General features: G+C 43.5%; 1 long non-coding RNA gene across 4 annotated transcripts; it reads left to right on the forward strand.

Annotated features, from left to right (window-relative positions):
* The first annotated feature begins 31,712 nt into the window (after nucleotides 1–31,712).
* LOC147138021 (uncharacterized) lies at nucleotides 31,713–60,539 on the forward strand. Of its 4 annotated transcripts, XR_015089130.1 has the most exons (5): nucleotides 31,713–32,287; nucleotides 38,617–38,745; nucleotides 38,856–38,963; nucleotides 40,686–40,859; nucleotides 41,329–41,681. It is a non-coding gene; the product is annotated as an uncharacterized LOC147138021 (long non-coding RNA). The 4 variants fall into 4 exon arrangements; XR_015089128.1 differs by lacking the exons at nucleotides 31,713–32,287; nucleotides 41,329–41,681 and adding an exon at nucleotides 60,401–60,539 and having other exon boundaries at nucleotides 37,594–38,745; XR_015089129.1 differs by lacking the exons at nucleotides 31,713–32,287; nucleotides 41,329–41,681 and adding an exon at nucleotides 41,691–44,009 and having other exon boundaries at nucleotides 37,594–38,745.
* The last annotated feature ends 409 nt before the right edge of the window (nucleotides 60,540–60,948 follow it).

The raw sequence follows: 60,948 nt of genomic DNA on the forward strand, positions 1-60,948 counted from the left end.
TTCGTACTAGATGTAATAACAAAATCGTTAAGTGAAGACACGGAAAGACAAAACAGGCTGGGACAGACACAAAAACAAAAAACAGTTAGTGTACACACAGCGCTGCAAGATTGTGGAAGACAGGAGACAGTACAAATGCAGACAGAGGCTCAAGCTAATCGTACTGCCATACTAGAGCTCACTGCACAAGTGTCATCACTGATTAAGAGTTTAGAAAAAGTCCTCCAGCCTGTAGTAAACACGGCAGCAGCAACCACACGTACCCCTCATCCACGCTCAAACCAACCAGCCAAGCCAGAAGTAAAAGGAAAATGTCAGCAATATATTTCCCAAGAAAATGAAAGCTGCACACACTGTTTCCGTTGTGGGAAAGAGGGGCACAGAGCAATTGGCTGCTTGAAGAAGAACAATCCACCGGGAAACTGGACGAGGTCACTGGAGAGGGACTACCAGTGACCAGACCAAATGTTGAGTCCCCCATCACAGAAACATCACAGCACAGAGAGAAAACTCCATCCTCTGTCAAACCCCTTAAACAGAACAATGTCTCAAAAAGAAAGCGTGTCGCACAGCTTATTGGTGGCAGGTGCATGATAACTTGTCAGTTAAATGGAAAAAAATTGCAGATGTTGTTGGATAGTGGGGCACAGGTTACTATAGTTGGAAAATCTTGGGTCCAAAAAGTCTTGCCAAATGTAACCATCCAACCACTTGAAAGCCTCCTGCCAGACCACCCACTGAAAGTTACTGCCGCCAACGGGACAGACGTACCATTTGAAGGGTGGATAGAGGTTCTTCTTGAGATTGTCAGCGACAAACACGGGTCAGTCTCTCTCTATGTTCCCATATTAGTGAGTCAAGAAACCCTGAGCAGCCCACTATTAGGCTTCAATGTTATCCAAGAGATTATTTTGGGGAACCGTGACCAAACCGATGACATCAGCTTGATCGACTTGCTGTCAGAAGCTTTAAAAATTCAAAAGAGCAATGCAGAAAATCTTGTTTCTGTCGTCCACACTATGTCACCCCAGGAAGAATCAGAAGGTTCACTTGTGAAAGTTGGAAAAAAGGGACTCATTGTCCACAGCGGGCAAATCTTTGACATCAAATGTCGCCTTAGAGCTTTTCCTGCTGGTGGGGCAATGTTGTTTGAGCCAGATGTTGAGTGCAATTTACCAGACGGATTAGAGTTGTTTCCTGCTCTTGTTGATATGCCGGCTGGTGCCTCTAAAGTCGTAAGAATCCCAATACAAAATTCAACCAAGTATGACATTTTCTTACCGCCAAAGATTGTCTTGGGAACCATTGAAGAAATTGCAGAGAGCAAACCAGTAAAGATTCTCCCAGTTCCGCATAAAACCACAGATCCACACAACAATCGTTTCCTGTGTTCCGCCATTGCTTGCTCAACTGGCAGCCAAAACACTGAAAGAAAGGAAAATCAAGACACTGCCAGGTCACAATCAAAATGGCATCCAAATGTCAACCTAGACAATCTGTCTGAGCAGAACCAGGAAGTTGTACGGCAGATGCTCTATGAGGAATCAGATGTGTTTGCACGTGAGGAAGGAGATATTGGATGCATTCCTGGGTTACAATTAAAAATCCACACCACAGATACTGTTCCTGTCCAGAGCAACTACAACTCCATTCCACGACCTTTATTTAAAGGGGTAAAGGAGTATAAGCATATTAGCAAGTCAGAGTCGCCCTATTCTTCGCCAGTCGTGTGTGTGCGCAAGAAAGACAACCGCCTGCGCCTGTGTGTCGACTTCCGAAAGCTGAACCGCAAGACCATCCCTGATCGCCATCCGCTGCCACGGATTCAGGATCTGCTGGACAGTTTAGCAGGCAACTCATGGTTCTCCATCTTGGACCAAGGGAATGCATACCATCAAGGTTTTGTCAGCGAGGAATCAAGACACCTAACAGCTTTTAGCACACCCTGGGGCCTTTATGAATGGGTTAGAATCCCTTTTGGTCTAACAAATGCACCCGCTGCATTCCAGAGGTGCATGGAAGGAGTGTTAGAGGGCATCCGAGATGAATGTTGTGTACCATATTTGGATGATCCATCCATCCATCCATTATCTATACTGCTTATCCTCACAAGGGTCGCGGGGCGTGCTGGAGCCTATCCCAGCTGTCTTTGGGCAGTAGGCGGGGGACACCCTGAATTGGTTGCCAGCCAATCGCAGGGCACAGAAAGACAAACATCCACACTCACAATCACACCTAGGGGCAATTTAGAGAGTCCAATCAACTTACCATGCATGTTTTTGGAATGTGGGAGGAAACCGGAGTGCCCGGAGAAAACCCACGCAGGCACGGGGAGAACATGCAAACTCCACACAGGGAGGCCGGGGCCGGGATCGAACCCACGACCTCTGAACTGTGAGGCGGGCGTGCTGACCAGTCGACCACCGTGCCGCCTATTTGGATGATGTTCTTTGTTATTCTAAAACCTTTGCAGAACATGTAGACCATCTCAGACAAGTGTTGTGCCAGATGCGACAACATGGCATTAAGCTTCGCCCAGCCAAATGCGAGCTCTTCAAGAGACAAATCAGGTACCTTGGACGAATGGTGTCTGGAGAAGGCATTCAGATTGATCCAGAGGATTTGGAGGCAGTAATAGCTCTGAAAGAAAAGAAACCCCGCACCGTCGGAGAGGTCAGAACATTGCTTGGATTTTTGAGCTATTACCGGTCCTTTATCCAAGATTTCTCGCGACTTGCGAGGCCACTGTTCCAGCTGCTCCAGACCCAGACTGAGACGAGTAACACTACAAAGCCGGAGTTAAGTAAAGGAAAAGGTCAAGCAGTAAAAGGAGACAAAGGACAGCTTCTCTCTCTCGCACACCCATTACTTGGACTGTTGAGCATCAAGATGTGGTATCCAGATTTGTGAGCATACTGACGAACCCACCTATCCTTGCCTACCCAAGTTTTGATCATCCCTTCGTCTTACACACAGATGCGTCTAATGAAGGCCTTGGAGCTGTATTATACCAACGGCAAGAAAACAAATTGCGTGTGATTGGGTATGGGTCCAAAACCCTGACACCCGCTGAAAAGAACTACCATCTACATTCTGGTAAATTGGAGTTCCTCGCACTCAAATGGGCCATCTGCGACAAGTTCCGTGATTATCTGTATTATGCACCAACCTTCACCGTTTATTCAGATAACAACCCTCTAACCTATGTCTTAAGTTCTGCAAAGTTAAATGCTACAGGTCAGAGATGGGTTGGAGAGTTAGCAGACTTTCATTTTGATATTAAATACAGGCCTGGGAAGCGAAATGCTGATGCAGATATGTTGTCTAGGTACCCAGTAAACCTCCACATGGACGAGCACACAGAGTCAGTTTCACCAGACTCACCAGAAAAACAATGATGTCCCCTCCGTTGCTTTGTTACAACTTACCTATGGAGATGGAAGTGTTGAGCCGATCGACAGCTCTTCAAGCATCACTTCAACAAGCATAAAAGATGCGCAACAAAAAGATGCAGCTATCAAAGAAGTGATCTCTTTTAAACTGAGAGGATGGATTCCAACTGAAAGAGAGAAAAAGACAATGTGTAAACAGACGAGAAGACTGCTCTACGAGTGGAACAAGTAAGAAGTGGGAAATGGTTTACTGTACTGAAAAACAACTCAAAACAAACAACTGGTCCTCCCTTCACAGCTCAAACCAGTAGTGTTGAAAGGTTTACATGATGATATGGGTCATATTGGTTCTGAAAAGGTGTTTCACCTTGCCCGAGAACGGTTCTTCTGGCCGTACATGCAACAAGAGATTGAGGACTATGTTACCAAGAAATGTCCTTGTATCAAGCAAAAGCATCCCAATGTCACTCAAGGAGCTCCAATGGGTTCCATCACAGTGCACCCTTTGAGTTGGTGTCTATTGACTTTTTGCACCTAGAGCCGAGCAAAGGAGGGTACGAATACATCCTTGTCATTGTCGATCATTTCACGCGCTTTGCACAGGCATACCCTACGAGAAATAAAGCAGGAAAAACGGCAGCTGAAAAGATATTTCAGGACTTCATTCCTCGTTTTGGATATCCAGAGAAATTGCATCATGACCAAGGACGCGAGTTTGAGAACAGCTTGTTCCAAAGATTACAACAACTTTCAGGTATTTCTCACTCACGTACGACTCCATACCATCCACAGGGCAATCCAGTTGAGAAGCTGAATCGTACTCTTCTCCAAATGCTTCGCACCTTACAAGAAGAAAAGAAAAGCGAATGGAAGGATCATCTGCCTCAGATCGTGCACGCATACAACTGCACGAGGCACGAAGCTACAGGATTTTCACCATTTTTCCTCTTGTATGGCAGGGCTCCAAAGTTACCAATCGACTTACTGTTGAGCACTGGGAAGGAGAATGAAATACACAACCATCAAACTTTTGCTGAAAAGTGGGCAGACAGGATGCGACTTGCTTACCAAATAGCTTCGGACAATAGCCAGAAGTCTTCAGCAAAAGGAAAAAAACAGTATGACCGTCACATCAGAGGTGTCGCTCTTCAGCCTGGGGACCGGGTCCTGGTGAAAAACCTCTCACAGAGAGGAGGACTGGGAAAGTTACGCGCCTACTGGGAGAAAGTAGTACATCGCATTGTGGAGAGGTTAGGAGATGGGCCAGTCTATAAACTACAGCCTGAAAAAGGTAGCAAGGTAATGTGTACTTCATAGAAATCTTCTGCTGCCAGTAAATGACCTACCTCTCGAGGAAGAGCTTCCAATTGAAACAGAGACAAGGCAGAACAGACAGAGACAACCTGAAAAAGCCACCGATTGGACTCTGATGGATAGCTCTGAGGAGGAAGAAGAGCCCACTTACCGCCATGACCTTCGGAGCAGAATACCATGGTACAAACTTGTTAACCATCAACCACAACCACAACAAAATCTACAGCAACAAGATACTGAAGTACAACAACAGAACCCTCAGAATTAGTCAATTCTGCGTGCAACAGCCAGAGAGTTCCATCCCCCTGACAGGCAGGAAACTATGAAACAGAGTGATGTTGATTTGGCAGACAATCCTACAGAAGAAGAGCCTGATCAAATGGATGAAATCGATGGTGTAAGGAGGTCACAGCGAAGAGGGAGACCAACAACAAGACTCACATACAACTCTCTGGGTCAACCATCATACTGCCATTGGAGTGCTGAGGTGAATCCACTCTTGAACAGCCACCCACTTACAGCACCTGAAAACTTCCTACCATGCCCCTATTCCATTCCTTTCCAACCATCTTATCCCAACTGATTCACATGCGTACACTAAGTAGTCCACTAAAAAGTAGACAATGTCAGGAGACATTCTTTTAAGTGGGGGAGAGTGTAGAGAGTTGAAATCAGATGTTTAAAAAACAGAGACCCCTACAATTTATTTTGTTATTTGTATTTATTTTCCCTAGTTTAGATTCTATAGTTTCTCACTCATTTCTAGGTAGCTAATCCACAGCCATCCACCAGGAGGTGCAGCGGCACTAGTGGCATAGAGTAGCGGTTGAGCACAGAGGAATAATAAATGTTCCTTCTGCGATGACAACAGCAGCTCAACGTGTGTCTCTCCTATTCTTGCCACAGGTTAGTAAATACACTAAAAAGTCATAGAAATCAGTCTTCAACAGTGTTAAAACGTTAGTATTGAGCACTTTACGGTTGTACGAGTGGTGATAAAGATCGTTTTAGGCGTAAGTGTGTAAATGTGAGCATAAGATGATGCTAACCATTGAGTCACTTAATTGCTAATGCATGCACACCTTGTAAGTTGGATCGACTTTGGATGGAATGTTTAACGTGTTATGATGACTTTCGTGTGGTAGTTATCGCGGGTCCTGAAATAGGTGGCCAAAACATGACTAACTAAACTTAAATTACATTAACAGGCTAACCACTAGAGGGTGCTATGGCAGCATAAGACAACAAGAAAGAACCTGGCCTTTTTAACAATATGTATATATATATATATATATATATATATATATATATACATATATATATATTAGGTTGGTCCGTCCAGAGGGGTAAATTTTCAGCTCCAACCCCTTGAATTTGTTGGAATAGTGTTTAAAAAAAAAAACATCTGGTAAAATTTTGACTAGAGTTCCCAATTTTCCCAATTTCGACTAGATTTACCCCTGCCTCAACAATCTTGAAGTTTAGCCTCATCTTGTCTTATGGCTGCTAATAGTATAACGGTGCTTAAATTTAAAATGCTTCTTGTTGCCTGTACCCCACTGTTTGCACAGTTGGAATTTCCAAGCCAAGCTTGTCATTGTGTTTCCAATGTTATAAACCGAATTAATAGATATAGGTTTTGTTTGATATTGTAACAAACCACCGCTGGGCTTGAATAAACGTACACGCCGGGGAATTAGTATCCTGCCACCACCTTTCACCGGTCAGGTCCGGAGTCAGAGACTGCACCACCAAGCCGCCAAGTAGGGAATAGATGTACACTTTTCCCACAAAATCACACAAAGACAATGCACGCAACGGGAAACGAATAAATAAAAGTATCGCCCAGGGTCAAGGCTGAGGACGCTGGTCCGGCTCGGCTCGATGACACGAGTCCTCGGGGGAAACGCCGGGCCAGCGCTGAAATCACAGAGCGGCTGCCGACTTAACAGGCGCTTGTAAAATTGGTCCGGGGTGTCACTTCACAGCAGTCAGGCAGGCAGTCTGTGGCAAGCGGGTCTGTCAGCCGGCACTCCTAACTACCCCACCCTAACTATCGCTCGCCCGCTGCGTGGGCCCCTAACGCTTTAACCACTGGACCTACAATGCCCCATCGGCTACAAACGGCACCCACCCCACACTGTGAGTTCACGGCCGTCGTCGGGTTCACCAGAGCTGCCACGCTGCGAGCACGACTGTCGTCGTGTGGACCTGGCTCTGCACGCTCGCCGCTCCGCTGTTGTCTGTAAGACTCCCCAGGCTCACTCCTCAATCTTCTGCCCCACTCTTATAAGCTACCACCCCAATCACCTGCAGCTGCGAGCGCTCACACCCGGACACAGGTGTAGCTCGTTCCACTCATTTACTGCCGTCTCCATGTCAATCACCCCCCCCCCAAAGTACACTACCCCCCCCGACGGAGAAGACTCGCCCTCGAGAAACTCAATCCATCACATAGTCCCGAGTCCACCCGGGTGGCCGTCGACGGCGTACTGGCCGTGAACCAGAGGACGTCTTGGCCACTTCCCCTCCTGGCCGGCGACCCGACCGCAACCCCTCCCGGCTCGGGGCAGCAGCCTGCACGGGGTTGGCCGCATCCACCACCATCCCTTCAGTCGAAGAAGTTGCACCCTCTTGCCTGGGTGTAGGCAGCTGTTCGCCCTGATTCGGAACAGCAGCCAGAGGGGATTGGAGCGGTGAGCTCCCACTAGTGGAGTCCTCCATTCTCCGCTCACCAGGCTGCGCTGCTCTTGCCACGGTTGACCGGCGACGGATGACCCCATCTCGCTCCTCTCCACTTCCACTGGCAATCCAGTCTTCGACGCCTCCGCCACTCCATGATGTCCCCCCCCAGCCTGGACCTCAAGGCTGACGATGTTGACCCACTACTCTCTCCTTCCACTGAGGGAACCGGTACATGTCGACGATGGACACAGGATGATTCTCAGGAAATCTCCGGCAGGCCTTGCAGGATCATGGCACAGTTCCTCTCCGGAGCTGCTACTTCCTCCAAAACAGAACATAGGTAGGTTTGAATCGGTTAAAATGCACTACAAGTTCAGGCCCTCCCTTAGCCAGCCTAATGCGATACAACACATGCGTGACTCTTTCCAAGACCCAATAAGGGCCCCTGAACTGCCGTTGTAACTTGGGACACACACCCCGTTTTCTAGCTTTGCTCAGCAACCATACCAGCTACCCCTCTGAATTATACTGAAAATTGGCCCGGAAATCAAAAACAGCCTTCTGACACTGCGAGGCTGCTACTTTATGCCTTTTAACTGCGTCTACCACCGTCGACAATGTTTCCGCCAACCGGGACACATACTCACTGGTTTAGGCGTCCCTCTCTCTATCCCCTAAAATGAGCAAGACATCAATTGGCAAAACCACTTCCTGCCCAAACAACACCTTATATGGACTGTGGCTTGCACGCTGCTACGGTAGGCCAACATCACATAGGGCATAAGAACATCCCAATTAGCTTGGTTATCCTTCACAATCAGCGATAACATTAAAAATAGGGTCCGATTAAACATCTCGACCAGACCATCCGATTGAGGATGATATGATGAGGTTCGCGTTTTACCAATGTTCAGCAACTGACACATCTCCCTAAACAGATGAGAATCAAAATTTCGCCCCTGATCCGTATGGATGCTCCGTGGAGCCCCATACCGACAAATCCATTCCTCCACCAACACCCGAGCTATTGTACCAGCCTCCTGATTTGGCAGGGCAAAGGCTTCCACCCCTTTCGAAAAATAATCCCCTACCACCAAGACATGCTTGTTCCTTCCCTCGGTCTCGGGGGGTGGCCCCAAAATATCTAAGGCCTTGAGGTGACGGAAGGCTGGAGAGGTGCACAAGGGGCGCTCCCCTGGGTCTTACGAGATGCACAGTCTCTACATCACCTTCCCAGGGGTCGCTTTAAACGTCTGGAAAGCGGATTGTAATGATTTTACCTCCTGGCGCAGCCCCTCTACCATTCACAACAGATTCGTCATACGATCAGCCTCTTTAGGTGCTACTAAAACACCCCTAACCCTGGCGTTAATTGTATGGTGGCCTTGTTCTAGGGATCTCAAAATTTCCATCTCCGAGGCCAAGTTCACTGCCTCCTCCAACGTACGCGGCTTCGCACTCCAGAGATGGAGACGAGAGTCCACTCATTTACTGCCGTCTCCATGGCAACCACCCCCCCAAAGTCCACTACAATATTTAGATTAGCACTCCAGACATTTCATTTGACCACCTTTTCATTTGGCTGAGTTGTAATCTTTGAATCATGGCTGCAGCTCAACTGAGGTATTTGATTGCTCCAATTGAAAACATTCCTGGCTCTCAACTTCCCTGAAAAGAAGAAGTTCTGGGACTTTTGATTTACCAAATTGAGCAAAACTAGATCCCATTCTGACGAAGGGACACTATCCTGGCAAAGATATAAAATCTCCACAAGGAGTTTAGGAATATCAAACGAAACAAAGGGCGAGGTGATGCTCAAGCAATTTGTGAAGAAACGGCCAAAAAACCTTTTTGATGTCACCGTTGCCGATGCCTTGAACATCCTAACAAATGAGGAGGATAAGGCATTTCTCTTAGCTCAACGTGAGCCTGGACAGCGTGGCAAGTTAGGATCTATTGATCCTCAGTTGACGGCAGAGGACGCCCAAACTGCTCAACGTCATGAAAAGCAGGAGCGGCAGAAGAAGCGAGCAGCAGATGAAACCAGTACATTCATGAGCAAAGTGGAATGGGAATCATCTAAATCAGATAATAATACTGCTGATGAGATAATAAGAAACTAACCCAGGATTAGGAGCAACTGCAATTTCTCCTCCAAGTTGTTTCAAGACATCGTACAGAATTCCCAGACTCCAAAAAGAAGACAGTTTTGAAGACAGTTTAACATAGTTTAACAGACTATTCCAACTATTCCAACAAATAGTTGGAAAACTCTCCTGGTGAAGTCAAGATTTACCCCTGCCTCAATGACCTTGAATTTTGCCCTGAAGACACCCAAGGTGCGTTTTTTGTCTAGAGGTAACTGTGATATAACGATTGAAATATGTATCAAAATTTAGTATACGAGTATAAGTATTAAAGTTTTAACATCAAAACTATTAAATTCACACATCATTCGCTACCTCCTTCACAGACTTCTTATTTTGCTCATTATAGCAGATCAGAAGTCCAAGTACTTCTTCTTCAGAGTGAAGTTTAGAGCCACCAATGTCATCAATTTGAGCAATCAAATAACTTTTCTTGGCTGCAGCCATGATTTAAACATAACACCTCAGCCAAATGCCAAATCAAAACACCATGCGGCATAACAACATGTCCATCCATCCATCCATTATCTGTACCGCTTCTCCTCACAAGGGTCGCGGGGCGTGCTGGAGCCTATCCCAGCTGTCTTTGGGCAGTAGGCGGGGGACACCCTGAACTGGTTGCCAGCCAATCGCAGGGCACACAGAGACAAACATCCGCACTCACAATCACACCTAGGGGCAATTTAGAGTATCCAATCAACTTACCATGCATGTTTTTGGAATGTGGGAGGAAACCGGAGTGCCCGGAGAAAACCCACGCAGGCACGGGGAGAACATGCAAACTCCACACAGGGAGGCCGGAGCCGGGATCGAACCCACGACCTCTGAACTGTGAGGCGGACGTGCTAACCAGTCGACCACCGTGCAGCATAACAACATGTCTGCAGTGCAAAACCAAATATGTGTGTGTGTGTGTGTAGGTGTGGGTGTGGGTGTGTGTTTGTGTGTGTGTGAACCATTAGCATACATATGTGGAAGCAAAGCACATCAAGCAAGTTGGGCGTAGATTTGGAAAAAGCCAAAGCTAAACCCACAAGCTAATAAAGCTAACAGGCCTTGTCCACAAGTATCCAACACATGAATAATAAAATACATTATTATTCTTACATTCCCCCCTGTTTTTATATAATATAAAGCTAAACCTAAAAAGCTAACAAGCCTAATCATGAAAAATCTAACACATGAATCAGTATATACATCATTCTTCTTACATTCCCCTCTGTTTTTCTTACATTTGCACAGTCCATTGTTGTCTGTCCCAAGGACTCAACGTCTTCCCACGGGATGCTCTTCGATAAGAGCATCGTTCCTATTTTGCGGCTGCGTCCTGCTCACATTCCATTTTCTTCACAAGCAACTTCGACTTACACGATTAAAACAAGTTTATAATGCTGAAAAAATACCCTACAACAATTATAAGAGTAAATATGGTATAACCTACAAACAATTATTCCATCATTCCCTCCTGTTTCTCACATATTTGCTCAAACCCTTCGTCCAATTTCATTCACCCATTATTATGAAAACAAATATATTTACCCCTCTTACTTCTTATGAAAACAAAATATTTACCCTCAGAAGCACCGTTAATCTGTATTCATAGTCACCTAAATCTGGAAACGAATCAGCCATGTAACAATGTATGCCATCATCATCATCATCATCACCTTTAATGTCACGATCCAGTAAAAGATACAATTGAGCCATTCGGTTCCAAATGCGGGGGAGTGCTGTTGTTATCAATCTGTTAAAGAGAGAGCGCAGACAAGGAATACAACAAACAACATCCACACAAGGTCAAGAAGCTGCAAAAACAGCGATTGATACCGAAATTGAGGACACCATAGCTTCGCATTTTCCCAAGGCATTCATCCACGAGTCCCACAAGGAGCGTGGGACAGAGTGTTCCTTCATCTCGCCATTCAAGGGATCGGGATCCCTCTACGGCCTCGGTGAGGCTGCCATCTGCAGCTGTGTTGTTGGGAACGAATGTGCAGAACTGCTCTCCGATAATAGCACATTCTCCTCTCTCAACCAACAACACGTCAACAACCGTCGTGTTTTGGAACACCATAAGCAAGGTGGCTGATAGCTGTTCATGCACAGCTTCAAACCCACTCTGTGTCCAATTGCCCAATTTTTGTACATTGCAATGGATGTAGTTGATCCTGTCTACGTTCTTGCTATGTTTTTAACACCACCAACAAAAGGAAGGACTCAAATCCTGCTGTTATCTGATTCACTAATAATTTGTACGCACTCTGAACCCAAAGGGGAACACCATTTGCATCAAAGCATGTTGGGTCATCTTGGTTTTGCCAATTTACTGCTATTTTCTGATGTTGCCAATGTTTTGCCATGGCAGTGGATCATTTAGTGGCTAACTCTTGCACAGGCATAGGATGTACAGACACAAGTAATAAAGTCACCAGAGCACAAAGGTCTGTTACATTCATGGGTAAAAAAAAAATTGAGCATCTCTGCACCACCACCAGCTGTCCCGTCTCGGCTCCAATCATCTTTCTATCTTCAAGAGGGAGAGGTTACCAGCACTTCACCTCTCTATGTGGTGCAACTAAAAGTGTTCTCTTCCTGTAATTGATCAAATGTGTGTGTCGCACAAGAGTGTGCCAGTTCTTTCTCCTGCCCCTTCAAGGCAAGGGAAGGACAGCCCATCTTTGATTCAGATCGCATCTCATACTCCTGTCGACATAAGAGGGAGCCTGGATAGTCAGTGACTCTGTGCGAAGGCCAGGCCTTGTGACTCCACAACTCCAAAACAGCTAGGGGAGTCCCAAGTCCTCACAGCAGTCAAGGTTGTCAACACCACTTGGAATGGCATTCCCATTGCGGCCTGGACCAACACTTGGGGTTTCACAAGGTCTGATGGGAGGCTGGCCTTCTTGCAGGGGTAGGGATTCATCAGGCAGATTCCTCTGGCATTTCATGAGACAGTTTCACTTCCTCGTCGTAAAGCATAAACACTTTTTTATAAAAATCTTCTTACAATGCAGCTCGTTCTTTTCACCAGTCATGCACTTTAACTGGATAACCAAAAGATTTGTCCCGTTATTCAACAATCTTTACAAAATGACTTCCATTATCACTCCAAATTATTTGTGGTATACCGTAGTGATATATTTACACAATGTCCTTGTCACAGTAATAGCGCAATTTCAACCCAGTTCGAGAACACATTAATTAGCATTAGGCAATATTAGTATAGTCCTATTTTGTTCAGTCGAATAATAAAATCCCACCTAAAGGATACTGTGCTTGTATGTGTGACTTGTATAAAACACACTAAGTACCATTTCCTTATGAATTACGGTTTACACAAGTCACATGCTCGACATCGATATGCAGCAAAGCGATGTTCCACAATCTATACCATCCTTCCCCCCTGAAGAGATGTGACAAGGCCCACGACTCTTAATTGCTACCCACGTAAACAGGCCTTATGGAAGGATGGGGTCACCTTCTTTACTACATATGATTCAACATTTCCTATTACCCCGTTATTTTCCCAAAAGGTTCACTCACTATTTTGCATGTCTGTCAGTATTGTGTCGTCGAGTAGTGTGTTATCATCTGGTATTTGGTCTGCTGAAAGTACGCCATAAATGCCAACAGATGTTCCTTCCGTGTGTGTGTGTGTGTTTTGTCTCATTACTGTTTGAGAAAAATGTAACCTTCTCTTGCTATCCCGTTTGCGTACATGTTGCATCATTAAAAGTACTTGCCATGTCTTTCACGTGTACACATTGTCTAAGCGTTATTTTATTATGAAAAGTACTTCCCGTTATATTAATGCATTATCGCTGTCTATTTTCTGCTGTCCCATTAATTATTCCCACCAATCTAGCACTTCGAGAATGGTAAGCACCAACATCCTCAGATCAATGTGTTTCTTTGTTTTTATGGAATGATAAAATGTTGCTCATCAGTTTTGGTAGAACTGACAAATCCTAGTGTGATTCTAAGTTTCGGTTAGCATTAGCTTTAGTGTCCAATACTTTGGAGTGAATGGTGCCATTCCAGAAGTTACTGAGCCAATGGCTCTGACAACACATATATAAATAAATATTATTTTAATGCCAGGTTTAACATAATATAACATTTGCTGAACATACAGTACATTGAGTGAGTGAGTTCCAATTATCATAACGTTAACATGTAAAATATGCATTATAATTGCCAAGCTGTTGGGCTTTTCTGTAATGTTTAAAAAACATTACATTACATTGCCCTCCAGTTTTTGGCTGACCTGCTTTCCACTGGCAGCTATAGACCTGATGACACACTGTGTTATTCTAGGAGGCCAGTGGCCCAATGCTTGTGTGCATCTGGGAACACTGCACATGTATACTTGTAAAGTTGCGTGTGAAAATTTTTGCAAGGATGTCTTATCAGTGTTGTGTGTCAGGTATAACACCTAATGGAGTTCTGAGAAAGTTCATTGCACAAGTAAAAACATGACACATGTCTGAACAGGACAGCAGACAGTTTGGTTCTGACAGTTGCTGGAGACTTTGGAAGGAAAGAGAACTGCTACACACAGAGAGGGGGGGCTAATACAGCAGGTGTTCATAACCCAAATAGCTATTTCTAGTTATTCTTAGTTTGCACTAAACTCCCTGGAGCAGAGGGGACTAATTTTGTGTTGTGGATTGTCACTGCAACATGCCTAAGTCCACTAATGTGCATATTGGCATTAGGGGAGCTGATTACAAAGTACATTAGTTCCTGTTTGGTCTGATTTTGAGCACAATTAACCTGTTTGTACACATACAGTATCAAAAGGAAATGTTACTGTACTTGTATTTGTCAGCAGACCACAACTTCAAGTGCACACATTATTGACTATTGAATTGACTAAGTACTTTTCACTTGTGCCTTATGTGTCTATGCCTTCCAGAACGTCCAGTTGAAGGTTGAGGTTGAGAGCCTGAAATATGAGCTAGGTGAAAAAAAGCAGTTTCTGGACACCGCACTATGAGTGGAATAAACATTTCTTGTATTGAAATTTCTTCTCTGGGCCATGAACTTGTTACACATATTTCTTTTGCCAACTCTGGGCGTCCTAGGTAGAACAATATTTCATTTATGCAAACTGATAGACACTTCTAAGAGTCTCTACTAGGACATCTGAGCATTTGGATCACCAAAACAGTCCTTTTAAAGCACAAAATGTATCAGTGTTCAAGGGTGTGTGACAAAAAAGATAAAGCAAGAAGTCTTTGAAGGGTGTTACGGGGATTGACAACCTTCGCTCAGTGTATGAGACGCCTACTTCCTGCAATTTCTGCACATGCCAACAATACTTGTGAGAGGTCCTGCCTTTAAACAACTACAGATCGCCGAGACCCAGGATAAGCCATCCGCCCGCACCGTCTCAGTGACCTCTTCTGCGGCTATAGAATTGACCAGCTCCCAAAAGGATTTGCTACACCCGTCTTTAATCGTGCCACTTAATCGCGGTCCGCATGGACGGTTTCGAGGTACCTCGCAATTTTGACATAGCCCGTCTGACAGAACGGACACCGGTTGAAAATTAATCTTCAGTGCTCCACCTGTTACTGACACGACCAGTGCGGGCACATTGCAGGACTGCATTCTGTGAAAAAGAGAACGTGGTCCATTAGCCATTCAAAACAACACCCAGCCAACAATAGTATAAGTTGAAGCGCTTTCCTGCACGCTTCCCTCTTTTGCGTTTCCGCTCTGCTCTGCTCTAAGAAATAACCTCCTCTGCTTTTCCGTCCTGCTTTTGTGCCACTCTGAGGCACCACCAGGTGGAAACAATTAATTGCAATTAGAGCGTTGGTTTACACCTTCAGTGTGCGCGAGCTTACTGTGCAGTAGCAGTTGCCAGCCATTGGGGGTGCTGATACCATATGAGGACTAGCGAGTCACCACGGAAAAGCCACCGACAAGTCCTCTTTTGTATGCAAAACAAACGCACACACACACTCGCACACGCACACACACACACATGCACACAAACAAACACCCACACTTATCCAGAAAGAACATACCTCTTAACAAATGAATCTTCAGACGGATTAAAATCAGAACAATTGTGCTAATTCAGCAATAATTGTGGTGGTTTTTTTGTTATTGTATTGCTTTTCAATATCTAGAAGATGGTCACGCTATGGGTCGCTGATGGTGTAGTGATATACTCGCCTGAGTTGTGTACGGTCAGCGTTGGATCGGTTCCAACTCGGTGACTGTGTCTGTGTATGTGCCCCGTGACTGGCTGGCGACCAGTTCAGGGTGTAGTCCACCTTTCGCCCATAGTCAGCTGGGATAAGATCCAGCACCTCCCTGCGACCCTGTACAGGATAAGCGGTGTGGAAGATGACACATGAAAATTGGTCACGCTATTTAAAAATGTCTTCCGTAAATTATGTACTCTAACTGCACATTCAGATAAATGAAGGTAGTGTTGTAGTCAAGACCACACCAGACAAGACATTATTGAGACTAGAGAGTATCGAGACCGAGACAAGAACAAGACTTTTGGACGTCGAGACCAAGGCAAGAGCAAGACTGTATATATCAAAGAAAAATCACACAAAAATAACAGAGCAAAATGAGTATCTTTTTTTTTATTACGTTTGTAACAAAACGAAATTGTTGTTTTTGAAGTGCTACAATGAAACAAATCTCAAATCTAAGAAAAGTTATTAAACTTTCAATCATACTCTTTAAAACTGAGTCATGAGCGCAATAAAAAATGTCAGGCCTGGTCTCGACCGGTCTTGAAAAAAAAAATCCTGAGTCCGCACTGTCCAAGACCAAGACGAGACCGAGACCCTGAAAAAGTGGTCTCAAGGCCGGTCTCGAGACCAAGACCAATCTTGAGAACTACAACTCTAAGTGAAGGGGTCAATGACATTCTCTCTTTCGCTCTCTCTCTCTGTGTCTCTCTCTCTCTCTCTCTCTCTCTCTCTCTCTCTCTCTCTCTCTCTCTCTCTCTCTCTCTCTCTCTCTCTCTCTCCCTCTCCCTCTCCCTCTCCCTCTCTCTATATATACACTATATATATACACTCCCTCTCTCTATATATACACTATATATATATATATATATATATATATATATATATATATATATATACCACAGATGTACAACAAATATGGTATTTGAATTTAGCTTTTCAAAGTGTGCAAATTATTTTGGACTTCTCCAATGAGCCGTCGAGCAACATTTTACAGAAAAACTACGTGAAAATGCGTCTTTGCAACAATGACTCTCCTCTGACTTTGGCTGTACAGTGAGCAGAGGTCAGCTGCTATAGGAAGTAAATAAAACTGAGTTATTTTTTCAGTGCGCTAATATGTATATATATATATATATATATATATATATATATATATATATGTATATATATATGTATATATATGTATATATATGTATATATGTATATATATATATGTATATATATATGTATATATATATGTATATAAAGTGTGTGTGTGTGTATATATATAATAAGAATAAGAATAAGAATGCCTTTATTGATCCCACAGTGGGGAAATTTTCATTGTTACAGTAGCAAAGATATAGGTCACACAGGGGCGGCGGCATAATGTGGCCATTAATGTATAACATTGACGGCAAACATTTAGAATCAAACCTATGTAGATATACGCAGTAACATGTGTATATACACATGTGTATACACACCAACCTACATCTACATAAAGAATATGAGGAACACTCATTTCGGCCTGTACATAGTACAGAGGAAAAAATACTCTAAGTGACAGTGCTGCAGTGCTGTAGTGAAATGTAAGGAACAGCATTGGATAAAAATAAAACTAGACTAACAGTAGTGGGGAATGTTGAGTATTGCACGGTATTACAGTAGTGGGGAATATTGGGTATTGGACGATACGAGCTCAGGTGCAGGACTGCACAATTGCACTAATGACCGCCAGTTTGTAGAGACTACACAATGTTCTTGTTAAAGAGTCTGACAGCAGCAGGCAAGAAGGAACGGCGGAATCTCTCCTTTGCACAGCGAGGGTGTAACAGTCTGTCACTGAAGGTGCTGTGGAGTGCTGTTAGGGTGCCCTGGAGGGGGTGGTCCGGGTTGCCCAGCATTGATGACAGCTTGGCCAACATCCTCCTGTCCCCCACCGAGTCCACAGAGTCCAGGGAGCAGCCCAGGACAGAGCCGGCCCTCTTGACCAGTTTGTCCAGCCGCTTCTTGTCCCGGGCCGAGACGCCGCCTGCCCAGGTGACCACTCCCTGGAAGATGACCGATGCAACCACCGAGTCATAAAAGTTCCTGAGGAGTGTCCCCTGAACCCCAAAAGACCTCAGTCTCCTGAGTAGGAAGAGTCTGCTCTGACTCTTCCTATAGAGGGCGTCTGTGTTGTCGCACCAGTCCAGTTTATTGTTCAGATGAACACCCAGGTACTTGTAAGTTGAGACTCTCTCAACATCTGTTCCCCGGATGTTCACTGTTGCAGGTGAAGAGTGCTGGCGCCTACCGAAATCCACCACCATTTCTTTGGATTTCCCCGCATTGATCAGGAGGCGGTTCTGCTGGCACCAGTCCACAAAACCCTGAGTAAGTTCTCTGTATATATTTATAGACAATGTACAGTATATATATGTATATGTATGTACTGTATGTGTGTGTTAGCACATTAAAAAAAATCATATTCCTAGATTAATTAAAAGCAATGATATGAGACTTAAGTTGGCCTCTAACTGCTTGATTTGTGCTAATAGTGAAACGGCTTTGTTCCACTCTATTCAAAAAAACAAATCTGACCTACATATTGTGACTTCTACATCTCTAGCAAAGGCTTCAGGTTTAATATCTGCTTGTAAAATCTCTAAATCAATTGTCACTTTAATCACTGCATTGATTGTCCTTCAGGTCAATTGACGAGTTGGTGCAGAAGAACCAATCACTCAACCTGCAGGTTGAACAGCTTGAGGTCAAAGTTCAAGACCTTGTCTCTTCCCTCTCAAAGAAAGAACAAAATATTAAGGTACGTGTGCTCCATTCAGGCATAGTGACAGTGTTTTTGGGTTCCGTGGGGAAAAAAAAAATCACTTTGGGCCCCTCAACTTAGAAGCTGCTGAAATGTCAAATAGTATTTTCTAGAGCCCCAGTCAGTCATTGCCCCTTCAAATAATCATCACTTTTCTCCCCCTTATACCGCTCCTGGCCCCATCTCAATCTTCAAATCTAAACTAAACACTCCACAAAACCATACAATTTCACTCAACACAGCTCATAGTGAGGTCAGGCAATGTTGAGTTTGGCTATCACATAATACATTATAGTCAGTAGTTGCACCCTCAGAACATAGAGAAACATCCCCACCTACTGGAAAACAGCCGTCAATGGAATGCTTTGTCACCACCAAGGCCATTTTTCTAACCATGATGATCCCTCCATGCATTTCTTAGCGGGATGGGATGCTTTCATCCAAGTGAATTCATATTTCACTTTGATGAAAAGGACATAATGAGATACATGTGCAAGCTGGACAGGTTGGATATTACTAGAGCTCTGACTCGCACCAAAATCCGTAATCCGTAGGTTATTATTACTGACATTAGCTACTGAATGACTGAATCAACTCAAATGGATTACTCATTGTACTTTTGCCAAAAATGCATCATAGGCTAGGTTCACACCGCAGGTCTTATAGTCCAACAAATGAAAAATCCAATTTGATAGAAATGGTAAATGGTGTGCACTTATAGTGCTTTATCTTCATCATACTTTTTTTACAAAGCCATATACACAGAGCAAGGGATCTCCTAACTGCCACCGAGTTCCTGTCTGCCTTTTTAAACAACCCACGTGGTCCCAGTTGGTCCGAGTCAGCCAAATGGCGTCGGGGTTTTTAACCTGTACCACGTTACACGCAGGTACCGCAATCCTAACACGCGGCCGAGTAAGGAAAAAATAAAAATTAAAACAGTGTTGCAATCACATGTACCCCATATTGTTTTTATTTCACCGATCACCACGCTGTGCGTGTGTCAGATGCAGAGAGCTTTTGCACATGTATCCTCCCCTCATTGCTATATCAGACATAGGAAGACGAGACGTGCCATCCAAACATTAATCTCTAACGACAAATATGCTCTGCTCATTCTGGCTCGAATGGGAAAAATATGATGCGGCGTCCGTTTTCAACGTTTTCCATCCTGCAAAAAATGGTAACGTTTATATTTGGCACAGTGCATTGTGAGATGGTGACGTCAACGTCAGCAAGACTATTATGCATTACTTAGTTTAAAAATGTTGACTTGTTTGGCAATGACTGTGTCCCTCCAAAAGGTTTAACAGCTAGAAAACATGGACCATCTACTACTGTCGTCATAATTAAGTATATGTCACTGATGGTGTAGTGGAACAATCGGCTTACTTTGGCACAGAGAATGCGTACAGTGTGTGAATAGTTGCCTGTGGCCTTTTTGTTTTTGGTTGTCGGTGTCTATGTGCTCCGGGATTGACTGTCCAGACTGTAATCCGCCTTTTGCGTGAAGTTAGTTGGACGAGGCTCCAGATCCTCATGACCCAGAAACTGGATATACTGTAAAAGATGGTTGGATGGACAATTATGTGAAAAACCGCAACAAACCTAATGACTTCGCTTGTGCTCTCTTGTGAGGTCAGACTCACAGTGATTCTGGTCACAATAGTGTCACTTACCACCTCTGCCAATTTAGCTTCATGTGTGCCAGGTAATAATTATATTCAGACTTATTTAAGAATAAGAATAAGAATGCCTTTATTGATCCCACAGTGGGGAAATTTTCATTGTTACAGTAGCAAAGATATAGGTCACACAGGGGCGGCGGCATAATGTGGCCATTAATGTATAACATTGACGGCAAACATTTAGAATCAAACCTATGTAGATATACGCAGTAACATGTGTATATACACATGTGTATACACACCAACCTACATCTACATAAAAAATATGAGGAACACTCATTTCGGCCTGTACATAGTACAGAGGAAAAAATACTCTAAGTGACAGTGCTGCAGTGCTGTAGTGAAATGTAAGGAACAGCATTGGATAAAAATAAAACTAGACTAACAGTAGTGGGGAATGTTGAGTATTGCACGGTATTACAGTAGTGGGGAATATTGGGTATTGCACGATACGAGCTCAGGTGCAGGACTGCACAATTGCACTAATGACCGCCAGTTTGTAGAGACTACACAATGTTCTTGTTAAAGAGTCTGACAGCAGCAGGCAAGAAGGAACGGCGGAATCTCTCCTTTGCACAGCGAGGGTGTAACAGTCTGTCACTGAAGGTGCTGTGGAGTGCTGTTAGGGTGCCCTGGAGGGGGTGGTCCGGGTTGCCCAGCATTGATGACAGCTTGGCCAACATCCTCCTGTCCACCACCGAGTCCACAGAGTCCAGGGAGCAGCCCAGGACAGAGCCGGCCCTCTTGACCAGTTTGTCCAGCCGCTTCTTGTCCCGGGCCGAGACGCCGCCTGCCCAGGTGACCACTCCCTGGAAGATGACCGATGCAACCACCGAGTCATAAAAGTTCCTGAGGAGTGTCCCCTGAACCCCAAAAGACCTCAGTCTCCTGAGGAGGAAGAGTCTGCTCTGACTCTTCCTATAGAGGGCGTCTGTGTTGTCGCACCAGTCCAGTTTATTGTTCAGATGAACACCCAGGTACTTGTAAGTTGAGACTCTCTCAACATCTGTTCCCCGGATGTTCACTGGTGCAGGTGAAGAGTGCTGGCGCCTACCGAAATCCACCACCATTTCTTTGGATTTCCCCGCATTGATCAGGAGGCGGTTCTGCTGGCACCAGTCCACAAAACCCTGAGTAAGTTCTCTGTACTCCCGATCATCTCCGCCTGTGATGAGGCCGACAATCGCAGAGTCGTCAGAGAACTTCTGCAGGTGACAGGTAGGGGTGTTGTAGTTGAAGTCCGAGGTGTAGAGGGTGAACAGGAAGGGAGCCAAGACAGTTCCCTGTGGGGCCCCCGTGCTGCAGAGGAGCACGTCAGACACACAGTCCTGTGTCCTCACATACTGTGGCCGGTTTGTGAGGTAGTCCTGGATCCATGTGGTGAGGTGGTGCGCCACCCCCGCCCGCTCCAGCTTGTCTCCCAGTAGGGTGGGCTGGATGGTGTTGAAAGCACTGGAGAAATCAAAGAACATGATCCTCACAGTGCTCCCCGCCTTCTCCAGGTGGGAGAGTGAAGTGTGGAGGAGGTAGATGATGGCATCATCCACACTGATGCCAGGCTGGTATGCGAACTGGAGTGGGTCCATTGAGGAGCTCACCAGGGGGCGCAGGTGGACAAGGACCAGTCTCTCCAGGGTCTTCATCAGGTGAGACGTCAGCGCCACCGGTCTGAAGCTGTTGAGCTCCTTCGGGTGGGGGGTCTTTGGCACCGGGACCAGGCAGGATGTTTTCCATAGCTGGGGGACCCTGCCCAGCTTCAGGCTCAGGTTGAACATGTGCTGGACAATTCCACACAGCTGGTCTGCGCAGGATTTGAGGAGCTGGGGGCTGATGCCATCTGGACCCGCTGCCTTCCTCGCCTTCATCTTCTTCAGCTGGTTCCTCACCTGAGATGTTGTGAAGGCCAAGGCTGGACAGGAAGGAGTGGTGGCTATCTGGTGTAGCTGGGAGCTGGAGACTGTGGAGAAAAGAGGGGAGGGGGTGACACGCCCAGCAGGAGGAGTAGGTGGAGACTGCAGCAGGAGAGACGGAGTGGAGGCAGGCATCTGATCGAACCTATTGAAAAAGAGATTTAGCTCATTTGCCCACTGCAGGTCCCCCCCAGTCCGGGTCTTGGGTTGTCCGTGGCCTTGGATGGTCTTCAGGCCCCTCCAGACTCCCCTGGCGTTATTCTGCAGCAGCTGCTCCTCCATCCTCTTCCTGTAGGACCTTTTCCCCTCTCTGATCCTCCTCCTCAGCTGGCGCTGCACAGTCCTCCGCTCCTCTATGTTGCCTGACGCAAAAGCCCTCCTCTTCTCCTTCAGGAGAGCTTTTATGTCTGGTGTGATCCAGGGTTTGTTGTTGGAGAAACACCTTACTGTCCTGGTGGGTATGGTGTTCTCCATGCAGAAATTTATATATTATAGCCTCAGTTTGTAGGAGAACCTGTTAATTTCTTGGTGCGTGAAAACATTTTTGGATCTCCAATTAAAATGCATTGTGATTCACTGACTGCAATTCCAGGAACATAAGTTCCCTAAACACCCAGTCCAACCTCCTCTCTTTCATTCAATGTGACGCACAAGTGAAAGCAAGACTGAATTTGGCCGTCCCTGAGAAAAACACAAGTTAATTCCATATTTATGATTTCAAGAACATGGACCTCGTGAGTCCTAGCTTTTTAAGCAACCACCCAACTCACAGCGGGATGAAAAACTGCACCAAGTTGACCCCCATAAGGTGTGACCCTTTGTTGTGACAGTAAGAGCATGCCTCACTACCGGGGGTCCATTTCCCAAAGCAGGTTGAGTGAAAACTCAGAGTCTGCTAACCCTGAATTCAGGAAAACTCTGACTTTTCCGTTTCAAAAAGGGAGGTAACTCAAACCAGAGAAAGAGGGGTAACTCTAGCCGGTTTCAGAGAGAGAGGTAACTTAAGCTCCCGGTCAGTTACTGCAGTAACTGAACCTAACCTGTTTGGGAACAGGTTGAACTCAATGAACCTTGAATTTATCTCTGTCTCCACCCTCTTTCAGAGCCACACACTTCTTTTCATTTCCTCATTCATACCGTTCGTAGGCGAGTTTTGGCGTTGTCTAGTTCTGTCATCTGTCATTAAAAAAAAATTTGAGTGAGTATAGTCCATTCGGCACAGTATCACTGAAAGTTTCTGTTGAATTTACTCAATTTTATTTCTTCAAGTTGCACGAATTATAATCACATGGATAAATTGTTTTAAGTAGGCAAATAAACTAAATAAATGTATCTGGATCCAAATGATTATATTTCGTGCAAATTGACAAAATTAAAGGGAGTAAATTCAACACACCATTTTTTCAGTGTAGGTGGGGACAAACATGGCATGTCCTTTTGATAATAATCCCATACGTGGATGAAGGTGCAGCATATTACTACGCAGAGAATTTGTCGGGAGATGACCGTGCAGTAATGTTATAGTATTTCCAGATAATTGTCTTTTTAGTGGTACCGTTTCACGTGACAGTCCATACATACACTGAAAAAAGTTTCTGTTGAAATTATTCAATTTTATTTCTTCAACGTGGTTGTACGAAATATCCTGAATCCAGATACATTGTTATGTACACTGAAAATTTTATGTACATATATAAACATTTGTTATTTTGGGGGACATAACACACGGCCGTCACGCGGCCTGTGTATTTTCGTTTTCACGCGTTACGAAGTGCAGGCTTGTTAAATGAAGCAGATGACTACATGTCTGGTTAACGTTCTGTTGCGCTGAAATAAAATCAAGAATTAATAAAACACTCGAGCACCAAACAAGATTAGAAATAGAAATACAATTTAATGGCAAACCAACATTATGATGATCGCACCACATTATAGTTGCAGTAGACAGAGAGAATAATAATATTTAAGTGCACATATGTGTATTGTAATAAATGTTTTCAAATAAAGTTGTCCCATATCCACAACAACGTCATCTCCCAGCTGCTGCAGACCGGGGCGCCTCATCACGATCTGGCGAGGGACTTTAAGTTTGTCAGAGCTCTTATTTGTTTTCATGTGCTTGCCCCCCGGTACTTGGATGGGCTTAACATTAGCCGTTAGCTTGGAGAAACGGATGCCAAAGAAAGCTTGTCCCCATGAGCACGAAAGGAGTGGTGTTGGTGAGTGGTTCCTTCCTTGGCGAATCGCGAATCATTCATAGCAAAAATCAGTTCACTCACGGTGAAGTATATATTTATTAAAACACCCGTGATTCATGTCTGGTAGTAGCAAAAGGGCGACGCTACCGTGATATCTGCTGTTATCTGGCCTGGTCCTTCGCAGGAGTTGCCATTCTCCCTAAATGGCACAGTGTAATTTTGTAGGCAAAACAACTTAATGAACCAGAGTTGTTTTTTTTTAAATTTTAAATTATTTTTAAGTTTGGTCACAATTGATATAGTTGCAGTAATTTAATAACGAAAATACCATCCGCCGTTTTAGGTGGAATCTGTAAGTAATTTGCTGCCTGTCGGTGATGCTGCTCGATGATGAAGATGTGCAGGATCTGTGCCCGTGAGCTCTGTGGCAATCAGAGAAGATGGATTTTCCATCCGACTGCCAAATTAAACTTGCAGGTTCTGTTGTCACACGCCCTTGGCTGCGAGCTGACCCGGGACGGTCGTGATGAGTATCTCTGCTCCAAGTGTGCCTTCATTCTGGACAGAATGAACCGCGTTGACACAGTGATTGCCTGTGTTGAGGCTCTGGAGCGTCTGCACAAGCTGCTTCTGGAGAAAGACAGGCAGTGTATTGGAGGATTGCACCGGAAGAATAACATAGACTATGTGACTCAAGTACGTTCCGTTGGACTGGTTTGGATGGCGGCTGCTTCTGAGGACTCTCAAGTAGTAGATCTGTGTACCCCGCGGGGTGGAAAATATTCAGAAATGATGAAGAATGATCTGGCTTATTCTTTGTATGAGTCATGGGCTGATAAGAATGACCTTGACCTGGACCACGATAACCTCCTTTACTGCTCAACTGACACATTCTTTGGCCAGAATCCCAGACGGTGTAGAGGATGTCATACGCTTCGTTGCAGATTCTGATTATGAGGCAGTCAGCAAGGTGCCACGCAGTGTAGGGTGGAGCACCTCCTGTGGTCCATCTACTTGCAATTCATCTAGATCTCCAGGAAATGAGGACTCCTGTAGAGCTTCAGGTGCTTTGGTTGCAATGCCGGTCATCTTGGAGCCCCCACGCAGGAGATTGACAAGGCCATTTATGTCAGGATGAGTACCAGCCCCACTTCATCTTTAGAACCTCTTGACAATGCAGCAACGGAGGACTGTCCTTTTAGTGAAGAAAGATAATTAAATCTAGAAGCGGCAACAAGGAAAGGAGATAAACACCCAAGTGAAGACACACAAAACACTCAAAATGATGCTTAGCCTCCTAAGAGGCTGGCGATACCGACCAGTGGCTTCTCAAAGGGGCATCAAACTCCCGGTTCTGATCAAAGCCAGGCTAGAGCCACAATTGCCACTGCCCATATCAGTGATGGCGGAGCACAGGACTACAGAAGACAGTGAGCTGTTCCGCTACGGGCCTGTGGCAAAGATTGGCACACCATCCGCTCTGCAGAAACTGAAGGCAGAGCTGGCAAAAATGGAAGAGAGCAGTGGTTGGATGAGCACGTTCAGTGTGGCCCAATTGACTTTCAGCAGGTACATGTAGAACCTAAATATTGGTTGAATTTGGCTGTGTTACATGGATATTGTTGTCAAAACAGATCAGTCTTTCTTTTCATTGTTATTTGGATCCCATCATGTTGTTCCTAGGTGAACCACTTGATCAAAACAATCATTTACTGATGAGCTCTGCCCAATGGTACTCTAGATTAGTGATCATAAATCTGACAAAAAAAATGTCTCGTAGTGTTGTCACAATACCAAACTTCGATACTATACCTGCATAAAGTGCCTCAATACCGAAACGGTACCCACCAAAAACTAAAATCAGCAAAAGCAGCAAAATTATAACTGACAAAAGAACTTCAAATTTTTACAAATATGTTATTAATTCAAGATATTAGGATGTGCCTGATAAGAAAACATTTTAAACATTATTAAACATTTATGAACATTTGCGCACAGAGTGAGATACAGTAAGTATATTACACTGTTTCTTTTGATTCTTGATTATTTACTGTATATTTTATAGACTACATGTGAATTAAACTTTTAGAAAAATAGTTTCCATATATCTATACGTCACTAGTAGAAAATGTGCACAAAGGTTTATAGAGACATTAGTGTGACATCTACTGTAATGCAGTATTGAGCAGGGGCGGCCATTTCGTCCTCTGTCGACATGAAAATGACATCACAACTGCTCACAACGACCAATCACGGCTGACCTGTTTCTGAATCTGAGCCGTGATTGGTCGTTGTGAGCAGTTTTTATGTCATTTTCAGTCGACAGAAGACAAAATGTCCGCCCCCCCAGATGGCGAAAAACTAGTGGATTAAAACTTATTCCACAAACGCAATATTAATCAGAATGCCGTGTTTCAATTAGTGGGCTTGCATAGAACATATTCATGAAAAAAAAATGTTTGCGTTGACTTCCACTTTAAAGGCGTTTCACACATGTTGGTAGACAGGCGGTTATGTGCGTATGTATACCGTACTTGCCTTTAAGACAGAGTTGATGAGCTACGTGTGCTTTTTCTTAATTTTTTTAAAATACCGGTGTTAAAAAAAAATGTTATTGATCCGTTTTTTATGCCGTAAAATCGGGGTATCATACTGGTATCCCGTGCAACACATGATCCGTCTTGCCAACATAACTAGATATAGTCTCGATTTACACGTTTTTGCTTTTTTTAATTTTTAATTTTTTTTTTAAAGTGGAAGTCCAAAAATACGCTCTGTTCTATAAACAGTGACATGTAAGAAAAATCTGTCATTTATACTTGCACACAAAAATCAAATTATCATGGCTTGATTCAGAGAAGTTTGTAGTTCTTATTGGTAACACAAGCAGCCTGAATGGATGTAAAATGTATCATGAGACATACATATAAATCATTTTGCTGAATGAAACATGGACACAAACAAAGTAAATACAATTGCAATAAAATAAAATCATACAGAAATGAATCTCTTGTCACGAGCTAAATCAACATTCAAAATGAGGCATAATCTGTCAAAATCACCTCTTGTTACAGTGTGATGCTTCACCTTTCATTAAACTGGCAGTGTAATTTATTGCCCGTGTATGTGCTGACCTGGTGGTGGTCGACTGGGTCATATTGTTCTCAACATTGTTTTAGGACAGATTTTAAAGTATTGGTCTCCATTCTTGTGTTTTAATTTACTTTAAAATCAACTACCAGCCATGTAGGTAGGCATTATGCCAGACTGACGGAACGGTCAGTTTTGCTGACAGTTGACAAATAACGTGGCACAAAAATGATGACTAAGCACTGCCAGAAATTGATTTTCGTCCGCCAGTGTAATCATCACTAACAGCGTCCGTCACTGACAGCCCCGTTTCACTGATGTTTTTTTGTTTTTTTTACTTAACGGACATCTGTCGGACGGTTAGACGAACTGACAATTACAATTCGGTTCATCACGAAAAATGACGGAGCGATGATGGCTCATTCACTGATGGTTGACACATGACGATTCAGCAACATTTTGTAAAATGTCCACCTCTATTTTGCATACAGCTGATGTGGAAATACACCACCTTTTAGATTTATATTTAGATGGGAGATTAGTGAAATGATTTGGCTGCTTTCCATTGCCACCTACAGTATACAAGTGAGGTTTTATCACCTTTGGTAAGATGAACACACTTGCATTGATGGGGCTCTTAGAAGCATTAATACCCTTCTTCATTTGTACTATAGCAGCAGAGAGAGCTGTTGCCAATATATCGTGATGCTGTATTACGTGCATTTAGAGACTTTGCTCAGACAGCTTCATAACTCAATTGCTATTGTGTTTCCAGTCATAATAACAATAAGATAATGACAGCACCATTCAGTGCAAATGACCTCTCATTGCAATAGGGCAATTCAACTTTTTGGTTTTCATCATGGAATTACAGAGCTCTTAAAACCTATAATGGACATAAACAGCCTGCTATCTTGGCCACAGAAGTAATTTGTCATTGCATCCTTCCTTAGCAGCAAGGCCATAGCTAATCTTTTATTTTAAGTTGCATGTATGTTTTTGTCCAAAAATAATCTTGTATTTTTCAGCATTTATCCTTGACATGACCATAGAACAGTTTAACATATTTGCCATTGGTGATTGCACAAATGTGATTGTGATTCTTCTCCCTTTTGTTTTTCAGATACTAGCTGACAAACAGGAGCATCTCAGTAGCCATGAAGGTGCTGTCAATGAGTATATGGGGCAGCTGCAGATGCATGCTCGGCACGATCCACTTGCGCACCGTTTCTGATAAATTTGTATTAAATTACGCGCGAGTAGGCGAGTTTTCACACGGACGCTATTGAGTGTTCCACGCGTAGGAGAGTGGGGGCACAGAAGAGGATCCAGTACGCCAGAAGCCGTGATAAATCATAAATGCATGGATAAATGGCATTATTATGGCATACGCAAACAAGCCACAGCTCGAAGTTGCTTTCATACACTGTGGTCTCCTGTTTGGGAACAGTTTGGCTTTCCTGTTAAAATTGGCGATGGGGAAAGGTACGTGACAAAGTCCCAAAGTTGTGTGCCGACATTGCTACATGGAGATTGGCGGCTATGTTGCAGGTAGCTCGTCTAACATAATTAACACACTTAAAATGGCATCATCCGACTGAATGTTTCTTCGACGAGGAAGATAGCAGTCTTTTTAACTAAAAACTTAACTAGCGAGATTTATCATAAGCTGTTGAACATTTGAAGATTTCAATGCCTAAAAAGTGTATATCATTTTATAAAGACTTTTTAAAGTTACTGTATTTTTTTCACTATAAAACAAGTTTTAATACAGTTAGCAATAATTGTAACTTTTATTGTATTTTTTTTCATCACAAAAAGTGTATACAGTGGTACCTCTACTTACGAACGTAACCTCATACGAAATTGTCAAGTTACGAAACGCCTCAACAGGAAAATATTGCCTCTTGTTACGAATACGAAAGGTAAAAAGTATGGGCTGCTACTTGCAGCTCCAGAGTTTACTGAACGCAACATACTCATAGCTGCTCTGCCATTGGCTATTACCTAGCATCTTCCTGGCATCCAATTGGCTAAGAGGGACCTCTACCGTATGTGTCTATGTGTGTTGATAAACAGGTAGATAGATATATATGTGATAGATATGTTTATGCAGCGTCCTAGTCATTGCCCCTGGGGCCATGAGGTGTTCCGATAGTTTTATGTGAGTATGCGCTATGGATCCCAAGAAAAGTGATAGAGAAAGAAGGAAAAGAAAAAAAGAAAATAGTGTTTTTTTTGTCCATACAAACAAAGCAAGAGATAATAGAAAAGTATGAAAAAGGGATGCGTTTGCTTGATCTCGCCAAAGAATATGGCCGTAATGTATCGACAGTGACCACATTATTAAATCAGTTCTTTACAAAACGCCAGGCAAAAACCACTTCTGGAGAGAGAACATGAACCAAAGAAAAAAGTGATGAGGACAGCAATTAAAAGGTAAACGACCATCATTTTTATTCTTTACTCTATTCTTTGTTTTTTACATTATTACTATAACTTTCATTTATTGTGCAATAATCGTAATTGTAACATGTATTTGTTACATGTTTTGATTCATTTTTTTATGCTTTATAAAACATTTATGTCTGAATTTTGGGGTGCTTGCAACGGATTAGGGCATTTACATGGAAGACACGTCTCTACTTACAGAATTTTCTAGTTGATAAATTTCTTCCAGAACCAATTCATTTCGTAAGTAGGTGTACCACTGTACATGTACTGTAATGAAAACTTGTCTTTAATTTGAATACTTCAATGTGTCACAGGCTGTTGCTGCTGAGTGTTCAAACATTTCAGTGTTTTAATAGTTTAGATTAAATTAAAAGAGCTTTATTGTTAGTGTATTTTTTATTCTGGTGTAATTCCTTAGAATATCACCTGAATGGTTTGCTTTTTTTTCTAAAAGATGTACCGTTTACTTGTCATCTTTTCAAAATAAACATATTTATGAAAAAATGCATTTTTTTTGTAACAAAAATATACCGAACCAAGGTATCCAAGAAACCAAACGTAAATTAAACTTTAAGAAAACTAGTTCCCATTTATTTATTTATTTTCAAACGTCACTAGTAGAAAATGTGCATAGAGGTTTATCGAGCCATTAGTGTGACATCTACTGTAATGCAGTATTGAGCCGGTGTTATGATCATTTTCATGGCCAGATATGCAGCTGTATAGCCTCTGTGCTTTTTGGACACAGAATTAGCCAATTCTGATTTTAAGATAAGATAAGATAAGATAAGAATGCCTTTATTGATCCCACAGTGGGGAAATTTTCATTGTTACAGCAGCAAAGATATAGGTCACACAGGGACGGCGGCATAATGTGGCCATTAATGTATAACATTGACGGCAAACATTTAGGATCAAACCTATGTAAATATACGCAGTAACGTGTATATACACATGTATATACACACCAACCTACATCTACATAAAAAGTATGAGGAACACTCATTTCGGCCTGTACATAGTACAGAGGAAAAAATACTCTAAGTAAGTGACAGTGCTGCAGTGCTGTAGTGAAATGTAATGTAATGTAATGTAAGGGACAGCATTGGATAAAAATAAAACTAGACAAACAGTAGTGGGGAATATTGAGTATTGCACGGTATTACAGTAGTGGGGAATATTGGGTATTGCACGATATGAGCTCAGGTGCAGGACTGCACGATTGCACTAATGTCCGCCAGTTTGTAGAGACTACACAATGTTCTTGTTAAAGAGTCTGACAGCAGTAGGTAAGAAGGAACGGCGGAATCTCTCCTTTGCACAGCAAGGGTGTAACACTCTGTCACTGAAGGAGCTGTGGAGTGCTGTTAGGGTGCCCTGGAGGGGGTGGTCCGGGTTGTCCAGCATTGATGACAGCTTGGCCAACATCCTCCTGTCCCCCACCGAGTCCACAGAGTCCAGGGAGCAGCCCAGGACAGAGCTGGCCCTCCTGACCAGTTTGTCCAGCCGCTTCCTGTCCCGGGCCGAGACGCCGCCTGCCCAGGTGACCACTCCCTGGAAGATGATCGATGCAACCACCGAGTCATAAAAGTTCCTGAGGAGTGTCCCCTGAACCCCAAAAGACCTCAGTCTCCTGAGTAGGAAGAGTCTGCTCTGACTCTTCCTATAGAGGGCGTCTGTGTTGTCGCACCAGTCCAGTTTATTGTTCAGATGAACACCCAGGTACTCGTAAGTTGAGACTCTCTCAACATCTGTTCCCCGGATATTCACTGGTGCAGGTGAAGAGTGCTGGCGCCTACCGAAATCCACCACCATTTCTTTGGATTTCCCCGCATTGATCAGGAGGCGGTTCTGCTGGCACCAGTCCACAAAACCCTGAGTAAGTTCTCTGTACTCCCGATCATCTCCGCCTGTGATGAGGCCGACAATCGCAGAGTCGTCAGAGAACTTCTGCAGGTGACAGGTAGGGGTGTTGTTGTTGAAGTCCGAGGTGTAGAGGGTGAACAGGAAGGGAGCCAAGACAGTTCCCAGTGGGGCCCCCGTGCTACAGAGGAGCACGTCAGACACACAGTCCTGCGTCCTCACATACTGTGGCCGGTTTGTGAGGTAGTCCTGGATCCATGTGGTGAGGTGGTGGGCCACCCCCGCCCGCTCCAGCTTGTCTCCCAGTAGGGTGGGCTGGATGGTGTTGAAAGCACTGGAGAAATCAAAGAACATGATCCTCACAGTGCTCCTCGCCTTCTCCAGGTGGGAGAGTGAAGTGTGGAGGAGGTAGATGATGGCATCATCCACACTGATGCCAGGCTGATATGCGAACTGGAGTGGGTCCATTGAGGAGCTCACCAGGGGGCGCAGGTGGACAAGGACCAGTCTCTCCAGGGTCTTCATCAGGTGAGACGTCAGCGCCACTGGTCTGAAGTTGTCGAGCTCCTTTGGGTGTGGGGTCTTTGGCACCGGGACCAGGCAGGATGTTTTCCATAGCTGGGGGACCCTGCCCAGCTTCAGGCTCAGGTTGAACATGTGCTGGACAATTCCACACAGCTGGTCTGCGCAGGATTTGAGGAGCTGGGGGCTGAACGACACTTTTTTAAGTAATGAGATGCAACATCTGCATTTATATGTTTAGATACTGTAAGAATAATGTATACATGTCAATGTATGTCCTTTTATGTACAGTGTATATACCGCCCCACATGACAAAGCCCATCTGTAAGGCTTGTTTTAAAACAAGGCTCGAGGTGGGAACACGTCCAATCTTGGCCAAGCACCTTGCTGATCAGCATCCACAGTTATTCCACCAGTTTTAAGAGCTATAGGTTGTGATGCATTTCTAAAACGTTACTCAAAAATGTGTAAAGTGTGATTTATTTTGTTCACAATTTGTATAATTTGACGAGAGATTCAACTAGCTGGGAGCAGGTTAGAGAAGAGTAGACACACGCATGCACACACCCACACACCCCCACACACACGCACACACACACACACACACACACTCAAAGGAGCATTACGTTGAGTCATTACCAATTAAATGAACATACTTGATTGCCCCTATCTGTGCAAATGTATTGTCAATATCAACAATGGATGACATGAAATGCAGTGAAATAGGTCAGGAATATCGCATGTAATGTCACTGTACACCCGGACAAGTTGAGTTTACTTGAAAACATTAGTAAACCGGTTACCTTGAAAACCCTAAGTAATGAAAGGGAAAAACTTACAGCCATTTAACTCAATAACTAAAATGAATAACATTAGTAGTTACAGTTGGTATGGAAGATGATACTACAGAATATCTTATGTTAAATAAACTCAATGCACATTTGTTTAAATAAAAAATATTAAGTAATAGCAACAGGCATCCTACCTTTATTAATATCGTTATTGTTGTTATTATTATTATTATTTTTGGTGCCCAGTGCCAACAAATCATCGGAAGTGACCTAAATTAAACAGGGCGTGACCCGGAAGTAACCTAAAATCCACCAGAAGTGACCCTAAATAAATCGGAAGTTACCCAAATCAACAGGAAGTGCTTCAAAATCAACTGGAAGTGACCCAAATTAAACAGGAAGTGTCCTGGACGTAACCTAAAATCAATCTGAAGTGCCCCTAAAAAAACAAAGGTGACCCAAATTCAACCGGAATTCAACCTTAAAATCACCAGAAGTGCTGGAGCCTATCCCAGCCGTCAACGGGCGAAGGCAGACTACACCCCGAACTGGTCGCCAGCCAGTCGCAGGGCACACACAGACACCACCACTGAGCGGGAATCGATCCCACGCTGCCCGCACACAACTCAGGCGTGTGTACCACTACACTTTATTGGAATTAATGTGGGGGAAAAAAAATAAAAGTAGATTTCAAGTATATTTCGATTCAAAGACTGTTCTAAAAGCTTTCTTTGGTCCTTGAATACAATTGTTTTCCTGTAAAATGCAACAGTTGAACGATACACTGAAAACATAGAGCTAATATGGTATTTGAATTTGGCTGTGTAAAGTGTGCAGCTTATTTTGGTTTATTTCACCAATAAACCGTCAAGCAGCTTTTCAAAGTGAAACTATGTAAAAGTCCGTCTTTGCGACAGTGACTCTCTTCTAAATTTGGCTGCATAGTGAGCAGAGGTCAGCTGCTACAGAAAGTAAATAAAACTGTTATTTTTTTTAGTGCATTATCAAATTGAAATTAATCTCCATAGTTAATGCTTTAATTATGACAGTCCTAATATATATATATATATATATATATATATATATATATATATATATATATATATATATATATATATATATATATATATATATTTATATAGGGAGGTGATATTTCACGTCCCAAGAGTCCGTCTTTAGCCGCTGTCCAGCTCACAGTGCAGCCGACCCCTCCCATAGCCCACATAAATAAAGACCACAGGAGCCACAGTACAAATAAAAGGCATTTTTAGAGTTTTATTTTTTTTCAACAGAAACTTAAATACAGATAATATAACAATAAAAAAATAAATACTTTGTCTTTGTAAAACAACTGTTGGTCTATTTATAAATATGTACTTGTGCAAATTTCAATAGTGTTACCTTAAAATACTAGTGACTCGAATTGTAAGTTTTGAGATACAAGCCACCATTTGGACGATTTATTAATTCGTATTTATTTTTGCTGAATCGCAAACTCAAAATTGAGGTAGCAGCACAGTATGGTGGAAGTGAACTCGATTCACTGAGCTCACCATAGCAGCACTTTGGCAAATAGTGACCTATTTATCAAAAAGAGTCTTAAGGCCACACCATTTTGAAGTTTACTGTCAAAAGGAAAAGTAGGATTAAATTTATATTACATTGACATTTGTCTATTTAAAACAAACAGTTTAGACTTTAGTGCATAAGCTTAATGCTATTGCTAATGTGAAATACATAAACCTTTAAGCAATTAAACACAATGTTGTAGTAATACATTTAGACTAGGGCTGCTCGATTAAGCGATTTTGAACCGAAACCAAATTTTCTGGATAAAACGATGTTAAAAACGTTCAAATCGGCACGTTCGATTTTTTTATTTTTTGTGTATCTAAACCACCGTAGTTTCCTCTGCATTTCCACTTCCTCCCACGAGCGCGCATACCGGAAAACTACAACACCATCCATGGCTCCCGGCGATTCTGCCATTTGCTCAGACAAGTGAGCGTTTAGTTAATAAATCGGGCAAAAATAGAGTGTAGTGTGTGCCCCGCATGTACAATACAACGTGCGAGCAAGTAACTCAACGTCTGAAAGGCGTCCCTTTTTTTCCTCCTCTACAACGGACCTCTGGCCAGCCGGTGCATCCGTACATAAGTTTGACAGTGCATTGTATTATTGAGTGACAGTTTTGCACTAATCATTGATTTATGTTTAAGTAAGACCAGGGAGAAAGGTGAAAGGCTAGTCACTAGCTGGTTGGCAAAATGACTTGCTGACAGACTGTTTGGTTTACAGAATTGACTGTCTACTTTCTCTCATGTTGATGATTTCGTTTCAGATGGTATATGCACTTTCTTCTTTCATTATTGGTTTAATTAAGAACAGATCTGAAATCTATTGTGCAAGTAAAATGCTGTTAATCCCAATGGATTCTTCTGTGTGTATTAAGTTAAATTGACTGACATTTTGAGTTCAAAGAAAGAGAAAAATTACGTTTAAATAAAAGACATTCAAAATACTTCATTTTTCATTGATTTTTTGTTTTTACAAAGAAATCGTAATTGTAATCGTAAAATCGGGTTTGAGAGAAAATAATCGGGATTTTCTTGTTAGGCAAAATCGAACAGCCCCAATTTAGACATTCAATATAATAGAGTAAACTAAGAGGACATCTATGTAAAATTCTATGTATGCATCTATAGTTCTGTATATGCATCTGCCAGTCTTTTGTGTACACTGAATTAAACAGGGCGTGACCCGGAAGTAACCTAAAATCCACCGGAAGTGACCCTAAATAAACCGTAAGTTACCCAAATCAAGAAATTGAAAATAATTAGAATGACTTTTTTTCCAATTGAATTGTTATTGCTGTATGGTTTTTTTTAATCATTCACAGTATCATACTTTTTAAAATGAAAACACTTTTTTTGATTTTTGTTTTTGGGATGGCTGGAACAAATTAATGGGATTTCTATTCATTTAAATGGGGAAAGATTATTTGAGCTACGGGTGATTTGAGTTATGGGCGTGATCACACAACACATTAAAATTGTATCTCAAGGCATAACTGTAGAGCACTGGTTTATACTATCATGTCAAGTTGATTTTTCAAAGATCTAATTTTTGGAGCTAACTGACCATCTCCAAGCTTGAACATCACATGTTGAACAAAGCTGGAGGTATTCTTCCTGTTTTTTAAGTAGTCCAAATGAAGGGCATAAATGAGTCCGACAAGGAGGCAAAAGGCCTGGGGCAGGTTGGCAAGCTTTTTCATGACCACTCTACCCTTAACCCATCCACAATACAAATGTGGATGAGTTAACTGGAGTGTCTTCATTTTCAACGCATAGTATTCCCACAGACATTTGGTGGTTGGAATCCATGTAATTTTCATCCTAACACACAAAAAAAACAAGATTAAAAATAAGGGCCATTATATTGACTGTAACAGTTAGGTTGAGTGTTTGTATCAAATAATACCAGGGACAAAAAATATTTGTCCGTATCGCAGTTATAAAACATTTTTAAAAAATCACAGCAACAACAAGCATGCAAGCGCACACACTTGGAAGAAAAAATAAGCCAATATAATTCAAAACAAATCAAATGCATATATTTGAAAAAAACTCAAGACAAAAACCAGTACAATTTAAAACAAATATGTTAAATAGTGTCCTTTTTCACCCATTTCTGTGTTCTTTTATTTCCACTCCTACAGTTTAGGATTAGTTATATTATGTAATTGGTTGTTGTGGTATTGGATTTGTGATTTGTTGTTTTGAGTCATGGGTGGAATGGTGGTCGACTGGATAGCACGTCCGCCTCGCAGTTCAGAGGTCGTGGGTTCGATCCCAGCTCCGGCCTCCCTGTGTGGAGTTTGCATGTTCTCCCCGTGCCTGCGTGGGTTTTCTCCAGGTACTCCGGTTTCCTCCAACATTCCAAAAACATGCATGGTAAGTTGATTGGACTCTCTAAACTGCCCCTAGGTGTGATTGTAAGTGCGGATGTTTGTCTTTGTGTGCCCTGCAATTGGCTGGCAACCAATTCAGGGTGTCCCCCGCCTACTGCCCGAAGACAGCTGGGATAAGCTCCAGCACGGCCCGCGACCCTTGTGAGGAGAAGCGGTATTCGATAATGGATGGATGGATGTTTTGAGTTATTTTCGCAAAATATAGGCAAAAAATATATATTTTAAAGTCGCAATACAAGAGTACAAAAAATGGGCCTGTGGTGACTCCTACAGTAGTGTAACGGAGCCCTGTCCCAGTACATTTGACCTACGGCTACTAAAATTGAGAGGCACGTATATATATATATATATATATATATATATATATATATATATATATGTATATATATATATATATATATGTATATGTATATTAAGGCTGTCAAAATTAAAGCATTAATTATGGAGATGAATTTACATTTCATAACACACAAAAAAAATTAACTCAGTTAACTCAGTTAAACTCAGTTAACTCAGTTTTATTTACTTCCTGTAGCAGCTGACCTCTGCTCACTGTGCAGCCAAACGTAGAGGAGCGTCACTGCCGCAAAGATGAACTTTTACGCATGGAAAAATAGAGGGAACATTGGTGGGTAGGTCAATCTGCTTTGTCCTTGCCCCATGTTGTTTGTGGTTTGGTAAAATGATATACTGTAGGTGGCACTTGAACATGTACCAATAAGGACACTAGGGTTTGCATTTTTTTAAGATAAGATAAGATAAGAATGCCTTTATTGATCCCACAGTGGGGAAATTTTCATTGTTACAGTAGCAAAGATATAGGTCACACAGGGGCGGCGGCATAATGTGGCCATTAATGTATAACATTGACAGCAAACATTTAGAATCAAACCTATGTAGATATACGCAGTAACATGTGTATACACACCAACCTACATCTACATAAAAAATATGAGGAACACTCATTTCGGCCTGTACATAGTACAGAGGAAAAAATACTCTAAGTGACAGTGCTGCAGTGCTGTAGTGAAATGTAAGGAACAGCATTGGATAAAAATAAAACTAGACTAACAGTAGTGGGGAATGTTGAGTATTGCACGGTATTACAGTAGTGGGGAATATTGGGTATTGCACGATATGAGCTCAGGTGCAGGACTGCACAATTGCAGTTGATAAGTTGATAAGTGTGCGAGGGTCAATTGCTGACTGAAATTATTTGCAATTGTCCAGCTCTGTCCCGTTGGGCCATGTCACTTGGTGTGCAGTTGGGTTTGATTAAAATTGGATCATTTCCTGTGGCACGCCTGATGATCACCCATCGCACACGTATAACCGCTCAGTGGCTCGAATGCTGAAGTGTGCTAACTCAAGTCGCAATTCTGCTTCAACTGGGCAAGATCATTTTCTTGACTGACATGCCAGAAATTAGTGTGATTGTTGAATGATTGATCAGGAGCTGTTAATCCTGTGTTGTCATCCATCGTATTGGATGACAAACCCTGAATCTTGATATTAGGGAAACAATGTCTGGCTAATATATGTATTTGTTTTTATTTTCTAACTTGGTCAAGTGAATGACGATGTTGTGCTAGGCCGTGGTGCTGTAACACTTGACTCCCAAGAACTCTACAATCAGCTGGAAAAGAAGGTGAGTGGAGAGACAGGCACAAAGGGACCAACTAGGAGAAATCTATTCAGTGGTGAGTGTGTTAACCAACATCTTGAAATCACAATGATTGCAGCAGCTGAAAGCTAAAAAATAGTTACACAATTTCAGACCTCACAGTACTTATGGAGTGCCTCTCCACAGAAAATGTTCCTTCTCCACCTGTGAGAGATACCGGACCTATCAGTCACTCCTTGTTCTCCCTCCATCCTTCATACAAATATTCTAAGGAAACTGGATCTGCTGATGAAGGTGTTTACTACTTTTCTACTCTTGTACATCAACATACAGTACGGGGTTTAGTACAATTAATTCATGTAATTTGATTTCTTCCATTGTCCTAGTATACCTTGGTCATGCCGACGGCAAGCTGTGGGGTATTCATTTTCCAGGGCTTGGCCTTTTTTTACTTAATGGACTAATGCTTGCATTTTGCGGAGTTTGAGTGATGCGTGAGGCCCTGAACATGCGTTGTGACACAAACACATAGACTGGGAACTTTGGTTACTTGTGCTTGCATTCTCCACTGGCAGTGATCTTAGCAGTAGGGATGGGCTTCGACTAATTTGCCCGCCTACAAGTCTCACATTTTATTTGAGACTAGTCGACTAGTCTATAAGCAAGAAAACTTGAAATTTAATACATATTGAATTAAACGTTTAAAATGCAAATGTTTTGTGTATTTACAGTAGGAGCTATTTTAGCCCAAACATTAAGGACAGTTTGTTAATTTAAATTCTATTGATGTAACAACAACTGACTGAATTAAAGTGAACAATTGAAAGAAAAATACATTTCTGATACATTTGCCAATGCAATGCATGGCATTTGTTATGAATAATGTAATGAGTAATGGTACTGACTCCCAGTTCAGCAGGGTCTCATTCGCCATGTTAGGTGCATTATCATGCACACAGGCGACAACTTTATTTTGTAGTGTCACGTACCCATCACACTCCACAGGAAAGCAGCCAAGTTTTCGGCTGTGTGTCTTTCCTCCAAGGCGCATGAAGCATACAGCTGCGGACATGTCCTTCATCCACATAATGACAAGTTATAGTCATTTAAGATTCGGTGGCTATGGACGTCCATCCGTCTGTAGTTATGGCCACATAGTTGACCCGCTCAAATGCTCGTAGCATCTCCTTTCATTTGGTTATGGCTACTCTCGAGTTGGGGCGTTATTTTTTTGCAATTTGGCACCACGTACTCACAGGTTCGATATGCAGCATTGATTTTTCTAACCCTTTGCTCTCAACAAAAGAAAGCGGCAGCATATCGCGTCATTTTACAAATTAGTTGGGTAATCTTTGCTGTTCGTGAGCATGACTGCGCCAGTCCGGCTGTAACAAACGCTCTCATGTTCGTCTCCCTGGCCCCGCCGCTGTGTGGTTTCTCATCGCTCCAGGAGAGTGGTCTTAAGCGAGTTTATGCTTACAAAGCCTACAGACGACCTTGTTGTCATCTGCTGCATCAAAATACTGCCCAACGGTCCCGTTGTTTTTCATGGTAGTTTCGACACCTTCAGAATGTACTTTTTTCCCCCAAACTTAGTGTCCCCGCCTCCTACTATGTGTGCGTGTGGGCGGGGGGTTGGGGAGCAACTCTCTCTATTGGTGCTCAGCTTGTTGACAGAGGCAGAGGCGTGAGGAGCAAGATGTGTGATACAGCGAATGCAGCATCTAACCGACTAGTAAAATACTAAACGTTTGATAAATCGTAGACGGTTAAACGGTTAAACAACTAGTCGCGCACATCCCTAGTTAGCAGACACAAACTTATTTCTCAACCCATTTAATATCATATTTTCAATTGATTTTCATCCATTTTCACAATACATGTTGCTGTTTTTAATGGTTACTCTAAGACGAGAGTGTCACGAGAAAAAAAAAATAGCATAAAAGATTCATTGCAACTTGTTTAAATGAAAGCTTAGAAACTTGAGCTGTTCCGATTCTCTTACTTCCCTCCTAGCCACTCTCGCCCGGGGGTGTTTCTGTTGCCAACCACCATGCACGCTCTTCACCGGTCAACATTAATGATTTCAAGGCTCTACAGCAACAGATCCTGGAGGGGTGCAAACTACTTTACAAGATGGAGGCCACCCTCTATTCCTGGAATTCATCACTTGAGTTCAACTATCAGAAGGTAAAGATGAACCTGAAATACACAACATTAGGTACACTTGCACATTCCCCCCTCCTACATCCCAGCTACCTTCTCCAAATTTTAGTGCACGACCACACGAGGGACACACTTATACAGTGCAGGGCCAACAATTTCTAGTCAAGAACCTAGTGATCATAGTGGTACTTGTGGCTAAGACAAAAAGCCCCCAAATAATACTTTAAAAAAGCCACATATTAATTTGACATTCATACCCATGATGATTGTAAACTTCTGACCACTTGTTTAACTGCATGTCGTATCACAGCCAAAATAGCCCCCCACCCCCACACCCCCCCCCCAAAAAAAAAAACACCGAACAATGATAGGCTTAAGCTAACCTGTGACCCTTAACAGAATAAGTGGTAGAAAATGAAGAGATGGATGAATGGGTGTATGTAAAAATGTTGCCACTCACAAACATAAAATAAATAAATTTTGTTTTATGTAGGTGCGGAGAGTGGCCGATATCCGAAACCTATTTGTCGATGGGGCGGTTCGACCGGACCGGAAATGGACCGGCTTTGTGGAAAACTCACATAATTTCTGATGGCCACCATGCCCCTGGAATTAACCAATCACATTCAAACTCCATCCATCCATCCATTATCGATACTGCTTCTCCTCACAAGGGTTGCGGGGCGTGCTGGAGCCTATCCCAGCTGTCTTCGGGCAGTAGGCGGGGGACACCCTGAATTGGTTGCCAGCCAATCGCAGGGCATACAGAGACAAACATCCGCACTCACAATCACACCTAGGGGCAATTTTAGAGAGTCTAATCAACTTACCATGCATGTTTTTGGAATGTGGGAGGAAACCGGAGTACCCGGAGAAAACCCACACAGGCACGGGGAGAACATGCAAACTCCACACAGGGAGGCCGGAGCCGGGATCGAACCCAGGACCTCTGAAATGTGAGGCGGACGTGCTAACCAGTTGACCACCGTGCCGCCCACATTCAAACTCTTCATTCAAAAAAATGTTAAATGGGAATCAGCAGACGTTGTTCTCTTTGGACCATAAGAAAATCTCCTTTACAAAACTTTTGATGGTCCGCTGAAACCAAGGTTAAACTTTTTGGCCATAATTTCAGGTGGAAGGAATTATGAACAGTTTGAATACCATTCTGTCAGTGAAAGGCCTACTAGAACATCTGAAATATATATGGGGTTCATCAGAGGCACTTTAAATGGTGGCAGGTGTGTGCTGACTACCATTAACATGAATTTTAATGTGACTAGTTAATCTTGAACACAGCCACATCCAAGGTTTGCAGGTATTTTTACCTTCTTTTTTTTCTCTGCTCGAAATGATTACAATCAAATCAAATCAATTGAGTTGTTATACTGGTTATACTGTTTTTTTTAAATGATCGAGGCACGTTTTGAAATTATTCCTCTTGTTCTCCTTTTTTAAATCACAATAACCTGGCATTTAAACAGGAGTATGTAGACATTTTATATACACTGTAAATCTTTAGGTATCTGGCTGTTTTTGAAAATATGACCGTTCTGAACTTCAGTCTAATTAACGTAGTAGTCACTCCCACAGCCAATGAATTCCAAACTAAAAGAACCACCTTAGCCCGTCAACTGAAACATTATCATGTCAAAGACAAAAGCTAAGCAGAGTATGAATGTTGGCACAGACTGGTGTTAGCGAACATTCGAACAGTGTAAGCAGCTTTAGTTTCTGATGATGTTAGCTTAATGTTCGGCTAAGTTGTCTATGTGAGGATGGGACGTATTTGTGTTGTGTTTTAAAGTTGCCATATCATGCTATTATTTTAAGCTTTCCACAGTTAACTATAGGCCTATATGATTATATTGTTGTGACGGGTTGTCCCTTGATGTATCAGTTGCTATGTAGTTGCTATGCAGTTATTTTGGTGTTATTACTTCATCTTTATTCTGTCATATAGGTCCGATGTCTCGCAGTATCTAACCTCATGATACTCAGCTACACGTTGTCCATACGTCCTCACTTTGTGAGGTAGAAAAGTTAGGACCCAGTCTTTTTCTTAGATTGGACGAAGCTGTTTCTTAAAGGGGGTACCGTATGAGCAAGAATGCTCAAAGATGGATGAATGGTGAGGAATTAGCATTTTAAAATGGCTAAAAACTCCAAAAAGTTGATTTAGCATGATATGGGCCCTTTAAAGTGTGAAATATTCATGTCTGCTTTGATAATACAAATTGCTGTTGCGATTTATATACTGTAGGGCAGAAACAATTTACTAATCGATTAATCTGTTGATTATTTTGTTGATTAATCGATGAATCAGATAAAAAACATTATAATTGATGTCCCTTTATTCAAAAACAGGGCATTATTTCAAATATGCAGTGTAGAAAATTCACAAATTTAATCATACATTTATTTAGAAAGAACTATTCATCAAAGCACTGTACAGATCACCAAAGAAACAAAAAATACAACACAATATAAATACATTTCTTTAGAATTAAAAAGTAAAAAGTTAATAGGAACAAGCCAAATAAAACAACACACCATTAAAAAAGAACAGAACACCAGATATCATATAAATTTTATAGTAAAAAGATGGGTCTTTAGTTTGGCTTTAAAAATCTCAACTGAACAGGCTTGCCTGATGTCAAGGGGGAGAGCTTCCATAGCTGTGGGGGCACGAACGTAAAAAGCTTGTGTCTCAAACAATTTCATAAATCTCGGAATAGTGAGCTGGCGAGTTTATTTAAGTACGTTGATGCTAAACCAAATCATCCAAAGTCCGGCCCGGGGGCCAAATGCGGCCCGCAGTAAAATTTTATCTGCCCGCAGCCTCTGTCATAAAATGAATAACGTCTGTGTAAACCCTTGCCTGACAGTTTCTAAATGGCGACAATGAATAAAAAAAAAGGAAAGTTGACAACGAGGGCTGACAGTTTAAGGAAAGGTGGAAATTGGTCTATTTTTTCAGTGAAAGACGCAACAACTGTGTCTGCCTCATTTGCAAGGAGACTGTTACTTATTTCCCTGTTTTTAATCTAAAAGTTCAGTGAACATTTATTTTCAACAATATGCCATGTTTCAAATTAACCCCAGCCTGTACTGGTTAATGTGTTTGTTTTTTTTCACATTTCCCTGTGATTGAATTAAAAAGTTACAAGCACATTTAATTGCCAGTTCTTATTCATGTTTGAAATGTAATTTGCACTGTTGAATACTGTTACTCATTTCTCTGTTTTTAAATCTAAAAGTTCAGTGAACATTTGATTGCCAGTGATATGTCATGTTTCAAATGGACCAAAAGACATTTTTAAGAATCTTGAAATTTAAATAAAAAGTCAAAAACGTAAGGCGGACTGGTTTTCTAAAATGTGCTTGGATTTATTGGTGTTCCATGTAAAAAAGAATGTCAGGCTAAATGGTCCCCCATCACCCCCCGCGCCCCCACCACCAGACACAATCCCTCAAGCCAAACACATCACCACCTGCTCCTAAACATCCCTCCACCTCCAATCAGGTAGTGATTGTCTCACCGGGTGCTGCTTTGCCTTTTCACTCGGAACCTCTCGTGTCACTCCTTCACGATGGGTCGCTCAAGCCGACGCAAGTCCCGGTCTGCCTCAAACCGCCCTCAGCCTGCTGACCACCCCCAAACCCTTCGTGTAAGCTCTTGTCTTTTCTTCCATGTCTCTCTCATCTTTGCCACCTACTTGCCCTAATTTTGTACAGTCCCCTTCTAGTTTAACAGCCGATGTTTTGTTTTTAGACTCTGATTTTTCTGACTGTGAAGATGGCCACAATTTGGTTAATCTCCTTTCTGATTCAGATTTTGACACTGATTTTGGTTTTCCGAGTCCCTTCCCAAGTCACTATTCAAGCCCTTGTCAATTTTTGTCACGTTTTTCTGCTGATGATTCCTTAGTGTCCACTTTAGAACACTTTCCATCAGACCATAGCTTGTGCGCCCGGTTGGCTATTTGCACGGGACCCCCGCGGGGTGGCCAACGTAGATGCCGAGTAGAGGTTCTGGTTCCTCCCATAAGTCCTCTTTTTCCACGTTGTGTCATTCTGAACCTGTACCCCTAGTGTCCACCCCTGAACCCTTCCCTTCACACCCTACTTTGGGTGCCCGGTTGGCCATTTACACGGGACCCCCGTGGGGTGGCCAGCGTAGGCGTCCGAGTAGAGTTTCTGGTTCCTCCTCAGCTTTGTCCAAGTCACATCATTACGAAACTTTACCTAAGCCACTACACTCCCCACCTTTTTCGACACTTCCTTCACTGCGTACTTCTTCACCTAGTCCCGTTCATCCAGTTTCTTCTAGTTTACATTCCTCACTATCTGTACACCCAATCCCTCGTGTCTCGTGTGCGTCCTAACCTCTACGGTGGCAGGCTGATGAGGCAGGGCCCCTTCCCGGCACCTCGGCAACTACAGGCTCCCATGCCAGTTCCTCTGCAGTGCCAGGTCCACTTCCCGGCACCTCGGCAACCACAGGCTCCCATGCCAGATCCTCTGCACCCGGTGTCTCAGCAGTGCCATGCCCTCTTCCCGGCACCTCTGCAACTACAGGCTCTCATGCCGGCTCCTCTGCAGTACCAAGCCCTCTTCCCGGCACCTCGGTAACTACAGGCTCCCATGCCGGTTCCTCTGCAGTGCCATGCCCTCTTCTCGGCACCTCGGCAACTACAGGCTCTCATGCCGGCTCCTCTGCAGTGCCATGCCCTCTTCCCGGCACCTCAGCAACTACAGGCTCCCATGTTGGCTCCTCTGCAGTGCCAGGCCCTCTTCCCGGCACCTCAGCAAATGCAGGCCCTTATCCTAGTTCCTCAGTACCACCAGACTCTGACGCTGTTATGGCAGCGCAACTTCTGCAGCTGCCCTTGAATTCTGCTAAGGCCAAGGCGCAAGGCCCTATGGCTGCCCTTTGACTCTGTTCCAGTGGCGCAACCTCTGCGGCTACCCTTGGATTCTGCTACGATGGCTCTGGCAGCGCAACTTCTGCGGCTGCCCTTGGGTTCTGCTACGATGGCGCAAGGCCTTCGACTGCCCTCTGATCCTGCTCTGGCGGTGCAAGGCCTTCGGCTGCTCTCTGACTCGGCTTCGGCAGTGCAACCTCTGCGGCTGCCCTTGGATTCGGCTACGATGGCTCCGGCAGTGCAACCTCTGCGGATGCCCTTGGATTCTGCTGCGACGGCTCCGGCAGCGCAACCTCTGCGGCTGCTCTTGGATTCTGCTACGACGGCACAAGACCTTTGGCTGCCAGGTGACTCGGCTCTGGTGGCGCAACCTCTGCGGCTGCTCTTGGATTCTGCTACAGTGGCGCAAGGCCTGAGGCTGCCTTCATCCCCTGTGTAGCCCCCTGAACGCCCACAGGACTGGCCCCGCCAAGGACCTCTTGTCTGGCCTTCAGGAGGGCTACTAGATTGCCCCTGCCATGACCCTCTCGTCTGGCCTCCTGGACGCCCACCGGACTGGCCCCGCCAAGAACCTCGTGTCTGGCCTTCGGGAGGGGCACTAGATTGTTCCCGCCATGACCCTCTTGTCTGGCCTCCGGGTCGCCCACCGGACTGCTTGTGCCAAGACCCTCTTGTCTGGCCTTCTGGACGCCCACCGGACTGGTTTCACCTGGGAATCTCTTGTCTCGCCTTCTCCGATCTGTTCTTGATTTTGGTTTTGATTTAGACTTTAGTTTCATGTTTTCTAATTGTTTTATTGTTTGTTTGTTTGTTTTCTTTTATTTTCTTTGTGACCTGTTGTTGTTGTTTTAGATTCTGGGCACCAGGTGGTGCCCCTTGAGGGGGGGGGGGGGGTACTGGTTGTTTACGTGATGGATCAGCTGCTCTGCAGTTGCTATGGTCCTTTTATGCTTTGTCCTTTATGATGTCATATAGGCTTCAAGCCTTACAGTTTAAATCTTTGAGTTACACACTGACACATTGTCAGCACATCAAACCTTCTTGGAGTGAGGATGCACTCTCTTCCCGTCCTAATCTCTGTTGTTACTTTGTATTTTTCTTGATAAAGACTTTTTACTCTTCAACTTCCGTGTCATCTGCAAATGGGTCCAAATCCCGATCCACACATGACATGTCCAATAGAATGCGATGATCAACAGTAGCAGCAGTACTGAGGTCCAATAAAAGAAGAGTAGAGGTTGAATCAGAGTCTAGTGACAGTAGTATCTAGACTATTATTCTATAGAAGTGAATCACTCACTTCTTTTGTTAGAGCTGCTTCTGTAGAATGATAATTATGCACGTTAGGCAGACTGAAATCACACAGGTCATTCTGGGTTTAAAAAAAAAAAGTCTCAATCTCAAAAACTTGAGACAGGTCTATAATTTGCAAGACAGTTAACGTCAAGATTTGGTTTCTTAAGTAATGGTTTAACCACAGCAAACTTAAAACAGGAGGGAAAAACTCCGCTTGACAGTGAAGATTTAGAATGACCAGGAGATAGTGTTGGTAGTGGGTCCAACAAGCAGGTAGTACTTCTAGCCGTCATAATCAAATTACTGCCAACACAGCCAACGAAACTGACTCAAACTCAGTGAAACCATTTCCTGAGAAAGTAAGCATCTTGGCAAGACATACTAACGCCCCAGAGGGAGACTGGAGTATTTTGGATCCAATATCCCCAACTCGATCATTAAAATAAACCATAAAATCCTGTGCCGAGAGATCACTGTTAGTTTCTTGACGATGAGGCTGTTTATTTGGAGACAGTATCACATAAAAGCTTTGGGTTAAGATGGTAATTCAATATCAAGGTAGAATACCGGTAATAGGCATACTTTTCTGCAGATGTCTTGGCTTGATAACTGGTGAGGCATTCATGTCATTCTTGAGATTGAGATTTCAGTTTAGGATGCCACTATTGACGTTCCAAATTTCTACAGCTTTTTCTGATTGTACATATGTCAAAGTCAAGGCCCATGGGCCACATCCGGCCCACTAGAAGGTTTTCTACGGCCCCTGGGATGATATTGCTTTATTATTGGATCCGGCCCGCAGCAAGCCGATGTGGGTAGCAGATCTGATCGGGTCCTTCGTGCCTGCCGAAGACGTCACGCTTTAAAATATATTGTGGCGACTTCAAAGAACATGCCGTCAGACGTAATATAATTATCATGTTTTTATTAGTCCAACCGGCTAATAAGGGCCGCAGCTGACGCCAATACAGTACGACAACCGTTCAGTCAAAAAAGAGCAACAGCTCTCCTGTTCGTGCTCCACTACTCTCGCTTGCATGCCCTCCCATCCAGCGAGCCGCACGATGCATTCATTAACCTCGGAAAAAAAAAAAAAAACTTGGCATGACACAAATTTGACCACACATAACCCAATTCGTTACATTATTTCTGTAATATATTTCTTTGCATCAATGTTTGCCACTCCATGGCTGTTCTTCATGTTGACTGAAGACTCCACGTCACTTTTCGTGGCTTTCAGAATCGGATTGTGGTGTGGTTATTTGGAGTAAAACACACTTTATTAGAAAAACTTCATGTTAGAAATCTCAGGTTGTTTTATTATTAGTAATTATTGGCATTTGATAAATTCATTAAGTTTCGACGTAGTACTGAGATGTCCCACTATTCGAGCGCTGAGTGTTGATAGTGAGTGACTTTTTTCTTCTCTTTCCTCCTTTGACACAGCTCGCAAAAAGTGAGTTTAATCATTCAAGTTTGTGTCAGGTAACTGCTGTACATAATAGCCTAGATATGTTCTCGTGAGTGATGTCATGTTGATGAACACTAGTTAGTTATTTTGGCTCATATGCTAACTATTCTAGTGATGAAACGTGTGAATGTGTATTGTATGTATTGTTTGGCTGATTAATTTCTTAATACAGTGAATTGTAATGTTTAGGCATATTGTTAACAAATGGATATGCATTGGATGATGTTGCTAGGTTATTCTTTGTCTGTGTTGTTGCAGACCACAATAAATAGATGTGTCAAGTGGAATACGGGCCTGTGTTCTCTGACAGGAGCACCCACATCCATACCTTGCCACTCTAAAATAGGGTCAGCTGGAGACATCATACCAATATGATCCTCTCCGTTTTACTTAACATTATGTACAGTTCATACAATCTTGCAGCCCGAGTCAACCAGAAAATTGTTTCCAGTTTGGCAGGAGAAACATTAACGGAAGTGACGTACAAGCTGCCTCGCAAAAGTAGCAGTAATGTACTTTATTTTTGTTTCATTTAGTAACTCCGAAGATAAAAACACAACAGCCAGGTTGGTGACAAACATAGACGCTAAGAAATATATTACAGATTTATAAAGCGTGACATCATCAGCAGGCTTGAAGGACCCGATCCAATCTGGACATTTAAAAAAATTTCAATGAAAATTCTATCAGTCTGGCCCTCAGCTTGTCGCAAATTTTTTTATTTTGCCCTCCGTCCATTTGACTTTGACACCCCTGCTCCAGGGCCTACATAATAGGAATGGGCGGATCTATACCAAAATATTGATATTCCCATCCAGAGTGCTCAATTTTAAGTATCGATCCTCAAGCAAAAGTGTTCATATTTGCAATTAATGTATATGTATAATATATTTATTAATCTATAATTTGGGCAGAAACAGACTGCTGGCTCTGGTCCCACCCATCAGAACTTTGTAAACACATTTGAGTGGATAAAGAACGATCAGGGTGAAGGCCGACATTTTGTAGGCACTAGATCGAGTGCACGCCACTGTTGACAAGATGACATGGAAGTGGTAACAAAATAGTTTGAAGTAGTTTGGTTTAACTGATGACGTGTGCAGATCATGTGGTTTTGTTCGCAGGTTTGTGTAAAAAAAAATAAAAAATTAAAAATTAAAAAAATCGTATCAGTATCGCGATATTTGGTCCAGTATTACTACTTACTGTCGGATCGAATCCAAAATCACTGGTATCGCCCATTTCTACTATATAACGGGATGATCTAAAATTTGAGGAGGTTTCGATGGAATGAGAACGTTTGGAATAATGATTTCAAATAACATTAATAAGTGATCTAGACCTGGAAGCACACAAATATCAATAACTGAAACAGGAAGGCCATCTTGGGTATGTCCGTGCTGATGTGTTGGTCCAGACACAAATTGCGTTAGATTAAAAGATACTATGAAGTTTAAATAGTCGTTAACTAGTGGCTTATCACCACAGAATATGTGGATATTATAATAACCAACAATCAATCATCTCTAATAGTGCAACATAAAATGTAGATTTAAATAGATTTGGTCCCTAAAATTCGTCAGAAAATTGGCAAAAATTTTGATTATTGCACCAGAGAAATTGTAGAATATTTACTGTTGAGAGGCTGAAATTCTGAGGATTTGAACAATTTTAAGTTTGTCTCGAAATGATAAATCGCTCATCAATCATGAATCGATTTTTTAATAGATTAGCAAAAATAATTATCGATCAATTGATCATTGATTAGTTGTCGATTAATTAATTTTTTACGCTGATTAAAATAAGAACTTTGGGCCACGATGATATTTCGCTTGTGACCAGCAGCTTCAGCTCTGTAAGGTTTGAATCGGCAAAGGCGGTCTTGTCAGAGCTTCTCCCACACAGCATGCGCTGAATAACGCAGAGGGGCCAAAAGAAGGACATCAACAATGTTAATTGTTAAGGGATACGAAGATTTGCTTCGCATTTCCTGGATGAATTACCTCCCGTGTCATTTAATCAAAAGTCGACGTGTCAGCACTCCTCGGAAGAATGCAGTAAATAAATACTTACATTGACCACCTCAAAACCACTATGAACACTCAAAGTTGCTTGTGAAACTGCGCAATGTCTCTGCTGCACTTGACATCTGGATGACAGCCATGGAGAAGTTCTCAAGGTTGGGCACATTTATGGCTGATACACCTAGTTCTCTTGACATTACAGCCCCCCACATCACCACTGGAGGTAATGGGCCGGTGACAGCAGTGCCTGGCGTGATCGCCGGTGGACCCAGTATCTGGACACACACAGCCTCAAGTGTGGACCATGGTGGTGAAGGAAAAACGCAGGAGGAAGCAAGTGTCAGAGCGCTCTGTCCATCGACACCCTACATTGTGCATACTTAAAACTCCAGCAAGGGAAGAGAGAAAGAAATCCGAAATAACTAGAACAGGTGCAGGAAGCAGTAGAATGGCTGTCAAAACAAAGATGGCTGGTGTATTTGCAATCTCAATGTGGATGCCAACACTCTTTGTAATTACTTGATTGAAAAACTGGGTCGGGAAGTGAAATGCCGCAAGGTCGAGACGTCACAGAAAAGATATAATTCTTTTTGCGTCACTGCTGCAGCATTTGCCCACCGGAACGTTTGTCCGACGCTACTACGAGCCTCGCCGTCCTAGAGGAGCAGCAGGTGGGCTAATTAGAGCTGAGGAGTCCTCCAGCTCTCAGTAAGATGGGTTAGTACCCGGTGGTGAGATTGGAATGCTTTCTGCATCTGAGGAGAAGACCAGGGTAGCCACAAGGATCGCTAATGAGGATCGTTTCCTTCAACACTCCTGGGGTGCGAGTAGGTCACACTGTTGCAGACAAGGCAAGTCGCTTGGTGGTTGATGCACTGCTTGCTGGGTGTGACATTTTGTGCCTTCAAGGAACTTGGTTGGCCAAACAAGATTTGGAAAAATTGAACACTCTACACAAGACTTTTATGGGGTGGGTGAGTCCACACCTGATCTCAGCATGAGAATGGCTCAAGGTAGGATAGCTGGGGGTGTTGCTATATTATGGAAAATTAAATATGACCCTGTGCCCTGCGACTGGCTGGCGACCAGTTCAGGGTGTAGTCTGCCTTCGCCCATTGACGGCTGGGATAGGCTCCAGCAACTCCCCGCGACCCTATATAGGATAAGCGGTTTGGAAGATGACATGATGACATAAATATGACCCATTGGTGAAGGTGTTACGGGTAAATGTTGACTGGACCATCGGGCTAGAATTTAATTAGAACGAAAAGAAATGTACTGTTTTAACTGTGTATATGCTCAATGAATCATATGAGAATGAGGATGAATATCTGATCAGGTTAGCTCTTATTCACTCTGATGTAGAGGGCAATAGCTCATCTTTGCTCAACATCTTCAGCAATTCTGTGACGACTATAGACTTACTATATCAAGTGCAACTTTATTGCCTGATAAATGTTTTACCGATGTTGGTGAAGTACAGTGCACAACATTCTGGTTGGACCATATTGTGACCATTCATAAATATAAATGCAACGTACACAATGTCAGGGCTGAGTGGAATAAGTATGTGGCTGAGAAACGTGCTGATGCTAGAGAGGCCTTTAGACTCTGGTCAATCGCAGGCAGACCCAGATCGGGTGCGCTATTAGATAATTGCACTCCGTTTTATGATGAAAAATTAATATTTAATGAGAGCAGACTGGCTGCTAAAAAGCCTCAAAACAAAAATGTCACTGATTTCTGGAAAGAGGTCAAGGTCATGAATAACAAGACTCCACTGCCTGCGGGTATTGAGGGTATTAGCAACCCTAAAAAATAGTTGAGGTATGCAGGCTAAAGCTCTCCATGAAAATGCAATCTGCATAGGCGATAATGATCTCTTCAATTGTGTAAAAAGCAATATCTTTAATTGTGTAAAATGTAGAGATGTTCCGATCAGGTTTTAGGACACCAATACCGATCATGCATGAGTGAGATCGGCCGATACCAATACCGATTCCAATCACATGGAATACCTGTATATTTTTCCATTTAATTATGGTGACTGCTATTATGCAATATTATCTGAAAAAAAAACAGCCATATTATTCCCGTAAGTTTGACAAAAATGTATATATATTTTCAAAAGCATGAAGAAATACAAAACCGTTGCTAGCACAATACAACAATTACTCAGTCACAAAGATAATTTAAAAAACTGCTTTTAGTAAGACAGTTTTTAACGGATCAAAAGAATCAGCAGTCTCAAAACTTAATTATGCAAACTCGGTCGCCCATTTATTATCGGTCATAGCTTTCCGCATGTTCCGCATATTATAACTCAATACCACGTGTATTTTGTCTTTTGGAGTACATATGCCATATTCGAACATTGTCATTAAAAGCAGTACGCGAGCGAAAAACTCCCTTTTTGGACTCAACATCGACACAGGACTGACATCCGAGCTCCATTTAACACTTGTAAAACAAACAGGATAATAGGCCTTCTTTTAAACTTTCGATGCGACATACACTCTCTGGTGGAGCTACGTCTGTGAAGTATTTGCGTCCCGGTAGCACGTAGCTAGCGAGGCTCGAAGTGGGCGAGTAGCCGGCGGAATCCAGTGTCTTCCACCACCGAGAATGGTTGGTCATCAAGTCTGATAAATGTCATTATTTTCCTGGTTATTTGTGTTGCCTTTTGCCTGTCACGCTGATATGGGTTTGAGTTGGTCAGCATGAGCTGCGTTAGCGGCGCCGTTTCACTTAATGTTCCGGCGCCGCGCGAGTGGCAGCCCGCTACAGTAGCTCCGGCTCATCGGTGAGCCTTTTCGTTTGTTTTTGTTCCTTACTATTACTCTACCTCATACCTTTTTCATAAAGTTGATAGTCGTAACTTGCGTAGCAATGGACACCCAAACTGCGGTATTCTTGCTGCTGCTGGTGGCTATTTTTTGCGCGATCGTGTCCGGCGATTTGGCTCGGAGCCGCGCCCCCATTGTTTACAGCCGGAATCAGCTGTTAGCACTCCGTGCTAACCCTGCGCCGGCTCCCGGGGCGAGACCCGATATCTCCCGTGAGCTGAGGAGGAAGAGACGGGGATGTCGTGCGGGGGTTAAACGCCGGGAAAGGAGGAGACGATACCATCCCGTCCTCCCGTCTGTTATCATGGGGAATGTTAGATCGCTCCCCAACAAGATGGACGAGCTAGCGGCGCTTACGAGAGGGACTTCCGGGAGGCTAGCCTGATGCTATTCACGGAGTCGTGGCTAACAGCGCTAACGCCGAACGCGGTCGTAGAATTGGACGGCTTCCAAATCATACGCGCGGACAGGACGCTGGAGAGTGGAAAGAGGAAAGGAGGAGGGCTGGCTGTGTTTGTGAACGATAGATGGTGTAATCCTGGGCACATCACGATTAAGGAGCAGCTTTGCAGCAGGGATATTGAGCTGCTAGCTGTTGGCATGAGGCCATCCCGCGAGAGTTTAGTCATGTGATCACGGTGACCGTCTACGTCCCACCAGCTGCCAGCGGCGACACAGCCTGTGATGTCTTGACTGCAGCAGTGAGCAGGCTACAAACACAGCACCCAAATGCCCTGATACTCATCTCTGGTGACTTCAATCATGCCTCCCCTTCCTCCTCTCTGCCTTCATTCACACAGTATGTCACCTGCCACACCAGAGACAATAAAACACTGGACCTTTTCTATGCCAACACCAAGGAGGCATACACATCACTGCCCCTCCCCCCGCTGGGCAAAGCTGATCACAACCTGGTGGCTCTCCAGTCTGTGTACAAACCTCTGGTCCGCAGGCAGCCAGCTGTGATCCGCACGGTTCAGAGATGGTCTGGAGAGGCCGAGGAGGCCTTAAAGGACTGCTTCAGCACAACTGTGTGGGAAGTATTCAGCGATGCCCACGGGGAAGACATTAGTAGTCTAACAGACGCTGTTACAGACTATATCAATTTCTGCATGGAGAACACCATACCCACCAGGACAGTAAGGTGTTTCTCCAACAACAAACCCTGGATCACACCAGACATAAAAGCTCTCCTGAAGGAGAAGAGGAGGGCTTTTGCGTCAGACAACATAGAGGAGCGGAAGACCGTGCAGCGCCAGCTGAGGAGGAGGATCAGAGAAGGGAAAAGGTCCTACAGGAAGAGGATGGAGGAGCAGCTGCTGCAGAATAACGCCAGGGGAGTCTGGAGGGGCCTGAAGACCATCTCAGGGCACGGACAACCCAAGACCCGGACTGGGGGGGACCTGCAGTGGGCAAATGAGCTGAACCTCTTTTTCAATAGGTTCGATCAGATGCCTGCCCCCACTCAGTCTCTCCTGCTGCAGCCTCCACCTACTCCTCCTGCTGGGCGTGTCACCCCATCCCCCCTTTTCTCCACAGTCTCCAGCTCCCAGCTACACCAGATAGCCACCACTCCCTCCTGCCCAGCCTTGGCCTTCACAACATCTCAGGTGAGGAACCAGCTGAAGAAGATGAAGGCGAGGAAGGCAGCGGGTCCAGATGGCATCAGCCCCCAGCTCCTCAAATCCTGCGCAGACCAGCTGTGTGGAATTGTCCAGCACATGTTGAACCTGAGCCTGAAGCTGGGCAGAGTCCCCCAGCTATGCAAAACATCCTGCCTGGTCCCGGTGTCAAAGACCCCCCACCCGAAGGAGCTCAACAGCTTCAGACCAGTGGCGCTGACGTCTCACCTGATGAAGACCCTGGAGAGACTCGTCCTTGTCCACCTGCGCCCCCTGGTGAGCTCCTCAATGGACCCACTCCAGTTCGCATATCAGCCTGGCATCAGTGTGGATGATGCCATCATCTACCTCCGCCATACTTCACTCTCACACCTGGAGAAGGCGGGGAGCACTGTGAAGATCATGTTCTTTGATTTCTCCAGTGCTTTCAACACCATCCAGCCCACCCTACTGGGAGACAAGCTGGAGCGGGCGGGGGTGGCCCACCACCTCACCACATGGATCCAGGACTACCTCACAAACCGGCCACAGTATGTGAGGACGCAGGACTGTGTGTCTGACGTGCTCCTCTGTAGCACGGGGGCCCCACAGGGAACTGTCTTGGCTCCCTTCCTGTTCACCCTCTACACCTCGGACTTCAACTACAACACCCCTACCTGTCACCTGCAGAAGTTCTCTGACGACTCTGCGATTGTCGGCCTCATCACAGCCGGAGATGATCGGGAGTACAGAGAACTTACTCAGGGTTTTGTGGACTGGTGCCAGCAGAACCGCCTCCTGATCAATGCGGGGAAATCCAAAGAAATGGTGGTGGATTTCGGTAGGCGCCAGCACTCTTCACCTGCACCAGTGAATATCCGGGGAACAGATGTTGAGAGAATCTCAACTTACAAGTACCTGGGTGTTCACCTGAACAATAAACTGGACTGGTGCGACAACACAGATGCCCTCTATAGGAAGAGTCAGAGCAGACTCTTCCTACTCAGGAGACTGAGGTCTTTTGGGGTTCAGGGGACACTCCTCAGGAACTTTTATGACTCGGTGGTTGCATCGGTCATCTTCCAGGGAGTGGTCACCCGGGTAGGCGGCGTCTCGGCCCGGGACAAGAAGCGGCTGGACAAACTGGTCAGGAGGGCCGGCTCTGTCCTGGGCTGCTCCCTGGACTCTGTGGGCTCGGTGGGGGACAGGAGGATGTTGGCCAAGCTGTCATCAATGCTGGGCAACCTGGACCACCCCCTCCAGGGCACCCCAGCAGCACTCCACAGCACCTTCAGTGACAGACTGTTACACCCTCACTGTGCAAAGGAGAGATTCCGCCGTTCCTCCTTGCCTGCTGCTGTCAGACTCTTTAACTAGAACATTGTGTAGTCTCTACAAACTGGCGGACATTAGTGCAATTGTGCAGTCCTGCACCTGAGCTCATATCGTGCAATACCCAATATTCCCCACTACTGTAATACCGTGCAATACTCAACATTCCCCACTACTGTTAATCTAGTTTTATTTTTATCCAATGCTGTTCCTTACATTTCACTACAGCACTGCAGCACTGTCACTTACTTAGAGTATTTTTCCTCTGTACTATGTATGGGCCAAAATGAGTGTTCCTCATACTTTTTATGTAGATGTATGTTGGTGTGTATATACATGTGTATATACACGTTACTGCGTATATTTACATAGGTTGGATCCTGAATGTTTGCCGTCAATGTTATACATTAATGGCTACATTATGCCGCCGTCCCTGTGTGATCTATATCTTTGCTGCTGTAACAATGAAAATTTCCCCATTGTGGGATCAATAAAGGCATTCTTATCTTATCTTATCGTATCTTCATTGTTGCTGCTGCTTCAATGCAGTGAGCCTCGTAAACTCACCATAGTCTCCCAATTGCTTGTTCTTCAAATGTCGGATTAAGTTGGTTGTGTTGAAACTTGTGGCCATGCTCCCCCTGCGAGGTATCTTTTCATGGCATATATTACAAGACGCAAACTACACACAGCACACCGCATGAGCTGCGGGTGATCGGATTCTTTGATCGGCAATAAAAGGCTTTGATCGAATATGCCGATCACGTAATTTTTCACGAAAATCGGCTGATCATTATCGGTGCCCGATCGATTGGAGCATCCCTAGTAAAAAGCAATAAAGTTCTTATTGATCATGACCATATTTAGGGTTGGGCACTGAGAACTCGGAATCGAGTGGAACCGGGTCCATCATTCCGGTTCTCCCGGACGGTTCATATTTTAGAGTGTCGGTGCTAAGTTTCAATTCCTAGTTAGCCGCACCGAAGAGCTAAAAAAAAAGTGTGCGCGCACAGCGCGCATCCCCGGGCTCCTGCTGCCAAAGCTGTGTCGCAATAGCATGGAAGCTCGCCCCCACTCAAGCTGCCATGGTCTTCTCAGTCAGCCCCTCCTCTCGCTTCGTTCCGCGGCCGTGGCGGCCGCGACTCTGGCCGTGCGCCCGGCCCTTCCTACGGATCTTGACAGCAGCGCCGGCTGCTGGGACACTGCGGTGGCCGCAGTCGCCCTTCGCGGGGTCAGTAATCGGCCCGGCTGGCTCATTCGGCCGACGCCTAGCCATAGAACTGACACGATGTAGCTTAACCCAAAAGTCAGAATCGGCTAAGTACGTCTAATGGCAACATTGAGCCAACAAGTTCAAAACACAAATGCACATATCCAGCTAACATTTAGCTTATAGCATACGCAGCTGCAGCATACACATAAATACTGTACATACAGATACTTCATATGGTTACATAGACTATTTAGATTAGATAGACCTTTCTTGCTTGCCCTTAAAATGCAGCGTTTTGTTTGTCATATATATTTTCTTTCTAAAGCAATACAAGGTTAGCCAATCAATTGGTGTTCAGTAGCATGCTTACAGTAACAGCTGCATTATTGCATTGTCTTGAACTTCTCAAAAATAACGCTCTTGTGAAAAATAATACTAAATAATAATGCAAAAAAAAGTATTAAAATAAATATACTGGTTAAAAACAGCCCTTTGAGTAATCCATGGTAAAGTTCACAAATAGTAAAAAGTTCATGAAATTGAAGACAGAGAAGTTCATGTGATTTATCCAAAAGTACCCCCTTTTTTTTTTTTTTTTGTTAAGAAACAGAATCGAGAATCGTTAGGAACCGGAATCAAATCAAAGAACCGGAATTGGAACCGGAATCGTCCATATTCAAACGATGCCCAACCCTAACCATATTGGTCTCACAGGAGACGTGACAGGGCAGCAGATATCTATGATGCCATTAACCCATCCATCCATTCATGATCTGCCGCTTATCCGAGATTGGTTTGCGGAGGCAGCAGACTCAGCAGGGAAGCACAGACTTCCCTCTCACCAGCCACATCTTCCAGCTCTTCCGGAGGGGTCCCAAGGCATTCCCAGACCAATCGGGAGATATGGTCTTTCCAGCATGTCCTGGGTCCTCACCAGGGAGGCGTCCAGGAGGCATCCTGATCAGATGCGCTAGCCACCTCAGCTGGCTCCTCTCATTGTGGAGGAGCAGCGGCTCGAATCTGAGTCCCTCCTGGATGACCAAACTTCTCACCCTATCTCTACGGGAGAGCCCAGACACCCTGCGGCAGAAACCCATTCCGGCCGCTTGTTCTTTCGGTCATGACCCACAGCTCATGAACATAGGTGAGGGTAGGAACGTAGATCGACCGGTAATTCGAGAGCTTCGCCTTCCGGCTCAGCTCCTTCTTCACCACGACAGACCGATACAGAGTCCGCATGATGCTATTAACATGCTGTAGACTTCTAAAGTATGTGGTATGGATTAGTGCAGAACATCTCAAATATGACAGCTAAAGACTCTGGAAAAGCTGGAAATATTTATCCCCTCAACTGATAACCGGTTTGGTTTCAAAAACATAGTACTGATCATTGCATCTATGCACTTAAAGAGAATGTATTGAAGTGCAGAAATCTTAATTCATCCCTATTTCTATGCTTCATTGATGCAACTAAGGCTTTTGATAGAATTAACTATGAAAAACTGTTTTTGAAATTTCTATGTTGAGGTGTCCCTAAACTATTAGTAAGAATTCAAGTGTTTTGTCATGACAATAAAAAAATTTAAGTTAAATGGATAATGTTGTATCAGCTCCTTTTCATAATAGTTACGGAGTAAGACAAGGAGGAATATTATCTCCTATTTTATTTAATGTCTATATGGATGATGTATCAATTCAGTTAAATGGGTCCAATACAGGTTGTCTCGTGGGTAACATATAGTACATAATTTAATGTGTGCAGTTAAATGGGTTCAATACAGGTTGTCTCGTGGGTAACATATATAGTACATAATTTAATGTGTGCAGATGACCTGGTTCTCTTTAGCCCACGTAGTGCTATTTTCCAACACATGATTAATATGTGCTCCCTCTATGACATAAGTCATGATATTATATATAATGCTTAAAAATAAGTAACATAATGATAGTTAAAAGTGTTGGGGGTGTGCTCTGATTTTGTGAAGTGCTCTTTGATGAGAACATAGTACACCACTCTACACTGCTCAGCTATGTTCTACTATAAGAAGTCCAGTTTACAGAGGCTAAAAGTTGCCTATAATGATGCATTGTGGCTCCTTCTTCGAGTAGGAAGGTGGCACAGTGCTAGTCAATTATTTGTCCAAAAGAATATTAACACTTGATGCACTACTACAACAGCTGATTTTTACCTTCATCTGTCAACTAGACATGTCAGAACCGTATACGTGAATCCCTCGTCAGCCCAGTGAAAAGTTGTTATAGGTTTACATCTAGGTTATGGCGCCTTACCTCGTATAATTTTTAATATGTACAATTTTTGTATCGCTTCTTTCTTATGTTATTTTCTTCTTGTGTTTTTTTTCTTGTGTTGGTTGTATGGACCTGTGTCTGCTCTCTGCAAATAAAGAATATACATAATACAATACTGTAATTGGACAGCCAGATTTATGTGTTGCCTTTACAACATGTTACGATTCTACATTGGAAAAATGTGCCAAAATCCCTCGCAAAATTCTCTTGATGGTGTTCACTCTTGTTTTGCACTCAAGTACTGTGAGATATTTGCCAGTCACAAGGGTCTGACTGTCTTGTCAGCATGAGCGAGATGACTGCATTACTTTGGGACAGTGCAATAATCCAGTTCACCAAGCAGCTCAAAAAAGCAGTGAAAACCAACAAGTATTTCCTGGGGTTTTGCCTAATTTTGTCCCACTACCCGCACCTTTAGATGCTTGATGTTTCCACAGAAGCACGATCCTTGGAATTTTTATCAATTGGGAAATTTAACTGCTGTATCATAAAAACCTTATCAAGGATCAACTGTGGTGCCTGAAATGGACAATGTTTGTTGAAGGATGAGTCTCAGACGGAAGAGGTCATACTTCTTCGCCAGAAGCTATCAGAGCAACAGGATGCTCTCAAGGATGTCATTGAGCGAGTGAGGACCTCCAACCAAACCAAAGATGGCATGAAGCACTTTATAGTCAGTCAATGTAAGTCAAGAGCTTTTAAGATGCACCTTATATTTTTGTACCAAGATATCTAAAACATATCCTGGTTGGTGTGAATAAAAACGTTTACAGTATTCACTCAGCTTGAATCTTTATGCATGATGTGAGCTTAGTACTTGGCTTCTGTCAAATGGAGGAGTAACTCAAATCTGTTGTTTGTTGACAGTATCAAGAACACAAGATGTCCTGAGGAAAGCAAAGACAAACTTACAAGTAAGTTAAACATGCATTCTCCCCTAAAATAAATATCGAATAGTGAGGCATATTACTTTGTTTTTGCTCTAAAATGGAAACATGCGTTTGACATTAAAACAATGAATGAGGCAATAACTCAACATTTCAGCTTTTATTTCCAGGTATTTGTATCTGCGTATGATACATAACTTAGAAG

This window comes from Filicampus tigris, chromosome 12 (genome assembly GCF_054856515.1).
Source record: "Filicampus tigris isolate MCC_2025a chromosome 12, RoL_Ftig_1.0, whole genome shotgun sequence".
NCBI classification, from domain to species: domain Eukaryota; kingdom Metazoa; phylum Chordata; class Actinopteri; order Syngnathiformes; family Syngnathidae; genus Filicampus; species Filicampus tigris.